This window comes from Jaculus jaculus, chromosome 13, assembly GCF_020740685.1.
Source record: "Jaculus jaculus isolate mJacJac1 chromosome 13, mJacJac1.mat.Y.cur, whole genome shotgun sequence".
Lineage (NCBI taxonomy): Eukaryota > Metazoa > Chordata > Mammalia > Rodentia > Dipodidae > Jaculus > Jaculus jaculus.
This window is the reverse complement of record NC_059114.1, coordinates 72862426-72923373: the sequence shown is the minus strand read 5'-3', so window position 1 is coordinate 72923373 and position 60948 is coordinate 72862426. Positions and strand designations below refer to the sequence as shown.

The 60948-nt window shown below is 42.4% G+C and overlaps 1 protein-coding gene across 2 annotated transcripts; it reads right to left on the bottom strand.

Moving 5' to 3' along the window:
- Positions 1 to 1580: 1580 nt before the first annotated feature.
- On the bottom strand, positions 1581 to 32722 carry C1qtnf3 (C1q and TNF related 3). Of its 2 annotated transcripts, none has more exons than XM_004652515.2 (6): positions 32250 to 32722; positions 25772 to 25883; positions 21258 to 21412; positions 17650 to 17779; positions 6619 to 6718; positions 1581 to 4355 (listed from the first exon to the last, which is right to left on the bottom strand). In XM_004652515.2, exons 1-6 carry the CDS (start codon positions 32550 to 32552, stop codon positions 4196 to 4198), a joined length of 960 nt encoding a protein of 319 aa, XP_004652572.1. In that variant the 5' UTR covers positions 32553 to 32722; the 3' UTR covers positions 1581 to 4195. The 2 variants fall into 2 exon arrangements, with proteins under 2 accessions (XP_004652572.1, XP_004652573.1); XM_004652516.2 differs by having other exon boundaries at positions 32469 to 32713.
- Positions 32723 to 60948: the final 28226 nt, after the last annotated feature.

Below are 60948 nucleotides of genomic sequence, written 5' to 3'. Positions count from 1 at the left end.
TAACTGCTAAGCCATCTTTCCAACCCTTCATATTATTTTGACTTCAGCTCTTTGTTATGATACACTCCCTAAAAGTTCTTCAATATTTCAAATGACCCAAACAGAGTTTAAGGGTTCTCTTTATATAGTAGGTCAAACTATGTTCAGGAAAATATATAATACTTTCCTGTATGTATGTAACAAGGATGAAATGCTTTCCACCATGACTAAGCATTTTTATCAAACATGGCTGTAACTCCTACAGCTTGAGGTGAGCCAGCAAAATTATCATGGACTTTTTCCTTCGTTATTGTGGTAACTGTACCTCTGAGCAATCCCAAAATATGACTTTTAAAAAAAATTTTAAGCCAAGAACTTTCACCTTTTAACTTAGTTGAAGCACTCAATGGTTTCTCTTTGGCATGTCCAAATTGTCAGTATTGTTGATCTGTGCTTTGGGACCATGATTAAGTACAATAGAGATTATTTGAACACAAATGCTGCTCTGCCAGAACCTCAGAGGCCCCCAGCACCTCATCACTGAAGCAGACCAAAAATGAACCCAACATGGCTCAGGGAAATTTTGCGGAAGAGGGGGCGGAAAGAATGTCAGAGCCACATGTTGGGTCATGATTTGCAGAGACATTTATCATACCAATAACTGTGGGCTAACTCCACAATGCACGACCCATTTACATCAACAAGAAGGGTCCAATGGGAGGGGGTAGATCATAGATGAACCTAAACAATGGTACCAAACTGCCTGTATTTGCTGAAAAGAAAACTAATAAATTAAAAAAAAATTAAAAATATACAAAAGATAAAAATAAAAACAAATGCTACTCTGAGTAATAGTTGGTTTGATCACTGTGACAGTTATTAAGTGACTGATGGGCTGGCAGTACATATAATATACTGATATGTAGTATGTACCAAGCAAAGGCATGATTCATGTCCTTGGAGGATGGAGTGAGAGAGAATGAAACTTTATCATGCTACTCAGAATGACACATAATTGAAAACTTATGAATTATTTATCTCTGGGATTTTCTATTTAGTGTCTTCATACCTCCATTAACTATAGGTAATTAGACTTCAGAGAGCAAAACCACAACTCAGAGTTAACTACTGTATAATTGTGGTCATGAGTAAAATTATGGAAGCACTGTTAATTATTCTGGCCTTCTCCCTTGTGTCTTGTGAATTACTTTTCTTCATTCCCCAGGGCTTGTTTACAAGCCTGAGATGTCTTCTGCTTCCGTACAAAATCCAAATCCATAAATGTCTGAGGTAGGATGAAATCTACAACTCAGGCACGAGCATGGAGAGATTTCAGGTGTGTGATGAAGACTCACCCATTCATTCAGGCTCAAGATGAGGACTCTAACTATCAAAATCTTCAAGGGCTGAGGATGTAACCATGGAATAACTGAAAAATGGAGTTTTGTGGAGACAGGTGAATCTGCTCTGTCCCCACATCTCTGAGTTCTATGGCTGTTCATACTGTCTGCAGGAAAATATTCTGCTTCTCCGTTAATCACATGTCTTGCAATTATATGACTATTGCACTTCGTTAAGAACACTAAAAATGAAACAAAACATTTAATTAACAAAGGTATTTATTTCCATATATAGTTATTAAATTTTTCTTGCTACAGTTTGATCTAAAGCCAGGCCAAAATCTTCCTCCAAGGCACTTGTTAGGTAACATGCACTCTTTAGGTAAGATATCCCCTGGGTCAACATGAAACAGTCAAGTAGCTATTGGTAACATACTTGCATGAAATATTTATGACATTTGATCATAGCCAACTTCAACCTCATGACTCAACAGCTTTAGGGAAGAAGTATATACAAAGTCACAAAAGTGTTCTGGTCTGATGTCCATTCACTTTAAAAGACCATTGCATGTGAGTTCACAAAGGTTTTAACAAGTGTGTGGATAAAAAGAAAGGGCCAAAGGTTGAACTGAGCATGAAGAACACTGACTTAGCAAATAGGACGTCCCTGATTAGTGATTTCTCTTCTCTCATTCTCTCTCTCTGCTCCTAGCTTCCATGTGAGCAGTACGAGGAAATCCATGGCTTACAGGCCAATCAATGAGTGTGTTCAAATTGTAATTGAACATAAATTAAGGACTCATTGTTTCAAAGCTAATTCACTATATACTGTTTTTCAGATGAGTATCTCACTGGTGCATCTTAAATAGGATGCAGTATAAGGGTAAACACATTGCAATGACCCTTTCCTAGTCTACAACAGACAAGTTTGGGTGCTGACGGTGTAGCTCAGTGGTACATCATGTACCTAGCATGTGGAAAGCCTCGGTTTGAACCTCAGCACTACCAAAACCAAAGAGAAGCAGAAAGAAAGAAAAATGGGAGAAGGTACTGACTATGGTTGTCACTTTTGGAATTTATGATATACTCTTATGAAGTAACTTTGGTGGAAAATGTGTTCTCTTGAGAATAGTTTTCTTGGGGTAGGGAATGTCAAAAGTCAAGCGACACCTTCCACAGCATTGTGACATTAAAAAAAAAAAAACCCTGCTCTGTGAATATGCGTTCATTCTGATAGTAAAGGTTTGTTGAAAAGATTGATATTCATATGTATGTCTTCTGTATGTCCGTTATATGTTCCATCCATTAGTCTGCCTTCAGTGGTGTCCATTTATTGCCCTTCAACCATGCACTTTGTACATGAAATACATAGTGGGGCAACTCCCAAATTAAGAGAAAATCATGCAATAACACCTCTACTGTGTCAACCTAAGCTTCCCATGCCAGCTCTGATCCCCAGAGTTGGGGGAGATCTGCTACAACCCAAGAAAAACATGGCAAGGAAAAGAACTGGAAAGCCAGATTTCATTAAACCCAATTTTTGGATCATGACAAAATTGTATTTCTAGCCAGGTGTGGCAGCGCACGCCTTTAATCCCAGCACTCGGAAGGCAGAGGTAGGAGGATCACCACGAGTTCGAGGCCACCCTGAGACTACACAGCCTGGGCTAGAGTGAGACCCTACCTTGAAAAAAAAAATTGTATTTCTAAAAGTGTAAGCCATAGAAGTCAAGAATTCATTGCAGAAGTATCTTTACATTAAAAATAAAAAGAAAATATGAAGAGACAATTATTTGTGGGTATTATAATTATTTTTTTCTTTTTTCCCTTTTTGGCAATTAGTAGATTTTGACAAATCATATGCATGTGTATAATATATTTTGATCCCATTCCTCCTCCATTATTTTCCCTTTCTTCCTCCCATTTCCATCAGGCCCCTTCTTCTCAACTAGTCCCCTATTTCATCTGTGCATGTGTGGGTGCCCCATTAAGTTTAATTAGGGTTGCTTGTATTAGCGGAGGTTTTTTTTTGGGGGGTATTGTTTTTTTTTAACGAGATTGTGGGAAAATTAGCAGTGGCTACACTATTGAAAAAAATTATCTCCTCCCCTTACCAAAACAATAGCTGTGGCTACCTTTTCAAGGCAGATAGGCGCTTGGGTAGAGTGACTCTCCACCACTTCCCTAATAGGACTATGGGATACTATTGGACTGGTTGCCTAAAGGATTGCTGGCTCTTCAAAGACAGCAGTTTCCTAATCACCCTGGGCTCCACGGCAATAAGCCCTTGCCATGCAAGCAAGAATTATAATTATTTTTGCTATTTAAAAGCTATCTGAGATGGCTAAAACATATCTAACTTCATCCATGGATACAAACCCGCTGAATCAAAATGTTATTTCCCAGTAGAAGTTTTATAAATGTTTCTAGCTCCTAGGTTCTGGAAAGTGTCCTCTGCTTGCCTGGGCCTCAGCATTCATGATCAGGCTATAGTCTCCAAAATGCTTTGAAGAATAATGAACTCAAAACTTCACTAGTTCCTGAAAGCTAACACTACATCGAAGGAAAGCACCAAAAACTCTTTGAAGACAACGTCCTTGAAGAGAACATTTCCAACCTGCATTAGGTGGCAATTCTGTCATGAGAGGAGTGGATAAAGGCAGTAAGTATTTCTCAAGGTCACAGGGAAGACTATTTTGTGGTTTAGTCTTCGGAGCCCCTGTGTCATCCAGCAGTATTGGTGTGACCCCCAGCATGAGGAGCAGTAGGGTTTTGTTAAGAATGCGCCATTTAGAAACCTCAACTTAATGGTCCTCTCAGATCATGCCAGCCGAGCTCCGAGTCTTTCCTCAGGCGGAACTGTTCTGTACATCTCTTTACTTCGTTTCAAAGAGCAGGAAGCCCGCAAAGGTGGAGAAGCGCTGGTGGTCTCCATGGAGGGCACCGCTGCCCATTCTCAGCCAGACCTCATCCCCTTTGGCAAGCTTCAGCACCGCATGGTTGCTGGATGTATCCGATTTCCCTTTGGTTTCATAGCTAGAAAGAAACGGGCACAAAAAACTTAGGGTGTTTTGTCTTGGTTGTACACAGGCAGCCCTTGAACAAAATGCAAACTGGGTCCTCCCTTTCTCTTGTGCATTGATGCACTGTCGTGGGATCTGTTCTCTCAATAGCATGCCAGCAGAAATGACAGATCCCTCTATTGATATCCAGGAAAAGCCTCACAAACACTTCTCCTTCCCAGCCTCTGGACCATTCATGACAACAGCTACCACGGTCTTGGGACCCATGGGTAGAAGTCTGGGTTCTTGAAGGCCACTGTGTAAAAGGGGGTCCTCTTCCTCCTACCCCAGCTGCGAACACCCCTCCTAGACTGTTTTATCCACCCTGGATGAGAAGGAAAGAAAGCTCTTTGTGGAGTGCTTATTAGAGGCCGTCTAGCTTCCCCTAACCTGTCTAGAATTTGGCCCTTAAAGGGCATGCTACAAAAACCCAAATTACAGCAGGTTGGATTTGTTCATGGTCAGGAAGGATGCAATGGGGAAACAACTATTGCAGGCTGGAAACATGGAGGTGCAGGTTCTGCTTGGCAAAAAAAAAAAAAAAAAAAAGAGAGAGAGAGAAGAAAATTAAAAAAAAAAAAAACTTGAGAAAACATGTTAGCCTGGGAGACAGACCGTGTGCTTGTTTACAAAGTCAGGGAGAGGATGGAAAGGGACAAAATACTCTTTGCTGCTTTTAGGTGCCTCTGCCAGAAATGAGCTTAGACAAAAACTGACATAGTTGGGAAATAAGTAAATAAAACCTCACTAATCAAGGCCTATTAAGATTGAAAATGCCAAGTGATTTTATGCCTGGAAGGACAAACAAAACTGGTGTTTTCATCTTAGGAATTTATTCAAACAGTCACAGCTGTGTTGACATGATGGCCACAATACCTTGTGCCATTAGTGAGAGAAAGAAGAACAAAGAATCAAAAAAGAGGCTGAAATTTATCTGTCAAGTAAAGCACATTGGGGGTGATTCATTAACACATGGACTGACTGGTAGTGAAGAGCAAATGCAGGTTTGTTTTTGCATATGGTATTGCCAAAGAATAAGCCTTGAGTAAAAAAGGCTTGGAAGGAGCCGGGCATGGTGGCGCACGCCTTTAATCCCAGCACTCGGTAGGCAGAGGTAGGAGGATGCCGTGAGTTCGAGGCCACCCTGAGACTACAGAGTGAATTCCAGGTCAGTCTGGACTAGAGTGAAACCCTACCTCAAGGATGTTAGCAGTGGCTAGAGGCCTTGGTGCACCCATTCTCTCTCTCTCTCTCTCTCTCTCTCTCTCTCTCTCTCTCTCTCTGCCTCTTTCTCTCTCACAAATAAATAAATCAATTTAATTAAATTAAATAAAGAATGCCAGAGGAAAAATATAATTCTGTTATGTTTGATCCACAACAGATTATGGGATATACTAAAGTTCTTACAACAATGTCATCTACCCTAACTCCTTTTCTGCCTGTAGGCATTCCAAACACTGCTTCCCATTCAGGCCAGATTCCAGAAGACATGAGTAGTCATTTCAAGTGATTACAAATAACAGAGAAAAGATAACAGCCACAAAGTTTTTTTTTTCTAACTCAATCTATTTAATTATGGAAAAGGTGCTGGCTTTCCATCATCCTACAATAACCTCAGAGCAGTGTAATATTTTTTTAATTTACTTATTTATCTATTTGAGAGAGAGAAAGAGGTAGAGAGTAAGAAAGAAAGGGTACACCAGGGCCTCCAACCACTGCAAACGAACTCCAGATGCATGTGCCTGCTTGTACATCTGGCTTACGTGGTTCCTGAAGAATCGAACCCAGGTCCTTTGGCTTTGCAGGCAAATGCCTTAACCGCTAAGCAATCTTCTCCAGCCCCCAATATATCTTTTTTTAAGGAGCCTAAAAGCCAGGTTGGCATGACAAGGATCTGAGCAGGCACACTGCACAGAAAGAAGGACCTCTCAAGCTTTCTCAATCAGCCAGTGAGGGGCTGGTTATGAACGCTGTCAGCAGAACTAAGCCTCAGGAATAGGGAGCGTAGGAAGACAGGAGAAGTGATATAGAAAGGGAAAATATGAATGAGCGGTAATGCAGGTCTCTTATCAACTTGTCAAACAATTCATCAGATTTACTTCTTCTCAAACAGCAACGATAATCTGACCTGGTCCATCACGGCTCTCACTGAGCACAGGGGCCGCATTAGGATTGGCGGATTCCTTGACAGTTTCTCTGTGGAAGCTCTGAGACCTGTGACAGAAAAGTCTGCCCACCTGTACATGCTGAAGACTGTGTTTCCGTTGTGCATGAGGTACACGTACACTTCCTCCACGTCCTCATGCTTCATCATGCTGAACGTGAAGAAATACACACCTGGAAAAGACAAGGAGTCGCTCACCTCACGCACACATGGACGGTTGAAACCCAGGGCAGGGAGAAGCCGCATGACACCATGCTTCTTGGCTCATCTTCTAGGTACAGTGTAGTTTCTTTCTTCTTCTTTTTTTTTTTTTTTAAGAAGTACTTTTATTTATTTATTTATTTAAGAGCAACAGGCAGATAAAGAGAGAGAGAGAGAGAGAATGGGTGTGCCAGGGCCTCCAGCCACTGCAAACGAACTCCAGACACGTGCGCCCCCTTGTGCATCTGGCTAACATGGGTCCTGGGGAATCGAGCCTTGAACCTGGGTCCTCAGGCTTCACAGGCAAGCGCTTAACTGCTAAGCCATCTCTCCAGCCATCTCTCCAGCCCCAATGTAGTTTCTTATTGGCTTCTTTGCAAGACTGTTCCTTTAGCTACTCATCTTCCAAACACTAAAATTTCTTTTTTCACTTTCTCAGTGTCTTCCCTACTTACGTTTAGTAAGATGACAAAAATCCTTAAGAAAACAAGTCATGCATCTAACGTATAAGAAAGCAAACCCAAGATTTACAAAGGGAAAGGCCAACACTATCTGTTTTCAAAGGAAGCAAAAAGCTCATGGCTTAGTGGTTAAGGTACTTGCCTGCGAAGCTTAAAGACCCTGGGTCAATTTCCCAGAACTTACATAAGCCAGATGCACATGTGGTTCATGTGTCTGGACTTCATTTCCAGTGGCTAGGGGCCCTGGCATGCCCATTCTTTCTCTCTCTCATAAATAAATAATTTTTTTAATAAATAAAAAACAAGAAAATGAGCCGGATATGAAATAATAAGGACAACTATAGTCACTAAACACTAGCCAAGACATCAAACTATAATGAAATACTGGAGCACATAATAAATTTTCCATAATTCTAAAACAAAAAAATAATAACTTTGGTACTTTTCCATGTTATTCGTGGTAAATCAGTAAAATAATGTATAATAAGAAGAAAAACTTGGGTCAGGCGTGGTGGCACACACCTTTAATCCCAGCTTTTGGGAGGCAGAGGTAGGAGGATTGCTGTGAGTTCGAGGCCACCCTGACCCTGAGACTCCATAGTGAATTCCAGGTCAGTCTAGAACAGAGTGAGACCCTACCTTGGAAAAACAACAACAAAAAAAAATATTCAACTCAGCAATACAACCATGTTACTAAAAGTGTATCCTCAATTTATAATAGCTGGGAAATGGAACCAGCCTAGATGTCCCTCAACAGATGAGTGGATAATGAAGATGTGGTACATTTATACAATGGAGTTCTACTCAGCGGTAAAGAAAAATGAAGTTATGAAATTTGCAGAAAAATGGATGGACCTGGAAAGTATTATACTAAGTCAGGTAACCCAGGCCCAGAAAGCCAAGCGCCACATGTTCTCCCTCATATGGGGATCCTAGCTACAGATGACTGGGCTTCTGTGTGAGAATGAAAATACTTAGTAGCAGAGGCCAGTAAGTTGAAAAGGAGACATAAAGGGTGGAGAAAGGAAGGGAGGAGGATACTTAATAGGTTGATATTGTATATATGTAATTACAATGATTGTAATGGGGAGGTAATATGATTGAGAATGGAATTTCAAACGGGAAAGTGTGGGGGTGGGGAGGGAGGGAATTACCATGGGATATATTTTATAATCATGGAAAATGTTAATAAAAATTTAAAAAAAAAAAGTGTATCCTCATTTGAAAAAAGAAATGGCATAATTTGAAAGCTGCATGTTCTTACAATGAGGCTTCTGGTAGCAAGTAATTCAATATGACCTCACACACTCTAAACACTCGATAGATGATGCTTTCCTTCCATGACTAAGAACAATCCAGGAGAAGGCAGGCAAGCTAAGGAAACTCTTCCTAACGCCAAATGATTTTGGACTTGGGAATCACAATTTGGAAAAGAAAATCATGGAGCTCTTATTGATTACCAGGTAACATTTATTTTATAAGGGAAAATACATAAACACCTAAAATATGAAAGGAAAGAAGCACTGGGTGGTTCTATTTTTTTTCAAAGATGTGATCGAGCTAGAAGCTGAAAGGGTGCCACATGGCTTTATGTGATGCTTGCATGATTCCAGGGAGATGCAGTCGGTGTGTTTATCACATGGGAAAAGTTATGAAAACCAGCCATGGCCATGTATACACTTGACAAAGTGCTTCAGAGATCAAAAGCAAAGACAACTAAGAATTAAAGGACTTAAATAAACAGTTTACAAATGAGCCAGCATGGTGGCGCACACCTTTAATCCCAGCACTCAGAAGGCAGAGATAGGAGGTTTGTAGTGAGTTCAAGGCCACCCTGAGACTACACAGTGAATTCCAGATCAGCCTGGGCTAGAGCAAGACCCTACCTTGTAAAACCAGAAAGTAAAATAAAATGAATAAATAGTTTACATATGTTCTATTTTCTATATTTTACAAGTTCATATAATATGCACTTACATACAAGCCTCAAGAAGATAAAATTGAAACCACAAATCACAGAAAAAAATGTTAATATTCATTAGAAATGTTGAGCATTGAGGCTAGAAGATGTCTTAGCGGATAAAGTATTTGCCTGCAAAGCCAAAGGACCCAGGTTTGATTCTCCAGGATCCATGTTAGCCAGATGCACAAGGGGGCACACATGTCTGGAGTTTGTTTGCAGTGGCTGGAGGCCCTGGCACACCCAGTCTCTCTCTCTCTCTCTCTGTCTCCCTCTTTCTCTGTCAAATAAATAAAAATACTGAGTATTAAAAAAAAAAATAGATTGTAGAAACATTTTAGAAAGAGCAAGTTAAGAGACCAGATGGTGAACAGTGAAATTCTTAGAAGTAAAAGTCCAGAAGTGAGCATTTGCTGTACCTCCATGTAATTTCCTTCCCAAGGGGAGTCACTGAAGCGAGAGGCAACACACTTGCACTGTAGTCTCCAGGGTTTTGTGTTGCTGTCATTGCAAATGTCAACTTTCTTTAAATTTTCGATCCCCAGGTTGGGAAAGATGGAGCCATTGTTTTGAAATCTTTAGTGAGGTGAAAAATAAGCCTTATAATTGGTCAGCCAGGCCAAATGAGCCAACGGGTGCAATAGTGGCATGTCTGTCATGGTGGAAACCAACTGCCCTCCAATTGGACTGGAGGCCCTCTCCATGGGGGGGGAATACATCCCTGATACTGAAAACTTAAAACAGGGGTAGTCATGAGCCCTAGGGGTGTAACATCTGCTGATGTCTGGATAAGTGTATATACTATGCTTATCAAACTGCCCAGTAAGCACTTCTCTTAATATTTATACCCTTATATAAATGCTACTCTCACTTTGGGTAGAGAATCATCTCTTTTCAGATGGCAGTGACCTTGGGATGACTCAGAAGGTCTCATAGTGCTGGAAAGAAATGACTGGAGTACTGAGTAACATCTCGATCACACCTTCCAAGGCGCAGGGTCTAATGTGGAAGAGGTGGTGGAGAGAATGTAAGAGCCAAAGGAAGGGCAGGACTCCTTACAACGTGCTCCCTCCAGACATAAAATAGCCTGCATATCCAAGACCTCATAGTGCCTGACACTACCTACACAAGACCATCATAAGAGCAGGAAAAGATCATGACATGAAAATAAAAGAGAGACTTATTGAGATGGGGAGGGGATATGATGGAGAATGGAATTTCAAAGAATGTGGGGTAAGAGAGGGAGGGTATTACCATGGGATATTTTTTATAATCATGGAAAATATTAATAAAAATTGAGGGAAATAGGGCTGGAGAGATGGCTTAGCGGTTAAGTGCTTGCCTGTGAAGCCTAAGGACCCCGGTTCGAGGCTCGGTTCCCCAGGTCCCACGTTAGCCAGATGCACAAGGGGGCGCACGCATCTGGAGTTCGTTTACAGAGGCTGGAAGCCCTGGCGTGCCCATTCTCTCTCTCTCCCTCTATCTGTCTTTCTCTCTGTGTCTGTCTCTCTCAAATAAATAAAATAAAAAATTAAAAAAAATTGAGGGAAATAAAGCTGTGCACAAACAAAAAAAAGAAAAAGAAGCATAAGTTAAGGAGTCAAGTGCTAGTTGGTACCATCATCAGAATGGTCTCCAGCCAAGAGGGCTCTGAAACACTCCATATGTTAATCAATGCATTATAAAGACATGGAACTCAGAGGAAACGTTAACTGGGGATAGCTAGACATTTATAGACTCTTTGGCAAACATAGTGGGTTTTGTTTTTTTTGCATTTGTATGTGTGCGTAGTGAGGTGTTCATGTATGCTTTTATGTGTGTGGGCACACATGTGTTTGCATGCACAAGCCACAGGCTAATGATGAGTGACTTGTTCACTGGTTTGGCTAGACTAGGGAGGGAGCCTCCTGCCTCCGCCTCATCGCTGGGGTTATGGGGGTGTCCAGCTTTGATGTGACTGCTTGACCCAAACTCAGATGATCACATCTGTGCAGCAAGCACGGTACTGACTGTCAGCCACCAACTAGATAGCGTATAACAAAATAGTTACGGGAGGAAAGTCATAAGTCTTCAGAGCAGAAAAATCACTAAAGTATGTTTAAAGCTGATTAAAGTGCGATTTTTAAAAATCCTTTCAGAATTTAACTCATTTCTGGCTTAAACTGAGTAGAATAATAAATCAAGGCACATATTAAAAGCATTTGTGTAAGCCAAACATGGGCACTGCATCCATCAGACTTTTTGTTCTTTCTCTTTTCCTTGTAGAGAAACAAGGAGAACTGAAAAAGAAATATCAAAAAAGTGTCCATGGGCTGGAGAGATGGCTTAGCGGTTAAGCGCTTGCCTGTGAAGTCTAAGAACCCGGGTTCGAGGCTCGGTTCCCCAGGTCCCACATTAACCAGATGCACAAGGGGGCGCACGCGTCTGGAGTTCGTTTGCAGAGGCTGGAAGCCCTGGCGCGCCCATTCTCTCTCTCCCTCTATCTGCCTCTTTCTCTCTCTGTCACTCTCAAATAAATAAATTAAAAAATCTTTAAAAAAAAAAAGTGTCCATGTTCTGCAAAACTCAGGTACAGAGAAAAAAAAAAATCAATAAACTTCAAATATGTGTTGGTGTCACCAAATGCCACAAAGGACAAGCCAAGCTGCAGGCAGGCCACCTAGATAGACTGGATCGAGGTTCTGAGACGGCCGGTAGCAGATTGAAGCCAGGAAGTGACACTCCCTGGTGACAAGAGACGACTTTAAAGCGCACATACTGAGAAAGAGCTCCCGTGAGCCGGCCTGGGATGAGACAGAGGCTGTGTGTGTCTCGGGAAAGTGTGCTGGGAAAAGACAGAATGTAAAAGCAGTTCCGAAGCGGCAGATCTCAGAATCTGCCAGCACAAACAAGGCTCCTAAGGGCCAGAGAATGTCCCAGTTACAAACCTGGCTCCGCAAGCCTTCCTGGGGGAGAGTGGGGAGGCCGAGGAAGAATGAGAAAAACACACGGAGTAGCTATGCTCAAAAGCCTCAATCAGTGCCTAGCCACGGGAGAGGGAGGCACAGCCATGCCGGGCATAGGTGGCTGTCTGAGCTCCACCCTCCGCCAAGAAAAACTACTGCATGTAGCAGGTCTAAGAAAACCCAGCTCCTTCACTCATCTAATATTTTTACCTTTTTATGATTTTCATATTGGATGATTTTCATACTGGAACCTGATGTAATTTAATCATATCCTCCCCCCATGATTTCTTGTGTCCCCCCTTCTCCCTTCAACTGAATTCCTTCTTTCCAACTAGTCTCTCTTCTCTTTCGACAACTTTTCTCCCGCCCCACATCATTATGTGCTCATCAGCTAAAGCAGAAAGGATAGCAAGACTTACCCCCAATGAATCAAGGTTACCAGATCGTACATTTTTAAAATCTATTTTATTTATTTTTTGTTTATTTATTTATTTGAGAGTGACAGACAGAGAGAGAAAGAAGCAGAGAGACAGAATGGGAGCGCCAGGGCCTCTAGCCACTGCAAACGAACTCCAGATGTGTACGCTCCCTTGTGCATCTGGCTAACGTGGGTCCTGGGGAATCAAGCCTTGAACCAGGGTCCTTAGGCTTCACAGGCAAGTGCTTAACTGCTAAGCCATCTCTCCAGCCCTAGAAATCTATTTTTGGTTTGAGTATTAATGTTACACATAGGCTTGAGTGCTTGAATACTTGGTTCCCAACTGGAATTAATGCCATTAATCAAAAGTCTACTGCTCTGCATTAACTGGTATACCAAATGTTTCATCATCATCGTTAGCTTCAAATGTATTAATAAAACAAATGTCCTGTTAAAAAATAGAATTCAAGAGCTTGTGGTAGAAATGGCCACATAAGGGAAGGAACTAACAACTGGGGTATGAGGAGAACCTGATGGAATTTGAATAAAGTCTAAATTTAGTGATGTGGTATTGTGCCAAGGGATTTCTTCATTGTAGTCAATGGACTTTGGTGATGTTAAATATTAACATTAGGGGACACTGGTTAAAGGGAATGTGAAACACTTTGTAACATTTTTATAACTCCTCTGTTACTCTAAATTCAAAATAAAAGGTTTGTATAGATAAATAATAAAAATAAAAGGTTTGTATAGACTTTTTTTAGGCAAGCCCAAGAGACTACCTTTTCTCCTATGCAAGAGTGAGAAAGTAGGAGAGAAAGACAGAGACAGAGACAGAGAGAGAACTGACAGCAGGGCCTCCAGACACTGCAACTGAACTCCAGATGCATGCGCCCCCTCGAGTGCATGGGCAACCTTGCACACTTGTGTCACGATGCATCTGGCTTACATGGGATCTGGAGAGTGAAACCTGAGTCCTTAGGCTTCACAAACAAGTGCCATACCACTAAGCCATCTTTCCAGACTAGATAATTTTTTGATCAATAAATTATCCACATATTTCAAAGCACACTCTGATAATGAAGACATATGGAATTAGCTGATTCTGTATCTTGACAACAGGAATGTAATGATACAATCCTTACAAAGATAAAACCAACAAAACTAACCAAAATTACAGAGATATCTACTCAGCAGTCCTATTTCTGAGATGTTAGCCTACAACTTCATCTACATGTGTTCAGTTACAGAACAGCATATCACATTTAATGGTTATACCTTTATTTTTTAATTTTTGTTTCTGCTTACTTTCTCCTTTTATTTCATGTGGGACCCAGTGCTCAGGATGATAAAGTGATTATAAAACCAGTCTACTTGACCATGAAGATTAACCATCACTTTCCAGTTTGACAACCAAACACATAATTTTTTAACCTCTGGTCATTGTGGCCATAGCTGTCCCATCATGTAAAATGCATTCTGCTCTTCTGGAAGATTTCTCCAAGTCTTAACCATTCTAACACTGCGCACAAGCCCAAACTGCAAAGTTTCTTCTAAGACTCAAGGCAAACTCTTATTTGTGAAAAACAGAAAAACAAGTTACATTAACACTGAATGAACATTCCATGTCAAATTGGATGAATGGGGGCTTATATATATACATATAGTGAGATTTTCCTATTTTGAAAAATAATTTTTTAAAAATCACTGATTAATGGATAATGGAGATAGTACACTTAAACAATGAACTTCTATTTAGCTATGATAAAAATGAAATTATGAAATCTATAGGAAAATGGATAGGTCTGAAAAAGTCTACACTAAGTGAGGTAACCCAGGCTCAGAAAGTCAAATGTTGCATGTTCTCTCTTGTATGTGGATTCTAGATTCAAATGCTAAGATTTGTAAGTTAATTGGAATAAAAAGTCAGTATGAAAGATCAGGAAGCTAGAAGGGGGCTATGAGTGAGGGAAAAAAAAGGGAGGACTTAAGGGAAGGGTGTAATAGACATGTAAGTAGAGTGCCAGAACACTGGTATAGTCTAATAGAAGAGGCTGGAGGAAAAGGACTTGGAGGAGGGTCAACAAAATTTAAGATTTATGGAGCTAGAGACAAGGTTCATTGGTTAAAGGCATTTGCTTGCCTTTGGTAGGTGCCAATCTGGGCTCAATTCCCCAATACCCACATAAAGCCAGACACACAAAGCGACATGTAAGCCTGGAGTTCATTCACAGTGGCAAGAGGCTCTGATGTACCCATAGTCATAATCTCTCTCATTCTCTCTCCACAAATAAATCAATAAATAAAATTTAGGAGCTGGAGAAATGGCTCAGCTGTTAAGGTGTTTTCCTGCAAAGTCTAAAAACCCAGATTCCATTCCCCAGTGCCCATGAAGAGCCAGATAGACACAGGGGTGCATGCATATGGAATTTGTTTGCAATGGCTAGAGACTCTGGCGTGCCCATTCTCTACACCCCCCTCTCTTCTTGTGAATTTTTTTAAAATTTTATAAACATTTAAGATTGTGCATGAATGAGCCATATGGAAACCTACTTCTTTGCTTGATAATAATATATGTGTAAAAAGAAAGAATTTGGGGAGAAATATCTTGTGAAGGTGGATAATGTTGTGCCCAGAAACTATAGATTGTTGTAAGAAAAATTTTAGCAATGGAGTGGGATACCATGCCACCAAAACATTATAGACTATGGCCAAGGCTCTTGGTTGCATATCAGAACTAGATGGCATGACTCTATCACTGAAGAGACCATAAGCTTGGGCTGCAAGTCACTGAGACATCAAGCTGGAACTGAGTTGGAAGCCTCCTTTCTGTTGACTAGCTGTCAGGTCGCTATAAAGAGCTATGACATTCTGTTGGAGGAGAAAAGTTACCAATGGTATTAACCAACCGTAGACCCTGCAAGCTTTATGGCTGGCCAGCCAGGCCAAATGTACCCACTGGTCCAATGGTGGCATGTCTATTATGAGGAAAACCAACTGCCCTCTGATGAGACTTGAGGCCTGCACCATTGGAAGGAATTCCTGCCTGGTACTGAAAACCTAGTCAAAATCCTATAGCTGGGGAGGTCATAAGCTTTAGGGGGGAAACTACTACTGTTGTCTGGCTAAATGGGTATATTGTGTTTACAAAACTGATCTTTAAGTACTCATGTTTATGTCCATATATTAATACTACTCTCACATTTGGTTAGAAAATTTATCTTTTCAGATGCTGGTGAGCGTTAGGGTGATTCAAAAGTCACCAAAGTGCTGAGGAGTGACAGTGGAGTGTTCAACACTAAATGAGACCCTAAAGCTCGGGGACCATCGTGAAAGAGGTGGTAGGAAAAAATGTAAGAGCCAGAGAAGAGGAGAAGTGCTTACATTGCTGGCTTCCAGACCCAAAGTGGCCTTGGTAATCATGACCTCACAGTGGCTGATATGAAAGACTTGCATAATAGGAGGGAAAAATGGTAACATCAAAATAGAAGAGAGACTAGTTAGAAAGAAGAAGGGATTCAGTGGAGGGGAGATTTGGGGAGGGAAGAGGGAGGGTGATGGGGGGACAATGGTCATGGTATATTGTTTATATTTATGGAAGTTATCAAAAAAGATTTTTAAAAAAGCAAAATATACTCATTATAGAGAATGCTAACATATGTGTAAAGAATATTAAAGTTTGTAAGCATAAACAAAGTTTTCATTTTAAAAATATATATTACCTATTCACTTTTTTAAAATATTTTTTTAAATTTTTTTTATTCATTTATTTGAGAGCGACAGACACAGAGAGAAAGACAGATAGACGGAGAGAGAGAGAATGGGTGCGCCAGGGCTTCCAGCCTCTGCAAACGAACTCCAGACGCATGCGCCCCCTTGTGCATCTGGCTAACGTGGGACCTGGGGAACCGAGCCTCGAACTGGGGTCCTTAGGCTTCACAGGCAAGCACTTAACCGCTAAGCCATCTCTCCAGCCCACCTATTCACTTTTTAATATTAAAAATGGATCAGGCCCGGCAGGGTGGCGCATGCCTTTAATCCCAGCACTTGGCAGGCAGAGGTAGGAGGATCACTGTGAGTTCGAGACCACTCTGAGACTACATAGTGAATTCCAAGTCAGCCTGGGCTAGAGCAAGACCCTACCTTGAAAAACTAAAAAACTAAAACTAAAACTAAAAATGGATCTGTAGGGCTGGAAAGATGACTTGGCCATTAAGGCACTTGCCTGCAAAGCCTAAGGACCCATGTTTCTCTCCCCAGATCCCATGTAAGCCAGATGCACAAGGTGATACCTGCATAAGGTCATATACACATACAAGGTGGCACACACATCTGGAATTTGATTATAGTGGCTGGAAGTCCTGGAGCACTAATTCTCTCATCTCTCTCTCTCTCATAAAAAAAAAAAAAAAGTTCTCATAAAAACATGGATCAGGTATTCAATAGTATGGTAACAAAAGGAAATTTGTAATATCAATGGTGGCTGTGCCCTCCTTTAAGATTATAATGTATTGACTGTGTTTAGCAAACACTTATATGACTTGTTTTAACTTGAATTAGAAATAAAAAACATTTAAAGAGGTTTTCTTTTTATTTATTTATTTATTTGAGAGAGAGATATAGAGACAGAGAGAGAATGGATGCACCAAGGCCTTCAGCCACTGCAAATGAACTCTAGACACATGTGCCACCTTGTGTATCTGGCTTACATGGGTCCTGGGGAATTGAACCTGGGACCTTTGGCTTTGTAGGCAAGCACCTTAACTGCTAAGCCTTCTCTCTAGCCCCTCCACCCAAAAAGTTTTGACCACCTTACTTTCTCCCTTCCTTGTTTCTCATCTCCCTTCTTTCCTTCCTTCCTCACTTCCTTCTCTATTCTTATCACTCCTTCCTTCTTCCCTTCTACCCATTCCCCTGTCCCTCTCTTCATCCCCTTCTCTGTACATTCTTCCCTCCTTTTTATCATTTCCCTCTCATCCATTCTTCCTCCCTTTCATCTTTTCTTGTTCCCTCTTTCTTTCCCTCTTCCTTCCCTCACTCCTCTTCCTTCTGTCTTGCCCGCCTTCATTTCTCTTTCTTGATAGATTGATTCAATCATTCATTTACTTTCACATCTCACCTGATACTGGGGCTCCAAATCTACCAGTCATGACATCAAAGAAGTTTCCAATGTTGGTCTCAACACTGCTGAAGATAATTCCACTGTTCTGATTGCTGAAGTGAGTTGCCAGGGATGCCATAAATGCGATCTAAGGAAAAAGTCAGCAGATAATTAATATGCCTATTGGTTAACTAATATGCATCAAATTGAGAAAAATATCTACTAAAACATCCACAAAAGTTATTATTGGCATGACTTATTTTGTATGTTTCCTGTGAAGTTTTGTCTGTCTTTATTAAAACTAGAATGTTCCAGTGAACATGTATTATTTTTTAAGCTATAAGATGACCTTTATTTACATGAAGAGATGTTCAGACAATATTGTTATTCATGAAATGGTGGTAAGGTAATACTGTGTGTTCTTATATCATATTTAAAAATGATGCACATAAGTCTGAAAAACAATGTAAGTATATACTAATAGCAATCATCTCAATGTGTTTTACTTTTGTACAGCTGTGTTTAATTTTTTTTACAGTGAAAAGATACCAACATGAAGCATTCTTAAAAGGTAAAAGAGAAGTGTGCACTTACTGAAAATATAGAAAATATTGTGAAATAAAACTAGGAATCAGGCTGGAGAGATGGCTTAGCAGTTAAGGCACTACTCTGGGAAGCCTAAGGACCCAAGCTCGATTCCCCAGGACCCAGATGCACAAAATGGGGCATGTGTCTGGAGTTCATTTGCAGTGGCTGGAGGCCCTAGTGTGCCCATTCTTTCTCTCTCTCTTTCTCTCTCCACTCAAATAAAATAAACTAGGAATATATTTGAATACTGGAAGAAAAAAATTTTCTGGCCATAGTTTTTCATAGAAAATGTAATAGTGGAGCAGGAAATTAGGAGAGCCAGAGAAGTCATGAATACTAGCAGCCACACCTGTGACACATTCTAAATCCTTCATATGAATTGTTGAGAGAACTACGTAAGCATTGGTTCAATTAGCAAAAGATCAATGACAAGAATAAATTTAAGAAACCTGCACATGATTTTAACCAAGAGATCCTGTTACTATGGAAATAAATCTACAAACAGGAGACTGAGTATCAGATTTATTAATTCTGTGTTGCTTGGCATGTCCTCTAATATTTGAGTTCAGATTTCTGCATTGCTTAAGTGGAGACCAGGACACTATTATTACTCTTTTACCTCCTACTGCTTTTTTGTTTGTTTATTTTCCAAGGTAGGGTCTCCGTCTAGTCCAGGCTGACCTGGAATTCATTATGTAGTCTCAGGGTGGCCTTGAACTCACAGCGATCCTCCTACCTCTGCCTCCCAAGTGCTGGGATTGAAGGCATGCACTGTCATGCCTGGCTTCCTTCTACTGCTACTAATACTATTGTACTTACTACCCTGTTGGTTAAATATAGGTTTTTAAATACAGAATTTTAGTTGAAAAGGCCTTAGGACAATCCCACCTGTCAGAAAAAGCTGGTGCTTGAAACCACTACTGGAGAAAGAAACTTGAAAGTCAATGCCAATCCTCGGAAACTGAACACGAATGGTATTAATAAACTCTTTAACTTGCTGGTATGATCAGTCTTACATCAATGTGAGGATCTCTCCTTCACCATCATCCCTACATGATGTCATCTCCTGTCCAGAAAGTATGTAGAAGTCCCCTCCCAGATGACTGTATTGTAGAGTTAGAGTAAAATAGTTAATGGATGGAACTTAATGATTACCCAGGGTGTTTTCCATTGAACTGGCCATACCGTGATATCTGCAGTCCATCTTGGTAAATACCTTAACCTGGCTAGATTCCCCTCCTCAAAAAACACTTGTTTGGTTATACTGGCTTATGGATCCAAGGTTGCTGAAGTAATTAAAAAAAAAAATTCATTTAAACGTTACAAAACAGGGCTGGAAAGATGGCTTAGCAGTTAAGCGCTTGCCTGTGAAGCCTAAAGACCCGGGTTTGAGGCTCAATTCTCCAGGACCCACGTTAGCCAGATGCACAAGGGGGCGCATGCGTCTGAAGTTCCTTTGCAGTGGCTGGAAGCCCTGGCATGCCCATTCTCTCTCTCTCTCTCTCTCTCTCTCTCTCTCTCTCTCTCTCTCTCTCTCTCTCTCCCCCCCCCATCTGCCGCTTTCTCTCTCTGACACTCTCAAATAAATAAATAAAAATGAAGAAAAAAAATTTTTTTAAGTTGCAAAACAAACAGAAAAATCAGTTATAATAATACATAGACATCTTATTATACACTTGAAAATCTGGGACTCATAAACTGATGCGCTTCAGTCAAGATTTAACATCCACTATATGTGCCCAAATAAACAGCAGAGTTTCAGATTAAACAAACATTCACTGTGTGTGCCCACATAGATGACAGAGTTTCCCTGGCTGATCTTTCAGACAAGAACTGCTTTATATTCTACCCTTCTAAGAGCCTCCCATGTTACAGGATTTTCTCCCAAATACTTAATTTTAGCCACAAATTACTCTTTCAGGAAAACACCTTAGCCAGAAACAACTTGAACAACAAAAAGCTAGTTTTCAACGTTCATAGATGTCTTCCTAGAAATATTTATTTCAAATAGTAGCAAAAAATTAACCTAGACTTAGAATATTTTTTCTTAGTGACTTAACCTTCCATTTAGTTTTAGATGTTTCAACAAGAATTATAATGATAGTCTCAAACAAAAATAAAGGATAGGCACTTGAACTTGAGAGAAACATGCAAATATAGCCCTCTAAGTGAATTTTTTAAAATTTATGCTGAGATGAATAAACTCTGACCTGGGAAGCTATGAGTAGGCAAGTGAAAAATCATATACCCTCAGCAAAAAGAAGATTCTGATGGGAAAGTTTTGAGATACGGTATCTGAGTTAAACTGGGTGTGGTGGCATCCACCTTTCATCCCACTACTCCTAAAGCAGAGATGGGGGGAATGCTGTGAGTTTGAGGTCTCCCTGAGACTACATAGGAAATTCCAGGTCAGCCTGGGCTAGAGCGGGACCCTACCTCAAAATATTAAAAAAAAAAAAAAAAAAAGAAATCTGAGTTAATAGAAAATAATGTCAATACCAGATATGAAAGTTAAGTATGTATATGTAGCAAAGTAACAAATAAAATACATCAGGAAACATTTCATTTATGTATCCAAAGTCTTCTGCATCCAAACTGACTAAAATCCTCTTTATTTAACCCATCTTTTCATCTGGAAGCTAGACTGTGAGTTTATACTCAGGATTGCCATATATATATATATATATATATATATATATATATATATATATATATATATATATATATATATATATATTGTTTGTGTTTTTCGATGTATGGTCTCACTCTAGCTCAGTCTGACTGGAATTTACTATGGCGTCTCAGGGTGGCCTCGAACTCCCGGCAATCTTCCTACCTCTGCCTCCCGAGTGCCGGGATTAAAGGCGTGCGCCACCGCGCCCCGCTAGGATTGCCTTATATTTGGTCTTATAAGGGCTGCTGCAAGCTTCCTATAATGTAGAAGAACAAATTTCCTCACGATGGGTGAGGGCTGAAACCTGGCTCTCCGTTCCTTGAGGTCAGGCAGGCATGGAAGTCAGAAGAAAGACGGGGCTCACCTGAAGCTCTGGGGGGATCCCTGGGGAGCCCTTCTCTCCCTTGGGGCCATGTTGACCTCGCTCGCCTCGTGGCCCCAGATCCCCTTTGTCTCCTTTCTCGCCTCTGGCCCCTTCATGGCCAGTGGCTCCATTATTCCCATTGTTTCCATGGTTTCCTGAAACAACCAAAAGTCTCCAAGTGAGAAAATACGCCCATTCCTACTCAGCGCATATTTGTAGATAAATACCACACTTTCCCTCAAAATTATACAAACTGAATTTAAAACTGGGGCCATTTGAATATAGCTAAGGGGCCTCATTAAATGTGTCTTTTTATTTTTAAACTGGGCTCTTGGAAACATCTTTAAATACCCAAAGACTCTGAAGCACTTTTGTTTTTCAATTTTTTTATATTTCTTTGCAAGCGGTGTTGGTGGGGGTGGGGGACGGGGAGAGACTGGGAATACCAGGGTCTTGTAGCCACTGCAATTGAACTCCAGATGCATGTGTCACTTTGTGTATCTGGCTTTAATGTGGGTACTTGGGAATTTCATGAGCCCAGATCCTCAGGCTTTGCAGGCAGGCACCTTAACCACTAAGTCATCTCTCCAGCCCCAAAGCCCCTCTTGTCTATAAACCTAGGAAAGTATGAAAAACTGGGAAGGGATGGCTTAGCCATCAAGGTAAAGGCCCCACATTCTATTCCCCAGGACACACATTAGCCAGATGTACAAGGTGGTGCATGCGTCTGGAGTTACTTTGTAGTGGCTGGAGGCCCTGGTGCACCTATTCTCTGTCTCTCTTTCTTCCTCTTTCTCCCTGTCAAATAAACAAATAAAAATATTTTTTTAAAAAAAGAAGAAAAACTCTGTACATAATTGATCATCACATTACTGCTTAAAATAGCAAAGATTAGGAACCCCCAAAATACCCACAAGTACGAAAAATGCTAAAACTTTTTAAATGACATAGCTTTAAATATTACAAAGATAAGAAACAGTTTTTTTAATATTTAGTGATGCAGGAATATCAGTAATACATTTAGATATAAAGTTTGAATAAACTGTCCCCACAGGCTCTTGTGTTATGAGTAAATACTTGGTCCCCTACCGGTGGCAATTTGGGAAAGTTGTGGAGTCTTTGGGAGGCTTTGTTGGAGGAGGTGTGTCACGGGGGGGTGGGGGGAATGAACCTTGAGGTTTATTAGCCCAGCTCCAAACTCAGATTCTAGACTACCTCCACCCAGATGATGTGGCAAGACGTGAAGTCTTCTGTCTTGCTCATGGCATACTTTCTTCCCCCGCCATCAGAACTACAGGCTGAAATAAGCCTTTTCTTCCCATAAACTGCTTCTGGTCAGATGCTTTGTCCCAACAATGAGAAAAATAACTGCTACAGTTATAATTAAATAGGGATGGTACAATGTTACTTTAGTTTGGAACAATATCTATTAACATATTACATCCAAAGGATCACAATAAATTATAATAATAATAAATAAAATAATAAAGTAAAAAAATAAATAAAATAATAAATTATGCAAAAATATTTACAGGGTTTTTTTTCCTAAAATAAATATGAAACGTGAGTGATTCTGTGTTATTCTACACATACTTTTTTCTTTCCTTTTCAATTTTCTTACCTAGGATATAAAGCAGTTTTATAGCTGGGAGAAAGTTGATAAAAATATTATATAGCACTGGGCTGGAGAGATAGCTCAGTGGTTAAGACATTTGCCTGCAAAGCCAAAGGACCCAGGTTCAATTTCCCAAAACACATGTAAAGCCAGATGCACATAGTGATGATGCATGCAGCTGGAGTTGGTCTGCACAGGGGTAGAAGGCCCTGCATGCCCTTTCTTTCTCTCTCTCTCTCTGTTTACCTCTTCTCTCCCTCAAATAAATAAAATAAAATAAAATATTATAGATACTTTTTGAAAACAAGGATTGGGTACCAATTCTTTGCCTTAGCACTAAAGTCAATTCTATCTTTTCTTGCTTTTACATTTGCTATATTTGAGGCCCTTTTGCATTTGGTTTCACATATTACTTTTGATCAGGCATTAAATCAGGCTCACAATCCCTCGGGGGGGGGGGGCTTGGTGGGGGGGCTAAACCTTTCCAGTTTATAAGTTAAAGTCTTCAGTGACAAAAACTACTTGTTTTTTTCTTTCGAATTTTTTTGAAGCAAGCCCAACAGAACAGCCTTTTTTTTTTAATGCGAGAGAGAGAGAGAGAGAGAGTGAAAATTGGTGCGCCAGAGCCTCAGCCACTGCCATTGAACCACAGACACGTGTGACCCCTTGTGTGCACATGCAATCATATGCACTTGTGCCACCTCGTGTATCTGGCTTATTTGGGATCTGCAGAGTTGAACATGGATCCCTAGGCTCCTCAGACAAATGCCTTAACCATTATAAGCCATCTCTCCAGCCCCCAAAGCACTTTCTTGATGGAACGTGCTTAACCCAGGGCAGCCTGTCCTGCAATCTCAAGTGAGGAAAGACCTGAGAGTTCAATGGAGACTGAGTATTCCCTGTCTCACATCACCGCCCCTGGGGACCATGGAGGTTCCATACCAGTGTTACCTAAAGTCCCCAGGAAAACCCTACATCTGCTGTACCTACTTCTCGTGCCAGCCATCAGGAGCAACCTTTATGGAATACACTAACAGACCCCAGCTTCCACCAACCCAAGGGATAAGAAGGACATCAGATGGCATTCAAATCCTATGGCGGAGACTTTCCTACCTCCCCACTTCACTGTAACCTGATCATCAAGCCAAAGTGCCTTGATTTATCACTTTCTTCTGTTCTATAACTATAAAACCTTCATGAAACCATTAACAAGTCAGAACAAGGAATTAGAGTAACCTAAATCTGTGTTTCTAGGCCACGGTAACTCATATTTGGCTCTGGGACAAACAATCTCTTATCCCCTTTGAGGTGAGAGCTTTGTCTTTTGTGTCGACACCAATAATCATGGGTTTTAAAATTATATGGGACTTTTTTTCATTATAAGTTTGAGTTCATATGAGAACCCATCTAAGAACATAAGAAAAAAAAATAACCCAACTTTCATAAATGTTAACATCAATGGAGGATAAGAAAAAGAAGAGCAAGTGGACTTTGGTCCAACTTTGAGAAGAGGTCCTGTCCTCAGACATGGGCCTGAGAAGGAAGTTTAAAAAACCCTTTATAGGATGGGGAGTCCTAGGTAAGAGGGGGTGGTATGTTGTTTGTTCAACCAATCTCTCAGAATACCTCTGAGCTTCAGAGAGCCAAGCAGTAGAGCACAGAGAGCAGACCCATGGGTTGAGAGGGATCTGATGAACTCTAGAGGGTTTGCTGTGCCATTACGTGGCACTGGACCCCCAAACTACTTCCATGAGTTGAAATGAGGTGTGAAAATCAACAGAGAGACAACCAAGATTCTTAGTTAGGTAACTGTCACCCCAAAGTCCATGTACTAATACTACCTAGCTAGGGAAGGAAACCTCCAAAATTGCGAGCAAAATAAATTTCCTGTGTGTGTTAGTTGATTGTCTCAGATATTTGGAACAGTAACTGAACTAGTTTGAATAAATGCCCCCCAATAGATTCAGGAGTTTATTAAAACTTCTTGGGGGTTGGAGAGGTTGCTTAGTGGTTAAGGCTTTTGCCTGCAAAGCCAAAGGACCCAGGTTCATTTCCCCAGGACACACATAAGCCAGATGCACAAGAGGCTTATGCGTCCAGAGCTTGTTTGCCATGGCTGGAAGCTCTGGCGTGCCCATTTTCTCTCTCTCTCTCTCTCTCTCTTGCTCTCTCAAATAAATAAATAAATAAATAAATAAATAAATAAATCCTGGATTTCCAGTCACCTGGCTGGAGGAGGTGTCACTGGGTGGATCTTTGGGTCCAGCCCTAAGGTGTGGTGGTGAATTTGAAATTCCAATCTAAAGATATGAAAAGTGCCTGGAGTGCCTGAAGTGTGCAGTGTGGTGTGGCTTTTCTCTCTCTCTCTCTCTCTCTCTCCCTCTCCCTCTGCTTGGACCTGTACAAAGCAGTCCAGCTTCTTCTGCCATTATGGAACTCTCCCTGGATCTGTAAGATTCAATAATTTCCTTCCTTCCATACCTGTGCCTGGTCTGGAAGTTCATCTCCGTGACCTGAAGCTGTCTACTACAGTAACAGAATGCTGACTAATACACAGGCACTAAGAGTGAGCCCCACTTATGGGCAAGCAGGTCTCCTCACTGCTGAAGTCTCCCTTCCTATGAGGCTCAGAGGGCCTGGAGCCTTTTGCATCCTTGGAGCGGCATAGCGATTAATAAATACCAGACAGTGTGCAGTGTTCCACTTAAATGAACCTGATAAACCCAGCTCCCCTGACACCAGGTTCTTTGTTTTTGTGTTTTCCTTGCACACCCTCCAGATCACACCCAAGTAAACCTAGCTGATCCAGGCTCATTCTCTGCTCCTGTTTATGGTTTAAAAAAAAAAAAAAATCTACCATTAGATTAGTTGCACATTTTGCATATTCTCATATTCTTACCTGGAATGCCAGGAGGGCCTGGAGGCCCAGGGGGCCCCTGGTAGCCCCTGAAGCCGTAATCTCCATGACAACACTTGCTGCAGTCTGGAGGTAGTCCTCCCGTCTGTGGGGGCTTGAGAAAGACAGAAAGAAATGCTTCAGGCAAAAGCATTGGTGAGCAATTAGGAATTTTAAAATTTCTTCTGGCCTCAAACCCTAGGTATGTTTAACGTCAATCAACCCACATTCACATCAGAAAGGAGAGGGCTGGGTGTGGACTGGGGAGACAGGCGGGTGTGGGTCAGGGAGCAGCTCTGGTCAGTGGGGGGGAAGGCAGGGGCGACAGGGGATCAGGCGAAAATGTACTTTGGGGTGGTGTGAATGTGGGGCTGTGAGGAAAAGGGTGACATTTTTAGAGAGCAATTTCCACGACTACCTATGACAGCAAAGGCAGAAATTCCTTCAAAAGACAACCTAGAAGCTCTTCTGATACCTAATAGTCAGCTATAACTCGACACAAATGATCCTCAAATCACAAAATTAGCAATATCAATTGTAATTATTGGACACCATATTCCTGATACTGTTTTAAGAACCCACCTAAGGGTTCTTAGAAATTCTGGGGCTGGGAAGATAGCTCAGCAGTCAAAGATACTTGGTAGTAAAGCTTGCCAACCAGAGTTCAATTCCCCAGTACCCATGTAAAGCCCAATGCAAAAGCAGCACAAGTCTGGAGTACATTTGCAGCAGCCAAAGGCCCTAACATGCCCATACACATAAATAATAAATACATAAATAAATATTTTTTAAAAGTAGAGTTCTTAAAAACTGTTATACTGTACTTTTCAAGCTGCCAGAATGCACAAATTACTTAGAAAATAAATGCACTTTGGTTTATACATTATTTACTTATTTATTTAAATGGACAAGTCAAAATTGTAGGTAGTTATATAACAGTTGTTATGAGATATGTATGTATGTTGAATAGCTTTATATAGCTAATTAATATGTGCATTTGCCTCACATATTTCCCTGTGGTGAATGCATTTAAATCTACTCTCTTGGCAACCAAGTATACTGTTCTTAACTATGTTGTCCAATACATTTTGGTCTAACAATTTTTTATTTTATTTATAAGAATTATAATGATTTAACTTCTTTATACAATTTTAACATAATATGATATCTCACTCTCTTCATTTCAAAATATTAGTGATTGTCTCATTGAACCAATACTTTCTGAGTAATAAATATGCTCAAATATAACCCCCAGTAAAATGGTTATGAATACAGTCAAATTTCTACAAGCGTGTGCTTACTGTGAGGGAGCTAAGATCTAGTGGAATTGGTTGGAAGAAGAATTAGAAACTGATAAAATTTGGACTCTCATCTACACTGGCAACTTGCCTTTTAATTATGTCATGCAAAATATTCGTGGAAACTTTCCTAGACACTGGACACCAGTTATAATTCAATGGTCTTTTGACAACAGAACATTGTTGCTAAGGAATTCATTTTACAAAAGATGGGAGGGAAAGCTGGAAGTGGGTGTGGGGAGGCAGGGAGGATAGGAAAAGGAAGGAAAAAGGAAGAAAGAATTTAAAATTCAAGTTTTCCATTACTAGAAATCTAAGCAGAAATCTGGATGAAGGCTACACATGCAAGACATTTGGATGTTACTTTGTTTGTTTAAAATGAGCTTGGCCATTGCTTGCACTTTGTCATAAAGTTTTACATAAACTATTCAGACAGAAACCCAGCTAGCATCTGTGGCTCAAGCATTCTGCTGCCACGGCTTAGAAACCAGTGTTGGGGATAAGGAGCTAACACTGGGACATAACGTGTCCTGTCTTTAGTCTGCCAAGCTCAACTGTGTAGAATAGAGCCTGTGAACATTTTTGTCATATTGAAGGATAAAGCAATCAACTAATACACTTAATCAGAGATGGGGGGAGTCTAAGCATACTTGAAAAGTAGACACCAAGACATTCCTCTACCTTCACAACCAAGATGAAATCTGAGCTGTATGTAATCCTCATTTCCTTGTACGCTTTTGCTAATGTGAAATGCAGGTTTTTAAACCTCAGGAGAGCCAGGGTTTGGTCAGTGATGGATTTCATGGACAGAAAGGGGAGGGGAGGGAGGGAATCCTTGTGTAAGAACAGAATGGAAACACTGAGATGCTTAAGAATGTCAAAATAATCATTGAACTGCAATCAATGTTCCCTTCTCAGTTCTTCATGAACTTAAGGGAAGTCATTGTTCCCAGACATTATTTTCCTGGTCTGAGAAGGCCATGAGTTTTCTTTCCAGCTCTAAGATACAAACAAAGACATTAGGGGTTTTTGAAAAACTGCCAATAATATGTTAGGAAGATTTGTTTGTTTCTTTTTTGGTTTTTCGAGGTAGAGTCTCACTCAGGCCCAGGCTGACTACGTAGTCTCAGGCTGGCCTCAAACTCACAGTGATCCTTCTACCTCTGCCTCCCTAGTGTTGGGATAAAAGGCATGCACCACCACACCCGGCTAAGATTTCTTTTTTAAATGTCTAGTGTCGCAACACCAGAAGATGGGGTTGCTCAGTACCAAGCTAAGGGGGACCAACAGTGAATATGCAAGCTATTGGAGTAACTTCAAAAGCATAGAGAGACTTTGGGTTACTTTGAGCAGTACACCTTCTGAGAACCCTCCTATGACATTTCATCATGTATTCCTTCATCTGACCTGGTCTTTCGAAGTTCAGTTGTAAGGAAAGGTGGTGGTGGAACAAGTTAGACAGGACATGCTCATTCTATTATTATTATTATTATTATTATTATTATTATATCTATATCTATTATTCAGATAAAAATGAAGAATTTACATATAGGAAGTTACTCTCTAGGACTCTCTTAGGTTTATCAGTTCCTTTCCAAAATCAGATCATTGCATATTGAAAGCGCACAAGGGAAGTGGCATGGGTAGAAATGGATGTCTTCAAGACAAGCTTCACCCATTTTGCAGATGGGAGCCTGGAGGCAGAACAAAGTCCTACTCTGAATGACTTCTGGGAAAGAGAGCTCACACCTCCTTCTCAAGCCAAAGGAAAGGGGAGAGATTTAAAGAGATATGGGAAGAGGAGGAAAAGGCGTCTGCAAGGACACTAAGAGACATAACTGAGACAGAGGCTGTGATAAAGAAAATGCGGGAAGAGTATATAGGCATGTGCCCATCCTAGATATCTGCCCACGCCAATGCCCCGTGAACTCTACACCCTGAGACTACATAGTGAATTCCAGGTCAGCTTGGACCAGAGTGAGACCCTACCTCACAAAAAAAAAAAAGAAAGAAAGCTAAAAAATAAAGACAAGACAAGAAAAACTTTCTATAGAAAAGTGAAAACTGAGCCTCTTCACCAGCAAAAAGAATGCTTCCTTGCCTGGCACTGAAATCATCTGATGTCTTCCCCCTACAGATCAGTGCGCCAGACATACCCACTCCACATGGGCTCCTCAAATCTTTTCACTGGGGCACAATATATGCATATATATTATACATACACATAAATAACATGCATATATGCATACATATATTCATGTATATTATACATACATATATGATATTTATCAGATTATATACTTTTTAAAAACATATTTTTAATTTTTCTTTATTTATTTGAGAGAGAGAAATAGGCAAGGAGAGAGAGAGATAACGGGTGTGCCAAGGCCTCCAGCTGCCGCAAATGAACTCCAGATGTGTGTGCTCCCTTGTGCATCTGGTTTATGTGGGTTCTGGGGAACTGAACCTGGGTCCTTTGGCAAGCGCCTTAACCATTAAGCCATTTCTCCAGCCCAGATTATATACTCTTTTATCACCTCATTCCTGCCCCATTACCCTTGTGGGGGAGGGGAGCTCCTCACTGGGGTTAACACACTGTGGGGTCATGAAGGCCTCAGTCAGTCCCTGTAGAGTGGGGTGGGAACCATGAGATACAGATTTTTAATTGTTTTTTTAAAAATTTTTTTTGTTTATTTTTATTTATATATTTGAGAGCGACAGGCAGAGAGAGAAAGAGGCAGAGAGATAGAGAGGAGAATGGGCGCGTCAGGGCTTCTAGCCACTGCAAACGAACTCCAGACACGTGCGCCCCCTTGTGCATCTGGCTAACGTGGGTCCTGGGGAATCGAGCCTCGAACTGGTGTCCTTAGGCTTCACAGGCAAGCGCCTAACCGCTAAGCCATCTCTCCAGCCCTTATTGTTTTTTAACTCTCTGTCATAGATAACCATATTTTATTTAAAAACTCAACCCAGTGACCAACATTACTTCTTTTCTCTCCAGCTGTTCTTTGTGCATTCACCAGGCTTATTCATGGTATTTTATGGAAATTAATTCATAAATGAACAAACATTTGCTCGAATGTGAGTAAACGCTAAACCCGTATAAAAATTTCACAGCAGAACCTATCACTTGGCACACTAACAAACTTAATACAAATTAAAAATAAGCAAAATGAAATTGAAGTAAAGGAATAAACATTAACAAAATTTTTATCCCCACTAAATCCTTTTAGGATGGCTTGGGATGTGTTTATATTCTTCCCGTTCTGGTAAAAAGAAGCCAAGAAATGCTTGGGAAGGAATCAATGAGGCAAAAGGAGAGTTCATCTAAAGAAGATATGGGGAGGGCTGGAGAGATGGCTTAGCGGTTAAGCGCTTGCCTGTGAAGGCTAAGGACCCCGGTTCAAGGCTCGATTCCCCAAGACGCATGTTAGCCAGATGCACAAGGGGGCGCACACGTCTGGAGTTCATTTGCAGTGGCTGGAAGCCCTGGTGCGCCCATTCTTTTTCTATCTATCTGCCTCTTTCTGTCTCTGTCTGTCACTCTCAAATAAATAAATAAAAATGAACCAAAAAATATTTTAAAAAATATGGGGAGATAGGGTCAGAGGAAGAACACAGCACAGTCTTAATCTCACTTTGTGGGCCCATAGCCATTGGCAGGAGAGTTGTGCTGAAAGCTTCAGAATATCAGTGGCTCTGAGTCCCCTGGGAATTTGTTTGAGAAGACATCAGGAATTTGGGACAAGAAGGTGGGTGGAGTGAGTAGAAATGGAATTTGGATGTCAATGGCCAGCCTGGTATTATTTTCCCAGGGAATAACAACCAATGACAGCCCAGAACAGCTGTCTGGAGGCTTGCATCCTCACACCCTCACACCAGGAAAGACAGCAGCCATTCACTTAGAGAGTCCAGATGAAGACTTGGGCAAAAGTATTCCTTTACCCCCGAGGAAAATGACTTTCAGCCAGAAGACTGTCAGATAAAAGGAAAATCTCTTAAGATGCCATCTATTTCTATACTATCATTTCTTTATGTTCCCTTATAAGGTTCCCTTGATATAGCCCTAAAGAACAATTTGGAAAACCACATTATGTGGGCCAGTTACAAATTGAAGGCAGATTTCACAGACTGATTCTATATGGGATCTTAATCTGATCCCATAACCTGATAATCAGCCCAGTCTGACCGCATAACTTAACTTCTCAATCTGGGTACAATGTATTTATAATTCAACAACAATAACAACAAAAATCAAGAGCCTCTTTAATGTATAGAAGCCATGAGTTCTTGTGGTAAAAACCACTGGCTCAAAGATCACATAATACAAAATAACTCTTCTCCCTTTCTATCTGATTTCACTGTTCCTCATGCTTAGGAGGTAAGTAAAAAAAATCTGTTTCTTCTTTTCTTAGTGTTGTTTATAATTACACTGGGCTTCATCAATTTGCAATTCATTACATTAAAATCTTAATATTCCTGTACTACCCTAAAAGAGTTAAAGGTAGTTCCTTAGGCACCAAGTTTATCCACCCAGACATAAATCAAGAAATAAATAAATAAGAAATCAGAAATCAATCAAGTGCTATCATCATCAGACATTAAACTGTACCATGAACCTTGAACTTTAAATATGTGATCTTTTCGTTTCGTTCTAGTGCTTTGTTTCTTTCTTTTTTTTTTTTAATCTAAACAGGAAGGCTTAACAACCTCGAATGCTATAAATCAAATTTTTAAAAAGCTGGAGTGAAATGCTGCACAAAGTTCACAAATCAAAACAAAACAGCTTTGACTGTTTTTTCACACTGTGTTGTTTGTTTGTTGTTGTTTTGGCAAACTCAAAGGGCATCTCTTCCTTGCTAGGAAGGATTAAGAGAGCTTTAACTCTCTTGGGATCAGCAAGTAATAATTAATGCATACCCATGCATCAACAGAGGCCCCATCAAAGCAGGAAGCTGGCCACCCAGGTTTCCAGTTTTGATGGCTCAGAGCTCCTGTCGCTTTCTCCCCACACATCACTGGCAGCCACTCTTGCATCTCACAGCGACCCAGAGACCCCCGCTAGCAGCTTAGGCAAACTGCTCCCAAGCACTTGATCCTAAGACTCTTAGTGAAGACAACAGCAACAAGTCATCAAACTTTCAAAAGAAAGAAAGAAATCCTCAGAAGAGAATTCAGAGTACCTGGCCCCAGAACGGGGTGATCTGGGCTAGGTGATCTACCTCAGAGTGCGGCAGCCCATCTGGTCTCAGGGGTTTTAGGTCTGTAGACGTGTTATTAGCCACAGTCCCAGTTTGGGGATGGCTCTGCTCTCTCACTTTCTCCCTCCTGGAGCCGCTACGGCCAGTCTGCTGGTGACTCTGTACTATCCTGGCCACCACTGCATTAGCTCTTCTGCTCACCTCCATGTAGTCATCTTGACCCAGGCAAAATGGGAGGCAAAGCAAGGCCAGCAGGGGCCAACAGACGAGTAGCCTCCCCAGCATGCTTCCCAACAGAGCTACTGAGTCTCCTTGGGCAGAGAAGAGGGGCCGTGACAAGCGCCCGCCGCCGGCTTCTCGGGGCCAGTGCCAGGACTGGAGAGGAGCGCCGCAGCAGAGGGCCGGGTGGTTTTATACTTCGGTGTGTCATAAATAAGGCTGCAGTCACGCCAGAGTGACAGCAGCCCTCCTCCCCGGACAGAACGGCCCCCATTCATCACTGCCCTGCTCCGCAGGCAAGATCTCGGTTTTGTGTGCAACAGCTCCCAGTTGGTGGGGTTCATAAATGTCACACCTCAGCAAGTTTTTTGCTGTTGTTGTTAAAAGTGTGAAGAAAACACACACAACCAGCTGGAGACGGGCAGCGTGTGTCCAGTGGTTTGCTTTCACGATTAGACATGGAAAGGCTGTGCATTTGTGGTCAAAAATATATCTTTTTTTGGGGAAAAACCTACCCGTGTGTGCTTGCCAGGAAACTCAGGTTTAACTGTACCGGTTCCTTCTGAAACTACAGCAGGAAGCCCGATCAAGTCAAACAAGAGATGCTTTTCTCTGAGCACATACGGGTAACACGTCCCCTGGCTTTGGTCCATGTGGGTAGCTCTCCATCCCTCCCAGGTACCTGCTGCAGCGGATACAGTTCCTTGGCTTCCCAACGCGGAGCTTGAGGTCAGGCAGAGGGTCTGGGTTTGTCAGCCCCTATTGCCCCCAGGCTAAACTTTAGCTCCTTTCTCCTTGTGTTTCTGAAGACCAAAGTTAAGTCAAAGTTAATCAAGCTCTTCCTGCTGGGTGGAAATATGACTGGCTGCCTTATTAAGAGAGGTTCCTCTCTGGCTGCTCTCCCCCCTCTGGCAAGTTTGATCAAATATCAAAGAAGCACAGAAAACACCACACCAAATACACTATTCCAAATATCTCACATTGGTGAGAATGATCACTTCTTTATTTTAGTTGCTGTGCTTTTTATTCCATTTTTAAACGGTATGCTTTGATGCCCCTCTTCCCCCACCCCCATTCCACTGGGGGGGGGGCTCCTTGGTGGCATTATCAGGACTCACTGTGGTATCCATACGAAGTCAGTCTGTGTGGGTGGAGGGGGCGGATACGATGCCTGCCTCAGGAGATCCCACCATGTGGCTCTTAACAATCATTATGTGCCCTCTTCTGCAACGTCCTGAGTCTTGGCAGGCATGTTGGAAGTCAGATTTAGTGTTGAGTTCTCTATAGCTTCTGGGTTTCTGTGTTGATGAGTTTTAAGTAACCACAGTGTCTGTTTCCGTCTCCTCAGAGCTGGTTGTCAGGTTAGCAGTGAGAGCAGAGCCACTTTCTCTGCAATGCCTTCTGGGCCCTGGCAAGTATAATGGAGGTGACTTGTCTGTGGTAGGCAATTGGCTATCTTTTCTTGTCATATTGATCTTGGTTCTCTACAGCATTCTCTGCCATATATATATACATATATATGGCATATATATATTATGCGTATATGTGGCATATATATATATTATAGATTATCCAGCCAAGAGCAAGAGCACCTTGGGCTAAAGGGAGTAAGCATAGTTATTTGAGATACTTTTAAATGTGTATACACACTCTTGTTAGCCATAAAGCAGTAGAGGTTCTCTATGGAGTCTATGAGTTTCCTATCCATAGGATTCTGACTTGGTTCCCAGTATCAGGTATTTTCTCTCCCACTGAGCCATGCTTTTATTAATTCAGCCAAAGAACAGATGACCATTCCTAACTTCTCTGTGACAATAAACATGGAGAATTCATACAACATTGTCATTAATCCCAGCACTGAAGAGGCAGAGATAGGAGGATCGCTGTGAGTTTGAGGCCAGCCTGAGACTACACAGTGAATTCCAGGTCTGCTCGGGTTATAGCAAGACTCTACCTTGAAAAAAACAATGCTTCTATTTGCAATATCATTACATCTAACCTTTACTCACTTAACAAAAAGTCATTGGCTCTTTCCCTTGATGCCTACAGGAACCTTTGGCTCTTATAGAGTCCGAGTGGCAAGTTTCTGATACTGGTTGTTCCAGGGAGGCATTGAAAGAGGGTGAAGGCTTGGCAAAGCCAGAGCGGCTGACTGTGCAGCTGGAGAAAGTGAGAAGGCAATAGCTGGTTACAGCTGCCCTCCTCACTCAGTAAAGGGGCCTGAGAACCCACGTTGCTCTCTGAACTGGTCCAAATTAGCAAAAGCTAGCTAGGCCATGCCTCCCTGAGCAGCAACCTCTGGAATACACATTTATATATTGGAAGCATTTGGTGTTGGTCAAGGGGAGTGGCTATTCCAGGACATAAATCACCTCCCTCCGTTTACTATGAGTAGAAGGTTCCCAGTTAGTGGGCAGAGGGAACCCAGTCCAGGAGTCTACTAGGAATGTCTCAGATATCTTTTTTTTTTAAAAAAAATACTTTATTTTTTGTTATTTATTTGAGAGGGAGAAGTAGGCAGGGGGAGAGAGAGAGAGGATGGGCATGCCAGGGCCTCCAGCCACCGCAAACAAACTCCAGATGCATGCACCACTTTGTCAATCTGGCTTGTGTGCGTCCTGGGGGATCAAACCTGGGTCCTTTGGCTTTGCAGGCAAGTGCCCTAAACACTAAGCTATTTCTCCAGCCCTCAAAAATCTTTTCTGGAGGAATTTTTGGAGGCTGTGTCAGCACTGCTCAGACATGGGCAGCACCTCGGGCAGCGGGTGCAGTTTGAAGTATTCCCAGGGATCCCCTTCGCAGATCTGGAGGTGGCCATGGGAGAGCACAGCACTTGGGTCTGCAGACACATCAACGGGGGAGCTCCGGCAGTGGGGGGGAAGGCAGGATGGGGCAGACTGTCCTGACGTGACGTGCTCCCTCCTCATGGAGGAATGAGGAAATGTCTCAGAGCAAGAACCGCCTCTGGAATTTAGGTCACCTTATTCCCCAGTTTTCTAGGAGCCAGGCTGCCTTTTTCCCTCAGGCATGGACTCTCGCACTTTGTAATGACACATTATCCTCTCCTGACTCCTGAATGCTATTGCGGCAAACTCCCAGTTAAATGTTTCTGCCCTTTCTTCAGTGAATAGATGGTCCCGTGCTGCTTAGAGGTGTTACAAGCTGACTGTGAGTTCAGGGAAGAGCTTTCCTGTCTCAGGCTCAAGCAGATTTTAAATAAACTCATGTCTCCCAATGTCTCTTCATATATCAGACTGGATCTCTGATTGGTGATGAGACCAAAAACAAGGAAAATAAACAGCACAAGGGTAATGTTAATCTACATTTTCTCTCTTGCTTTTGATCATCTAAATTCATTCATCAGGCAAAAGCTTTTGCTAGACAGAGGTATCCACAGTGTAAATTGTGTCTTATGGTATTTGATCAGTGCACAAGACAACCCTCAGGCTTGCATAGAGCTTATACTAGACTATGAACATAGAGCCCTTCCAAAAAAGAGATCAAGTGATTAAGTTTTTTAAACACCTGGGGTACATAAGACAAAAGTTCCACCAGAGGCTTAAACACATCCTATAACCTGACAAGGCTTGAGGGATTACATAGTGGTTCAGATGCTTTCCTGCAAAGCCAAAGTACTCACATTCCATACCCCAGAACCCACACAAGCCAGATGCACAAAGTGGCACATGCATCTAGAGTTCATTTGCAATGGCTGAAGGCCCTGTTGTGCCCATTCTCTCTGTCTGCTTCCCTCTCTCTTTCTCTCTCTCTCTCAAATAAATAAATTGAATTTTTTAAAAAAAGATTAATGAAAAACCCTGACAATTCAGGGATTCTAGCTCCAAGCTCCTCCAGGCAAGAAAACCCTAAAAAATCTTTATCTAGTTCATTTCAGATGGGTCAATCTGCTTCCAAGATACTTTGCAAGTCACCACTAGATTATATCTATAAAAACTGAGCTCAGGGCTGGAGAGATTGCTTAGTGGTTAAGGTGCTTGCCTGTGAAGCCTAAGGACCCAGGTTTAATTCCCTAGTACCCACATAACCCACAGGCACATGCACCTGAAGTTCATTAGTAGTGGCTACAGGCCTTGGTACAACCATTCTCTCTCTCTGCCTCTTCCTCTCTTTCTGTCTCAAATAAATAAATATTTTAAAAATGGAGTTCAATTAGGTCCAATAAGCCTCAGGGAAAAAAGGCTTGGCCACAGTACCCTCTAGAAAGTGGAGAAAACTGCCCACCACAGGGCAGCTTTAAGCACAGTCAACTCTACCTTGAACCTTTTTGTAGATGAGAAAGGAAATGGACAGAAGTATGTTATGAACAGCTGTTCTCTTACCCTCATGACCATCCTGAATTGGCCATTGACTGCCAGCTGGACCTGAATCACTCCAGTTAGTGTTTGTGGCTCAATAACCCCTAATCCTGTAGCCTTAGCTAAAGACCTCATAAAATAAATCAGCTCTTTTTGTCCAGGATAGAACAAAAAAAGACAAGCTATGCAGTGGTAACAAAATTTGAGGATCCTGAGTCCATGTCTCAAAAATGTCAAGGTTAAACCTTCAGCTCACTGATGCTAATTCATTCATGATAGTGCTATTTAGGAAAAGAAAGAAAAAAAACTGTCATTAAGGCATTCATCTAAATTAGCTAAATTCCTCTATCTACCAAGCTGCTAACTGCTAGGGAAACTGAGTATAAAGGTTTACTCATTAGTGCAAATTTTATATTATTGGATTATCACATCTGGGACAGCTATAGCTTTAAAGATAGTCCCTGTCTTGTCCATGTTAATCCTATCAAATGGTCATTACTAGATTTATCATTTCAATTTTAAATGGTTTTATTTCACTTACTGTGACTTTTGTCCTCCTGTTAGGTACAGACATGTTGGTATATAGCCTGCCTAAGCTTCATATACTTTCAACTGTCACAGGTAAAACATAAAACTGCTTTATGTTAGTGAAAGTGCCTCTAATATGCATCAGATTAATTACTATCCATGATTAAGCCATGAACAGTGCTTGTCCAGCTGTCTTTTCTCTTCTGAGGCAGACTTGTCAAGGGTTATGTTAGAACTAAACTGTTTTGTTTCATCAATGACCAGGTTCTGCTCCATTCTTAAGCTATGTATAATCAAACAGGTTTAGTCAAGATTATTCTTAATTTGCTCAATTCCAACACCTCCAGTCCATTGCTTATAACTCACAAGACATATTCCCTGCTCTAAGATACTGTCTCATGCTCAAATAATGACCTTTATTGGAGAAAAATGATCTCAAGCTTTATGGTTCTGCTTCCAGCCTTCCCTGAGTCATTGGTATTCTCACAGGTAACACAGAGCAATTCAAGAGGTTTTAAACACAGGTGCCCAAGGCTTGGTGGGGTCTTACTGTCTTTACCAGACAGAAAGTCTCCAGGCCAAATCTACTGGCTTAGATTTGTTGATCTGAATATTGTTTGCAGGACTATTTAAGATGTTCTGACTGTACTTGTAGCTTTGGATATTTCAAGGATAAGACATACCTGCTTTCTACGTTTCAGGTATGGCTTACACTGTCAGTGGGCAGCTAGACTTTTGTGCCATTCTTTAACTAGAACAACTTTATTCAACACTAAGCTAACCCAACGTGCTCTGTATCTGCATTGTTCTTCAAGATGAACGTAGCTCTCTTTCTGAGTGTTTAATAACCACATTTAGAAGCCAAAGCCAACCAAAGATACTGGAGCTTAAAAAAAAAAAAAAAAAAGACAATCAATATTCAGGTTCCTGCTCCCAGGTCAAAAAGACCACAAGAGGGCTGGAGAGATGGCTTAGCAGCTAAGTGCTTGCCTGTGAAGCCTAAGGACCCAGGTTCAAGGCTCGATTCCCCAGGACCCACATTAGCCTAATGCACAAAGGGGTGCATGCCTCTGGAGTTCGTTTGCAGTGGCTGGAAGCCCTGGCGTGCCTATTTTCTCTCTCTGTCTATCTCTCTCTCTATCTGCCTCTTTCTCTCTCTGTGTCACTCTCAAATAAATAAAAATGAACAACAACAACAAAAAGGCCACAAGAGATGATGGGACACTCCCGGCCTTTCCAGCCACTCTTATAAGTCACCCATTCCCTTGATCACAGAGATAACAGAGACCCCAGAAACTGGACTCCAAACAATGTACAGCCTGCAAGAGGAGAGTCGAGACAGAGGGAAAAAGTCCCTCAGTGCTTCCCAGGAAGCCTCTTGGTCAATACTGTCCTGACTCATCCTAACGGGTAACACAAATACTGCAGAAGCCATAAAAGCTCCTTCCAGGTCCCTAGAATCTCACCTAAAGAGCCACTGTTGACCTTCAAAAGGACATATTTGATTAAATTTTGGCTACCTACTTGGTCTTAAACACTCGGGGAGAAAAGTGCAGTCAAAAGTATTACAATGTCAACAAGAATGCTGGCTTACAGACTTCACTGTTTGATGCTGAATACAGACGTCTAGTTTTCTTACTCCTCTGCTTAACACTCGCAATAAGCTTATACACTGATTCATGCCTCTCCCAACAGGACCTGATCCTTTCACTGTCTTGATAATAATCTTAATTATTTTCTTAACTGTTTACCTTTTATGAATGTTATCCTAAAGTTTGGGCTATTGAGGGAGAGATCAGTTGAGCTTTAAAAAAAGAAAAAAAAAAAAAAAAAGCCAAACATAGCCAGGCATGATGGTGCACACATTTAATCCCAGCACTTGGAAGGCAGTGGTAGGAGGATCACCGTGAGTTCAAGGCCACCCTGAGACTACAGAGTGAATTCCAGGTCAGCCTGGGCTAGAGTAAAACCCTGCCTTGAAAAAAAAAAAAGCCAAATATGTATAGGTTCAATTTAAAAAAATCTAGATTCCTATCAGGAGGCTTCTTATGTGGCAGAAGCTATAGACTCAAAATTTCTTTTCAAGTGAACAGGGAAGTCTCCTATTAGATATTGATCCAGATCTCCTTTACCAAGCTTACACTTAAACTTCTGTCTTGTTCCAACAGGACAAAACCATGTCCTACTACACTGAACCATTTTATCGTTTCTTGTTTCTAACTGTTGTGTCAGGGATAAAAGAAAAAAGACCCAGAATAGAGGAAAAGAGACCTACATATGGATGGTGATGAGTCATCAGACTGGCTCACTTATCCCTCTCTTGGTCTTCTAGACAGTGTCCCTCTGGGAGAGAATCTAACTGCCACTCCTTGCAACTCCATTCAGCTGGAAGTTGGAGCAGCCATCAATACTTGTTACGGTTTCTTCTCAGTAGGGGAGAATGAAGGAGAAACAAGACTAAAGTAGTGATTTCTTTTTGTTTTGGAGGGCTTTCTCTTAATTAGAAGTTAGTCAGGGACAGAAGCCCAAAGAAGGAACAAAAAGACACCATCCTATCCATTCTGGAAAAGCTGCCTGTCTCATCCAATGTGGCCGCAAGTGCCAGTCCCCAAACAGGAGCCACCAGCATCTTCCTCAGCTCTGCTTGGGTCTCTGTGCACCTGAGCTTGATAACAAGGTTCATCCTAAGTGGCCCATATCAAAGAGGTTACCCACGAGTCCCAGCTCTCTGGTTTTGTCCTGTGACCTGACCTGAACATGAATGTCAGTCTCTCTTCTTCCCAGCCTGGCAGGGACATTTATGTTGACTTGGTTATTTTTCTGCTTGCTTTGTATATGTGTTTTGCTTTGGGATACCTTCCCACTTTGATTATATGGGTGTGTTTTTTTTTTTCTTTGATCTACAAGTCCTTCACTATTTTTAAAAAATATTTTTTTCATTTATTTATTTGAGAGACAGAGAGAGGGAGAGAGAAAGAGGCAGATAGAGAATGGGCATGTCAGGGCCTTCAACCACTGCAAATGAACTATAGACACATACATCCCCTTGTGCATCTGGCTTACGTGGGTCATGGGGAGTTAAAACAGGGACCTTTGGCTTTACAGGTCAATGCTTTAACTGCTAAGCCATCTCTCCAGCCCAAGTCCTTCATTATTTTTTAACCCTCTCTGATCTTTTTATTTGTTGGGGGTCTTTGGAGTCTAACCTTTTGCCTTCCATGTGTGAGTGTATGTGCCTTCTCCTGAGCCCTTTCCCCCTAAAGATTTCTGGGTGACTGAGGTTCTCTCTGGATCAGAATTATCTTGCTGCTTAAGCCTTTCATCTAGTTTTCTCCTTGGTTCTGAATTGTCCTCTGGTCTGAGTCTTTCAGCTAGCCTTCTCCCTGGATCTAAATTCTCCTGTGACTTAAGTTTTTCAGCTAACTTCCTCCATGGGTCTTAATTCCCCCTACAATAAGCCTCACAACTCATGAGTTCTCCCTAAACTTAATAATTCATAATATATCCTTGTCAGCAACTGTTTTTTTTTTCAATTCTTTGCTAAAATAGGCAAGGGCCCAGAAGGTGGGGTTCATAAGCCCTCCATGAACCCCAAAACTCTTGCATCAGTTGAACTCCTAAGCCATGTTAGGACTACCACAGCATCTTGCTTGCCTCTACCCCAAGCATCCAGCTAGAGTGCTGTTATGGTATTACTGTAGGCAGCAGAGACGCAAATGCATATGAATACATGTGTAAAAACCCAGGTCCATAGCTCAGTTTTGCAAGTTGGAGGCAAATATTTGCTTAGCCTTACAAAGAAGGTTGTTATTAGATGTGTAGGTGCCCTGTGGTCTCCTCTACAGTGCCCCAGCATGGCCTGGGCCCAAAGAGATCCGTTATGGTCTGGCAAGAGACAGTCAAGAACTGTACTGGATTGAACGTTTCTTTATATTAGTGCCAACTTAAAGGGTAGCTAAAGAGGAAGACTGTTTGCCCGTATTTCAGGAGCACTTGGGAGTAACCTACCTTTCCCTGCTCCTTTCAAGTGAAAAATAGTCTTGAACACAGCTCAGTGAATTCAAAAATTCTAAAATCAGGGCTCTAAAAGAACAGATTTATTACACTTCAAGTCAAATTTAAAAAGTCCCCAGATGAGGTCATTTATATGATATATATTATATCTAAAATGGTGATACCTTTCTCAGATCTTCTTTCCCCAGAGAAATTTTTACCTTGAAAAGAGTTAAAAGAAAGAAATGATGTCATCAGGAAGTAGACATTACCTTAGACATGTGATATAGCCATTTGAAGAATGAAGTGCCAAATACTTTCATACATGCAGATTCTGTTCATTAGTATAAGACAAGATCAGGGAAGGTTAGTCAGCAGGCCAGGCTGTCACCACCCTGGTGGGACTACATGGTTTAGGGACTGACCCTCCTTAGGCAGGGGCAGAAAACTCATCATGAGAGTCCCAGGAATAGATCTGTCTCCCGATAAGGATGCCAGAAGTGGAGGTATAAAAAAAAAATCAGCACTTATAGCAATGATGGTAAGTAATGTGGAGGCTTCTCAAGAAACTAAAAATGGAGTTACTCCATGGCCCAGCAATACTAGACCTGGGCCTATATCCTAAAGGATTACATAGGTATAACTTGTTCAGCTAAGTGTATTGCTATTCTATTTACAATAGCAGAAAATGGAATTAGCCTAGATGCCCATCGAGTGATGAATGGATTATGAAATAATACATGTACACAATGGAGTTTTATTCAGCCATAAAGAAAAATGAAATGATGAAATTAATAGGAAAATGGGTAGGACTGAAACAGGTCATACTGAATGAGGTAAACCAGACTCAGAGGCATAAATCCCATATGTTCTCTCTAATATGTGGATCCTACTCTCAAATTTCTGGCTTAGTGGCTATCAGTTGGAATGCTTGTAGAAGTCAAGAGACTATGAAAAGCTTATCGGACATGAAAATAGAAGGGGGTGATACTCGGAGGGAAAGGCTTAAGCAGAAATAGGGGCAGGCTGATGAGGGAGAGAAGGAGGTGCTGGGAGGATGAATCAAAGTTAAGGACACGTGGATAAGCCATATGAAAACCCAATATTTGGTAATCCAATTAAAATGTAAATTTCTGGGCTAGAGGGATGGCTTAGCAGTTAAGCGCTTGCCTGTGAAGCCTAAGGACCCCGGTTCGAGGCTCGGTTCCCCAGGTCCCACGTTAGCCAGATGCACAAGGGGGCGCACGTGTCTGGAATTCGTTTGCAGAGGCTGGAAGCCCTGGCGCGCCCATTCTCTCTCTCTCCCTCTATCTGTCTTTCTCTCTGTCTGTCGCTCTCAAATAAATAAAAATTTAAAAAAAATGTAAATTTCTAAAACAGTACCTGAGTTAAGGTCCTCTACATACATGGATAAAACTGCTCCTGGAAGCCATAGGTTATTAATTGTAAACTCCAGTGCCAGAGATGAGATGCTTCCCAAGGAATCGTTGGCCAGAAAAGCTACAGAGCTCACTTCGACAACATACGATGTCATCATTGCCTCTGGCTGCCCATTGGAGCTACATGGTTCCTATTGCTGAAGAGAGCACATGTTTCAGAAACTAAGCTGGAACTAAACTAGGGACTTCTTCCCTGATGGCTAGCTTTTTTCATGCCAGAAGGTGCTATGGAAGCTGATGGGGGTGAAAAGCCATCAACAGTTCTACAGAACTGGTGTGTATGTTGTGCATTCCACGAATGACCTGCCAGGAAGATGTGCCCTTTGAAGCAACAGTCATATGAATGCTACAGGGGAATCCAACTGCTTTCTGATTGGATTTAAGGTCCATGCTACAGGAGGGATTTCATGCCAGGTACTATGAATCTGGTCAAAAGCCTACGGCTAGGGACATAGGCCTTATGGATAAACCTACTCCTATGGGTAGCTAACATGCTAGCATGTCACACTGTGTTGCAGTCAGGTTCACATTGCTGGTAGAAAACACCCAACCAAGAGCAGTTTGTGGTTTTTTAAAAAAAGGATTATTTTGGCTTATAGGCTTGAGGAGAAAGCTGCACAATATCAGGGAAAATGATGGTATGAGCAGAGAGGGTGAACATCACCCCCTGACCAACATCAGGTAGACAACAGGAACAGGAGAGTGTGCCAAACACTGGTATGGGAACACTAGCTATAATACCCATAAACCTGTCCCCAACAATACCCTGCCTCCAGGAGGCTTTAATTTCCCATTGCCATCAGCTGGGGAACCTAGCATTCAGAACACCTAAGTTTATAGGGGACACCTGAATCAAACCACCACAGACTGCCTTCTAGATATCTCTATTTGTTCCCATAGATTAGTACTGCTTGAAGGCCCAGTCACACAAGATCATCACCACAATGGACGGTGGTTAATGTAGAGATGCACAGCTGGCAAACTTGCTGAGAATATGTGCGTGCTCAGCCTCAAGCAGGATGTCTGCAACAACCCCTCCAAGGCTCAGAGAACCTTGCAGAAGAGGAGACAGGAAGGATGTAAGAGCAGGAGGAGATGGAGGTGGTCTGCAAAACTGTCTTCTGGACAAGGGCTGTTACACTCATGAACTCACAGCTGCTGTGGTTTCGTGTATAGCACTGAACCTCAGCGTTGATGAGGGAAGTATGCCTGAGACTCCGTTACCTCCCAGAGTAATGAATAGCAGCTAAGGGCTGCTGGGAGAAACAAGTCAGATTCATCGGTGGCATGTAGCCACTGATCAGTTGTTCTTTCCAGGGTAAATAACCTGCCATGCCCTGATCATGCAAGCAACCCCACTTTAACTCAAGGAGTTTTTAAAACAATGTCATGGAAGTAAGTTTGGGGTTAAGAAAGAAGAAGGGTGATAATAGAGGAAGGGGATAAGAGGATAATTGGGGGGAATGAGCTCAAAATGCATCATTTACATGTATGAAAATGTTAAAATGGAAAAGAATTAAAAGCACACAAAAAAGAAAAAAATCAGCCTTCTATCAATGAAACTATAACTCCTAAGTTGATTAGATATGTTGCACATTTGCCAAACAAAACACTCTCTGTGGGCAAATTCAGGTGAGAAGTCAAATTCTAATCAGAGAGATATAGGATAGGCATGCCAGTGTGTGTGTTTATGTGGCAAAGGGACTTGGTTGGGTAACAGTACTGGCTGATGTCATCAAGTATTTGCATTAGTCAGCACCCAAACAGAAAAACAGATTAACAAATTGGCACCCTACTTGGTATTATGGAGTATATTTGTTATTTGAACAGAGAGGATTTCACATGAAGAACTCGTTCAGCAGATTTATGAACCTCCAGGTCCATTATCCTCCGAGCCTTGCAGACCCAAGGGAAGGACCCCCTTGCTATCGGAAGCCAGGGGCTGCCAGAAATGGCTCTGCAGAGCTGGGACTAATTCTGGAAACATGAGCAGCTATTCACCCAGCATCAATGACACCTACCAGAGACCGGCCACCATGGCTCTCACGACAGAGGGAGCTTCCTGATTTCCAGCACTTCCTCTGGCACTCCTATTGGTTGCCAAAGAAGTAAAGAAATTCGCAGAATCCCAGTGGCTGTCTCACAGAGCAGTTTGTAAGGCTGGGTCAGAGCCAAGGGGCCACAGAACACTTTCAGGACCTGATGCACCTGCCACATGTCCCCGGGCCAGCACTGGAGACACAGTCTCTGTGTTAGTCTGTTTAATTTCTCCTTTGATAGACATTATTCTTATCATCTCCATTTTCCTAGTAATTTCCTTCCTTCAGACAGAGGACCATATAATTACGTATATAAACCCTTTATTTTCCTCTGGAGCTTGTGTCTAAGACACCTCACGCAGAAATGAGTCCTTGCCCAGCAGAACCCTTTCTCCCCATTTCTGAATTCAGATAATGCCAGCATCTTCCCTTTGTTCTGTAGTTTTAGGGATAGTTGTGTCTTTTGAGTATATCTGCTGCATATGTTCCTGATATTCAATTCTTTATTGAAATATCTTATGTTTTCCTGTGTAGGCTGTGACTGACACAAATGATTGACAACATCAGCCACTAAGATTACTCAGTATTGTTGGATTTAAGATAGTCATGGGGATGGAGGAATGGCTTAGCGGTTAAGGTGTTTGCCTGCAAAGCCAAAGGACCCAGGTTCGATTCCCCAGGACCCATGTTAGCCAGATGCCCAAGGGGGCACACACATCTGGAGTTGCAGTGGCTGGAGGCCCTGGCATACCCATTCTCTCTCCCTGACTCTCTCTCTCTCTGTGTGTGTTTCTCTCTCTCTCCCTTTCTCTGTCAAATAAATAAATAAAATAATTTTTTTAAAAAAAGAAAAACCAAAAAAAATGATTTAAAAAAAGGATAGTCATGGATGATCTTGTAAGCCTTTCTCATTTAGGTGATCTACTACTTTCATGTTGGAGACTGTTATCATAACCTCCAAGGGCTGGTCTGCCCAATGCCACTGGGAAAATGTTAGCTAATTTCCACCCAAATGAGCCTAAGCCACATTGCAAAGAAACCCGAAACAGAAATACCTCTGAGACAGGGTCCTGGTTTCCTAGCAGGGTCATGCTTCTCCAGTGTCCTTGTTACTGCAAAGCAAGCCACATTCACAGGGAGGGCAATGAGTTTTCTCAAAGATCTCGCTGTCTATAGCAAGATTCACATAGATCTGAGCTAAATTCTGAACACGGAAGACTACTGTCACCAGAGGGCTGTATTAAATCAGGGCTCTCCAATGGTGGCGGGGACGAGTAGGATATGTACATAGATAGATAGTAGATGAGTGCCTGGTTGATTCTCAGGAATGGCCTCATATAAGGCAGAGTTCTCTAGAGAAAGAGAACCCAAAGAATGTCTATATCTGTATCTATCTATCCATCTATCTATCTATAAAACTGTATAATAACACAAAAAGAATTCACTCGATTGATTACATATGAGGGGCTGCGTAATCCAACAATGGGAGGCAGGAAGGGAAGGAAAGAAGGGAGGGGAAGGGGGGGGAGGGGAGGGGAGAGAAGGGAAGGGAAGGAAAGGGAGGAAGAAAGGAAGAAAAGAAGGAAGGAAGGAAGGAAGGAAGGAAGGAAGGAAGGAAGGAAGGAAGGAAGGAAGGAAGGAAGGAGAGGACAAGATGTGAGTTAGGGAGATGGTTCAATGAGTAAATTGTTATTATGCAAGCATGAAAGCCTGAGTTTGGACCCCCTGCACCCACATAAAATATTGGGCATGACTGTGTACTTCTATAATCCCAGTGCTGGGGAGACAGGGCCAGGATTCCTAAAACTTGCTGGCTAGATAGTCCCGTAAAATTTGTGAGCTCTGGGTTCATTGTCTTAATGAACAAGGTGGAGGGTGACTGGGGAAGACACCTAACATTGACCTCTAGCCTCCAAATACACAGCCTCCTGTGCACCGGTACCCCATGTGCATGAGCCCACAAACACACAAACATGAACGAGAGTGCCTTACGATCTCTTCCTCCACCGAATACTGCCACGCTTGCCTATCAGGTAGGAAACTACAGCCATTTGAGCATAGGAGAGCAAAAGGTGGACATCTTGGTCCTTCTTGGCATCTACAAGTCACTGAACTGCTCAGTCTTCAAGCAACTAAATATGCTATGCTAGACAACACAACTTCTACTGCTCATGATTTGAGAGGGATCAACATTGTCTTTACTTCATGGTCTGTATATAACTTTTCAACTAGATTAAAGTTTGCTGATAGAAGTGACAACATCTTGGAATTCCTTGCTCTATAATTGATACATATGAAAATTTCCTGTCAAGAAAACAAGTCGATGTAAAATAGAAAGCAAGTTGATAAATAAAAAATGAAGGAGTTGGTTAAAGAACTGAACTGAACCAGTACAGCCAAATCTCCTTCTCTCTCAACTTGAGCACAAACCAAAGAAGTTGTTAGACATAATTTTCATATACTCTATGATCAGCAGTTACACAACTAATTAAAAACACTAAATACATGTTAATATTTTTTAACGTTACTTTTATTTACTCATTCATTTGAGAGAGAGAGAGGGAGAGAGAGAGAATGGGTGCACCAGGGTCTCCAGCCACTGCAAACGAACTCCAGACACATGTGTCCCCTTGTGCATCTGGCTTATGTGGGTCCTGGAGAGTCGAACCAGGACCCTTTAGCTTTGCAGACAAATGCCTTAACCGCTAAGCCATCTCTCCATCCCCAACATTAATCTTGTGTTTACACTTAAAGTATCTTGATTCATAAGGTGTTCTGTTTTTTCAAAGGTAGAAGAAGCCGTGTATTTAAGTGATTTTCTACGGAAAATTCAAGAAGTATACTATCAGGAAAATGTAAAGTAAAATTACTTTGAGATTGCGTTCCACTCTAATCAGAATGTCTACCATCAGGAAAACAGATGCTAAACAACCCTGGGTAGTGCGCAGGTAACGAGGAACCCCTTACCACTATTGGTGAGAATAAAACCTGGTACAGACGTTATGGAAGTCCGTGTGGAAGTTTCTCCAAGAGCTACAAGTAAAGCTACCACACGACCCAGCTCTACTCTTCCTCAGCAAATACCCTAAGGATTAATCACATTACTGTACACATGATTTCTAGCCATTTTTTAAAAATTGTTTATTTATTTGAGAGCAACAGACAGAGAGAGAAAGAGGCAGAGAGAGAGAGAGAGAATGGGTGCACCAGGGCCTCCAGCCACTGCAAATGAACTCCAGATGTGTGTGCCCCCATGTGCATCAGGATAACGTGGGTCCTGGGGAATCAGGCCTTGAACTGGGGTCATTAGGCTTCATAGGCAAGTGCTTAACAGCTAAGCCATTTCTCCAGCCCTTGTTTGTTGCAGGTCTATTCACAATACTTAGGAGTCAGCCCAGATGGCCAACAACTGAAGAATGGATAATGAACATGAGGTCCATAGAGACAGTGAAGTTTTATTCAACAATGAAGCAAAATGAAATTATGAAATTCTCAGGAAAATGAGTGAATCTGGGAAAAAAAATGGTACTGAGGTGAGCTGGGCTCAGAAAGATAGATGCTGCATGTTCTCTCTCATATGAGAATCCTAGCTTTGAGTTTTCAGACATGTATGTAAGTTGGAGTGAGAGTCAATGGAGCCTAGAAAGCTCATAAGGGGCCTTAATGGGGGGAGGGAGAGGCCTTAAGGGGAGGCGGTAGTAGATCACATTGATATAAAAGTAGAGGCAGGCTACTGGGATGCGAAGGTATGAGTGGGGAGAGAGGTGGAGGATGGAGGAAAACAAGGGGTATGAGACAGGGTCAATCAAAACTAAAAACAAGGCTGGGCGTGGTGGCGCACACCTTTAATCCCAGCATTCAGGAGGCAGAGGTAGGAGGATCACTGTGAGTTCGAGGCCACCCTGAGAATACAGAGTGAATTCCAGGTCAGCCTGGGCTACAGTGAGACCCTACCTCGAAAAACCAAAAAAATACAAAAAAAAAAAAAACCCACCAAAACACATATTTGTTAACTAATTAAAAATATAATTTAAAAACAAATTTTGAATGAAAATACCTTTGTGGACGGATAATTCTCCTCCCAGATGCCATATGTTATTTATTACAGGAAAATCCCAGCATAGGAGTGGAATACCGCTCAGTGAATTGTTTACTAGGGAGGTCTCTGAGGCTCCCAAAACAATACTGGCTATGGCCAATGCTCTTGATTGCCCACCTGAGGTAGATGGTAGGACCCTTTTGCTGAAGATACCACTGTGGTTGTGGGATACTGAGAAATCAAACTGGAACTGCACTGGAAGCTTTCCTCCCTGCTGGCTAGCTGTCACTGTGCTGGATGGTGCTATGCAGGCTGCTGAGGGGGGGAGGTCGTCAATAGTCTTACCCATGGGTGGATCCTATGAGCTACACAACTCAGCAGCTAAGCGAGATATGACCATTGGAGCAATAGTGGCATAAGTGTTATGGGGGTGAACTGCTCTCTGATTGGATTTGAAGCCTACTTCACAGGAGGGAATCCATGCCTGGTATTGAAAAACCTAGTCAAAAGCCTATGGTAGGCTAGAGAGATGGCTTAATAGTTAAGGCACTTGCCTGCGAAGCCTAAGGACATAGGTTCGGTTCTCCAGTACCCACACAAGCCAGATGCACAAGGTAGTGCATGCATCTGGAGTTCATTTGCAGTGGCTAGAGGCCCTGGCATACCTATTCTTTCTCCCTCAGTCTCATTCTCTCTCTCTTTCTCGCTCTCTCATGAATACATAAATAAATAAAATATTTTAAGAAAGCCTTTGGCTGGGAATGTCATAAGCCCTAGGAGGGAAGGGACTACTGTTGTTTGACTGAATGAACATTTTGTTACCATCAAATTGTCCTGTGAATATGTATAACTTTTGCCCATAGATTAGTGTTGAGCTCACATTTGGTTCGAAAGCATCTTTTTTTTTTTTTTTTCAGATAGTGGTGACTACTGAGCCTCAAAATGCTGAGACTAAGTGACTGTTGAGTATTCAGCAGTAAATAAGACATCGATATCACCCCCTCCAAGGCTCAGGGAACATTGCAGAAGGGAAGGGAGGGTGGAAAGATTATAAGAACCAGAGGATGGAGAAGAGTGCTGTCTTCAGAACATGGCATGGCCACTGCAATTCTTACCTCACAGCAACCGTCTTTACCTGCAAAAGATCTGCACAGTATTGGGCTGATCAACACTCCTTCAATTGAGGATAATGAAGAAGAGTATGAGGTCTCGTCCCTCCTTAAGAAACTATGAACCGTTCATAGTTTCTAGGGACATGAGAGGCATTTTCTGAACCAGTGTAGGATGTACATGGTCTGGTAAAATAATGCCCCATCATGTGCACACACACACACCAAAGTAAAAGAGGGACTCGTTGAAAAGAAGGGCTTCAATGAAAAGAGGAGAGGAATGGCAGTCAAGAGAGGGTTACAGAAAGGGATTAAAATAAAAATACTTTGTATACGTATATGAAGCTTCTCAACAAAAACCTGAATAAAAGAGGGGCTGCAGAGATGGCTCATGAGCTAATGGTGCTTGCTTGCCAAGCCTGAAGGCCTGGGTTTGTTTACCCAGTACCCATGTAAAGCCAGATGCACAAACTGGCACATGTGTCTTGAGTTTGTTTGCAGGGGCACGAGGCTCTTGGCAGGCCCATTCTCATTGTGTGCGTGTCTTTCTACTTGTAAATAAATAAGAAAAAAAATTTAATCTACTTGTTTAACGACCAACTGAAAGCAAAAAAAGACAAAATCATAAAGGAGGTGAGGGAATCAAATAGCTGGAAATTCAGATGCCCCAAAGCACTTCCAGGGGAGGAAGAGTCATTTCTCCACATGTGATTCATGGAAGCTTTCCAACCCTTCTCTCCACAGAAACAACGCTCTGCATTTCCAGCTCATCCCCTTTCTTCTTGAACCCATCTCAGCCTCCTCCAGAGTTACACTGGGGCCAGATGACTGGATTCTGGCCAGTAAGGGTAAAAGGCCAGCCACTTCTGAGCTTGGCCTTTGTAAACATCCAGGAAGATCATCTGACTTTTCCTCCCCTCTGATACTGACTTTTGAGGTCATGTGTTCCACATTTGGAGCTGAGATAGCAGAGCCTTTGTTAGCCCGGATTCCTCAGTGACTGCATGGAGGAGACCCTCTGCTGACCGCCACAGCACCTGTGGTCTACGTTAGCAATGAACCAGAGTTCACTAGGTTTCAGGACTAATTTGTAACCATAGGTAGCCTACATACTATAGCATCTAAGGCACACCCTTAACTAGACGTTTTCTCTCTTGAGAGCTCTCGGACTACTAAACTCTCTTCATAGGCTTTTGTAAGCTGAAATTCATATGTGTCTGTTGTATTCTTCTGTTAATGCACTTCTTACTCAGAGGCATATGTCACAATGCAACACTTGTTCTCACAGATGTCCTTCGTGTTGTGACAGGGTGTCATATGTAGCCCAGGCTGGCCTCAAGCTCACTATGTAGCCCAGGCTGGCCTTGAACTGCTCTTCCTACTCCCTCAACCTCCGACATGCTGGAATTACAGGTACCAACCACCACATCATGTTCTGTGCTGTGTTTGTAATACCTCACATGATGCTAGGATAGATCTACTAAATATTTTTCAATGTTCAGATGTTGAGATGCGTATTCATTTTAGCTTCAGACCTACCTGAGTTTCAGTACCAGTTTCTCAACTTGCTAGCTGGGTCCCCTGAACATTTCTGAGTCTCAGTTTCCTCATGGATAAAGTCAGACACACGGTTTGTCTTACACTGGTTGTTTTAAAGATGAGAAGACACAAGGCTACTGTAACATGCTCTCTTCACGGCACGGTGCCCTGGATCCACTGTTAAGCTCAGGAATAGAAAAACCAGGGCACAGCTAAAGAAAACAACATTAGAAAAAGCAACATCAAGTTAACATACATTTTATTATGCTTCCTACTGGTGACCAAGAAATTAAAAAACAGAATTTGAGTCATTAAACAAAAACAGAAAAATTGTTTGTAGTTTCCCATGAACAAAAAAATAATGTCTTGTTTTTTTTTTTTTAATTGTATGTGAGAAACTTGATGTCAGATAAATTCAGTTTCATATACCACTGGGTGTTGATGTTTGAAAGCCTAGTGCAATTTAAAAGGCATTTCCTTATCTGCTTTTATTTCTCAGAGATGTATTGGGGAAAAAAATAAGGATAGATTTCTGGATAGAAAGAGAGACAAAAATCCTGAAGAAATAAAGCTCTATAAGTTTATGAATAATCCATATGAGACGGACTGCCTTCAAAATTAATCATTTGATTCTGCCAATAATTGGGCAGCTCTGTCATGCCTGCTTTCATGGTTTGCCACAGCCTGTTCCAGGGCTTTGGAAACATTAAGGAGTGAAATGTTTCCACATGACTAATGCTGATTCTAGACACTCCACCCGAACCACAGGGAGAGCAGGTCTGGGGTTGGCGTCCCAGATACATTTCCTTACTTCACTCGACAGCAAAGGAAAGGCGCTCTTGGATTCTCAAGCAGAAGTCCACCTAACCGGGTCCCACTGGCTTCTGTCTACTGCTGGGACAGAGTCCTGTCATCTGCCACCTGTCTCATCTGTCGACGTGCCTTCCTACGAATCCAGCCAAACACTGTTTGCTAGATCTCACTCAGGTTTCTAAGACAGACTCAGTCCTATCTCCTTCTTTAAGACTTCCCCCAGGAGCCAGAGGAGCAAGCCGGGAAAGATGCTGGGGACAGTGGGGTGGTGGTGGTGGTGGTGGGGAGTGCTGGTGGGATGGCTTAGCAGTTAAGGCGTTTGCCTGCAAAGCCAAAGGACCCAGGTTCGATTCCCCAGGACCCACATTAGCCAGAGGCACAAAGGAACGCATGGGTCTGGAGTTCATTTGCAGTGGCTGGAGGCCCTGATTCTCCTATTCTCTCTCTCTCCCTCCCTCCCTCCCTCCTTCCTTCCCGTCCTTCCTCCCTCTTTCTCTCTCTTCCTCTTTCTCTGTCAAATAAATAAATAAATAAAATAGCCTTTTTAAAGAAAAGAGAGAAAGAACCTGGGCAGGATACTGATGGACAACCCGGCCATGTGGCCTTGAGCGTTCGCTCACAGGCTCCGGAGCAGACCCTCGGCAAGCATCTCTGCAGGGGGAGAGACAACAAGAGGGGAGGGAGGAGAGCTGCCTTCATCTTCTGTCCCCGGCTTGTCCCTCTCTTCTGCAAAAGTAAACCTAGGCCCTGTGATATGGTGCAGGGCCCCTGTGGCAACATGCAACATTGGAAAGTTAGCAACATGCGGAGCTCACCTGGATGAGGAGGGAAGAATTAGAAGAGCAATCAATATAGTTCTGCTCCTCTCTGTCAGAGTTTCAGATTTTCTGGCCCAAGGGTTCAGTAAACTGCTCTGTGATGAACTGCATGTTTGCAGGTGGGCTTCACAAGGCCGTCCAATCTATGTCTCAACTGTTCTGCAGCTGGACAAGCTGCTATAGACAATCCAGAAATGAATACAAATAGACTCATGCCAATAAAACTTTATTTACAAAAAAAAAAGAGATGGTCACAATTGGTGGCAGATTTCTGGGTTATTCTAACCCAGCTCCTTCCGGGGTTTTCTTTACGGAATTATGGAAGAGATTGTTAGGGAGGTCACTGCTGCTCAGTCCTTGAGGAAAGACAGAATGAAAAGGGGCAAAGGAGCACGCTGTGACACACGTACAGGAATCTGAACGTTCATCTACTTCACCCTGCCCATCGGTTTCTTTTTCATGAGATTCTTTTTCACCTTCTCTGTCTCCCCCTATGCGTTTTCCTCTGGTTTTAATGGTCACCGCCACTGCGGCCTAACCTAGGTAACTCCAAAACCCACAAGCATCACATTCAGGGTTGGGAGAAAAATCAACCCAAACCATCCTAGGACGTCTTAGGCAGAAAACAGATTGTCTCGGAAAGTTCTGAAGTATAACGAATTGACTGGAAGCCAGGGGTCCAGAAAATGAAAACATGTGGGAAGAAGCCGAACAGAGGAGTTCCGCATGGGCGGTTGATTACTTTTCCATATGATCAGTTGTACTGCAATGTTAACATCGGTGGAGTCAGACCCTGAAAATTCCTAAACATTCATGAACATCCATCACAGCTAATTCTGAGCCTTTGTTCTTTGTTGCTTCAATGCAAGACCTGGGTGGCGATATCTGATTGGCTGATTCTGAACTCCACCATGCCATAGCTCTCACTGGGGCCCGGAGAAGAGAAAGTGTCCACAGTTGTGGTTGATTATAGGCATTGACTACTACGTATAATGGGGAGGGAATTCTCACATGAAAAGGGCTTCAGCATTGGATGGCCAGCACAGTGACCATAGGGATCGAGCACAGGTAACAGACAAGGCCTGTGTGAAATACTCAATTCACATCTGTGGCAAATGTCCCAGTGGGAATCCTAAATTAACTATGCTATTATTACATGTGCTTTGCCAAGAGAGTTCATAGTGCACTGTGCACCTAGTCAGACTCACGTTCCCTGGCTGTGAAAGGATTTTTAAGACACAGCAAGAAGTGTGAGTCTTCAGGCTTACTGAGGACACAGATTCATGACCTTGGCCTCGGTGTCAGGAAGCCCACATCTGTTAAAGCCTGCGAGGCTTCACTGACAAACTAAAGCTCCGGAGACAGATAGAATACTCTGGCAGCTATGCCCATCAAAGTCTCATATTTTCCAAGATGCAGTGGGAAATCTGCATAGATCTGTCTTCGGCTCTGAAGCACACAACAGCTGGGAGACAGCTGTTTCGCTCTGGGAAGATAGGGTTCATTGTCCTCTGACATCCACGCCTCAAAAATTTTGTTCTGCTATGCAAACAGCTTCAGCTCTAGATAAGGTGGACGTACATAACCGCAATTCTCCCAAGATAAATTCGCTGATTCAGAAGTACCGAAAAAGGGGGTCTGCATGTCATGTTGTTAAAGGCAAAATGAAAAGGAGCATATGTTGTTATAAAACAGAAACCTGTGGCTGTTAAAAACTGATAACAAAGGTGGTATCAATCTAACAGAAGAGGCAAGTGTTGGGGAGGCTTGCTTGAAGGAGGATTTGCCGTATAAGCTCACTGTGGGATTATGTGAGAGCATGGTGTGGGCTGGATCTTTGGTGCCAGATCTTGGCTTCAGGCATTAGCATGAGATCCTTTTGTTTATAATTTTCCAACTTCATTTATTTATTTAGGGTTCCAATTTGAACAGAGACTCTATTTGGCTTCTGACAACTTCCACAGTAGAAGGTACCCTGGGATGCCTCACCGAACCTGGTCATTGTCGCTGGAATTTCAGGAACCCCCTTCAGTTTAGGAGCAGCTTCTGTCACCTTTCCCGTGGAATGCATGGCTTCGCCCTTGTTCCAGGAAATGTTGATTCGTTTCCCAGAAACAGTCCCAGCTTTGATTGAAAATCATGGCCAGTTATGATGAGGGCCAGATCATCCTATTACGGCTTCACAAAAGACCACACGTCAAGGAGAAAAGGAAACGGGTGAAGAGTGTGGAACCTGAGTGCAATCCTGCTGCCTCGTCCTGCACATGATTGGTGAACTTTCACACTTGCTTGTACTGATTAATCCATCCTAGTTTGGCCTGGTCTAATACTTGCATTGAAGTCCTGGTTTTCCTTTTTTTTTCTAGACCCTAACCAGGAAACACTTTTGAAATTCCTATTTCTTTTTTAAATAATTGTTTATTTTTATTTATTTATTGAGAGTAATGGACAGAGAGAAAGAGGCAGATCCAGAGAGAGAGAATGGACGCTCCAGGGCCTCCAGCCACTGCAAATGAACTCCAGACACGTGTGCCCCCTTGTGCATCTGGATAATGTGGGTCCTGGGGAATTGAACCTTGAACCGGGGTCCTTAGGCTTCACAGGCAAGCACTTAACCGCTGAGCCACCTCTCCAGCCCACTGGTTTTCCTTTTTGATGTATTTTTTGCATTTTTACTTTTTTTATTTGCACGTGTGGGGGGGGTCATGTGTGTTTATGGGCATGCCAGGGTGGGCATGCCAGGGTCTGTTGCTGCTGCAAAAGAATGTCCATCCAGATTTACACGGGGCTAGGGAATTGAACCAATGGTTGCAAACATTTTTAAGCCAGAACCTCTAACTGCTGATCCATCTCCCTAGTCCCCCCTTTTTATTATTGTTATTTTTTGATTTTTGATTTTTATTTATCGATTATTTTATTTATTTATTTATTTTGGTTTTTCAAGGTAAGGTCTCACTCTAGTCCAGGCTCACCTGGATTTCGCTATGTAATCTCAGGGTGGCCTCAAACTCATGGTGATTTTCCTACATCTGCCTTCTGACTATTGGGATTAAAGGCATGCGCCACCACGCCTGGCTTTTTTTTAATTTAAACATTATTTTGGGCTATATAATTTCACTTATTGATTTTTATTGTTGTTTTTGAAGCAGCATCTCACAGTAGCCAGGCATATCTGGAGCTCATGACAGTCCTCTGACCTCAGTTTCCCAAGTGCCGGGACTAAAAGCATGTGCCAACACAGCTGGTTTTCATTAATTGTTTTCATCATGGACTTTTATATTCTAATGATAAAGTCTGACTATTTGATACAATTTTTTTTCCAGTGGAGATACAATGAATACAGAAAAATTATTAAGAAGCAAGTTCAACAATCACAGACAATAGTCTACTGATGATCAACTCAAACACACCCCATAGTGAATATAGCAGATGTTATGGGACCAATGCAGACATTTACTTCCTTGAAAAGTATCACACTTTTAAAGAATACTACTGATATATACTTAATCCTTTTTTCAGAACAATCTTTGTGTGTATGTATATGGCATATGTGTGTATGGGGGTTGCTCACGTGTTAAGTGCAGGCACATTCAGGCCATGGCATGTGAACAGAGGTCAGAAGACAACCTTGGGTGCTGGTCCTCACTCCCCACCTTTTTGGAGGCAAGGTCTCCTGTTTTTCGCCGTGGTATAAACCATGCTAACTGGCCTGAAAGCTTCCGGAGAGCCTCCTGTCTTCACCTCCCTGGAGGTACACTGGGCTACAGACATGTGACACTGTGTCCAGGTTTACGTGGGTTCTGGGAGTCAAACCTCAGGTTCTTACACTTGGGGGCAAGGACTTTACCCAAGGAGCCATCTCCCGTCCTTCACCTTCTATTGCAAAATGTCCACTTTATCACCACTCACGTGGTTTCCTCTGAAACCGTCCATTCATCTGTTAACCAACTGATTGACATGGGACAAACAGTGATCTGAAATCCCACTTTGAAAAAAGCTCTCGGCCTTCATGCCAAATGTGAAATGATTAGTGCAGGTGGCAAGGGGATGTTGGGAATCCCAGAATCACTGTCTTTCAGGTTAAGAGGAACTAATGAATTATCTAGAATAATGTGGAAGGTTGTCAGGGTCACTAAAAATGGAAATATGTAACTGAGTCAAGCAAAGGAGAAGGGCAGCTATGAACTTACAAGATTTAAGAGCTTTAGATATGGGGCCTGGCTTCTCAGGATGTAGTTGGTATGGGAACAGATGATGCTTAGGGGTGGTTGTCATCCTACACACAATGAAGACCAAATGCCTGCGTGCCTCTAAAGCATTTCTTTTCCATTTACTCTTTCCCGTCCATGCCCTACAATCCTTCCTTTAACCCATTCTGATGAAAGATGTGCCCTTGCCTAGCTCTAGAATATTAATGTGTTTTCAATAATTTTTGCAAAAAAATCTTTAATTAAATGACTCTTTTAGATGACTGGGGTAATGTTCTCTGAATCCAGAAGGACTGGCTTTATAGTAGAGAGGAAAGCTGGAAGCCAGGGGCATAAGATGTACTTTATTCAGGGAGAAATTCAACTTTATTCAGGATTTTTTTTTAAAAAAAAAAAAAGAATCATCAGGGCTGGAGAGATGGCTCAGCAGTTAAGGCACTTACCTTGAAAACCCTAATGACTTGAGTTCAGTTCCCCAGTTACCCATGTAAACCCATATGCACAAAGTAGCAAATGCATCTGGAGTTTGTTTGCAATGGCTAGAGGCCCTGGCATGCACATTCATTCTCATTTTTTTCTCTCTGTCTCCCCCTTGCAAATAAACATATTTTTTTTTTTAAAAAAGGAATCATTTCCTGTGAAGGCTTCTAGGGCCCACTTCAAGATCTTGGAGCCTAGCTGCCCAACAGAGCAAGGTAAAGCAATACTCTTCTGCCCTCGGCAAACTCTCAATGGTAGTGGATGCTTCCAGAAAAGGAGGCTTTGGATGAAGTGCCTGGGTTGTTTTGGTGACAGGAGGTCTCCTCCTCCCTTTGGCCTTGAGTCACTGACCTCCAGGCCTGGACTATCTTGAGGGCAAGAAGCAGCAGCGCCCTGACTTGTCTGTGAATGAAGGCTTGGTCTCCTCAGAGCACCTGCTCAGAGGAGCAGATGCTGCTCCAGCCCAAAGAACAGTATCTGCACGGGCATCCTCTGGAACAGTGCATCAGGATCTACTTGCCTGACATCATTTCCCCTCTGTGGGATGTGAGTCCCTCCAACTCCGGTCCACACCGTTACTTACCTTTGTTCATTTTCTCTGAAATACTCTCAAGACCCAAATTGGGATTTTTCTCACTGTCATCTGAATGCTGTCCATTTCCTGGTGAAGAGTGGGGAAGTAGACAGATATGGGGGAGAGAGCTGGGCAGGGACGGAAGGGAAGGAGAGGGGAGAAGGATCAAGAAGCTAGTGGAGACCTGCTTGACTGTGGTTTCCTGCCACAGTCAATGTATCTCACTCAGGGCTCCTTGCCCTCAGTGAAGGGTCCCAGAGAAACGTCTTTCTCATCAGAATTTGATAGCCTCTAGCCTAGACAGAGGAGCCCGAGTAAGACAGATGACGGGCTGTCAAGAGGCTTGGCTGGCTCTCACTGCATACCGGAGCAGGGAGGAGATAAAAACGTCACCCGGCAAGCAAGCTCTGAGGTCCCCCACCCCACCTCCCTTTCTTTAGGCATTGGCTTAAAACGTTGGCACTGTGCTAAGTTGCACAATATAGACTTTCCAAGCTTTCTGGTGGAATCACAAGTGCTGTCTGAGTCAGATGTCATTGCTCTATTTTATGAGTAAATATGAGGAGGGAACCAAAGTAGACTCAGGTGACTCTTCTCACCTGCACTGGGTTGGAAGAGGAACCCAGTTCACTGTTGAGGTCCCTGTCTGATCAGTTCTTCATTCTATCCAGAACAGAAGCGCACCACACTGCACGTGTGCGCATGCACTGGAACAGTTCCAACCTGATTAAGATTAGGAGTCAGGTGAGAGATGCGGCTCTTGGGTGAGTCTGTGAGAACATTGCCAAGAATGACTAATGTATGGAGGGTCCCCTCCTCCAGCACGAGAAGCCCTTCAGCTGGTGGACTGTATCCAAGGAGAATCTGGAGACTTTTCACTTGGCTGGCTGTTCTACTTGCCAGCCTGTGCCTTAGCCGTGACATTGCCAATCTTGTTCATTATTTATTTATTTAGTTGAGAGTAACCGACATAGAGAGAAAGACAGATATATATATAGAGAGAGAGAATGGGTGCACCAGGGCCTCCAGCCAGTGCATATGAACTCCAGATGCATGCGCCCCCTTGTGCATCTGGCTAACGTGGGACCTGGGGAACCGAGCCTCGAACCGGGGTCCTTAGGCTTCACAGGCAAGCGCTTAACCACTAAGCCATCTCTCCAGCCTGTCACTGCCAACCTTGGATGTTGGAACCCAGCTTCGTAGGCCTTCCAACATGGACTGAAGACCAGCAGCTGATCTCCAGGAATTCTCCGGGCCTTCATTCAGTGCCAGATTGGGACTGCTGAGGCATCTAGCCCCATGGACTAAGCAGTGACCAGATTCTCCACCTCCCCAGCCTGAAGACAGCTATTATTGAACAGCCCGGCCTATATGCTACAAGATAATTTCAAAAATCCCCTTTATAATACATACTCATTCTATTGGCTCTGCTCCTCTAGAGGACTACGATGGATGCACTTAGATGTATGTATATTTACTTTTATAAATCCATAAAACCCTATAAGTCTGGAATTCATGTTGTGTGTTTTGTTTGCCTAGCTGAAAGCCAAATTTCACTGGATATACTTGTAATAACTGGATAAATGAAGGAACAGTCAGAGCCTCAACAAGACAGTTACAATATGCCCAATGGTATATATCCATCGAGCCTTCACATTGGGATCAGACTGTGAGGCATTGAAAACAGAACTTGAGGGCTGGAGAGATTGCACTAAGAATATTACAAGAAACCACTAGAGGCCAAGTAGCTTAAACGCTGAGCATTTATTTTGCACTGTTCTGGAGACCAGGGTGTCCAAGGTCAAGGTGCCAGCAGGTGCAGTGTGTGGCCAGAGCGTCCTTTCTCATTCACAGACAGCCATTTTCTCTGCACCCTGTGGAAGAACTGAGGAAGCATAATGGGGTCCCTTTTAGAAGGCTGCTGATCTCACTCAGGAAAGCTCTACCTCCATGACCTAACAACTCCCCAGGGAAACTACCTTCTGATATCATTGCTTTGGTGGTGAGGATTTCAACTCATAAATTTGGGGAAAGCACAATATCACCTCTGGCAAAGGTATGTTTCCAAATCCAGTCACGCTCTGAGGTACTAGGAGCTAGGACCTCAACATGCAATTTTCTTTTCTTCTGGTTTTTCAAGGTAAGGTCTCACTCTAGCTCAGGCTGACTGAGGTTTCACTATGTAGTCTCAGGGTGGCCTCGAACTCATAGTGATCCTCCTACCTCTGCCTCCTGAGTGCTGGGACCACCACGCCCGGCTCAACCTACAGATTTTGATGAGACACACAACTTGTCCCAATACAACAGCCACGGATCATGAAGAGTGCAGGACACCCACAGGTACTATCACCCCGACTCCAGCGTGTGCCAAGTGGACCATGGGCATCACGCCTTCTGCACTGTGGATCCTCCATCTCCCCTAGAACGAGGCAGCCTCTGAGGAGAGCTATTACATGATGAGAAGTCGCTGCCATCCTCAGAGCTTATTTGGAGTGTTGCTCATGTCCTTTAATCATATGCTTCTAAAAACATAATCAGAGAGTAGAAGGTGACTATCTGCCAGCCTT

Bases quoted from the DNA above. Each gene is read 5' to 3' on its own strand.
- C1qtnf3 (XM_004652515.2), bottom strand. From the start codon at position 32,552: ATGCTGGGGAGGCTACTCGTCTGTTGGCCCCTGCTGGCCTTGCTTTGC. The intron at 25,884-32,249 runs GTACTCTGAATT...GTCTTTCTCAAG, and splicing joins TCACCCCGTTCTGGGGCCAG to CCCCCACAGACGGGAGGACT. The intron at 4,356-6,618 runs GTGGGCAGACTT...GTTTCTTTCTAG, and splicing joins ACAGTCTTCAGCATGTACAG to CTATGAAACCAAAGGGAAAT.